Genomic DNA, 72,089 nt, shown 5'->3' with positions numbered 1-72,089 from the left:
GCCACCCTTTTGACTCCCGGCCACCCTATCGGTTTGCTGGCTCCGCTGCTGGCTCATGGGCAAGCTGCCACCCTCTTATCCCGATGATGATGAAGCCCCTTCGTCAACTAGTTCCCAAGTGCGATCAGCTTCATTATCATCGAGTAGTGTCTGCACATCACTGATGTCCTCCTCAACGGTCTCTGGGTCAGGAGGCTGACCAGTCGCAACACCACCCCCACGCCACTCTCCTGATCACGACTTGCCCTCCTAGTGTAGGAAGCGGCGGATGTCTCCTCCAGATCTTGGCTGGCCAGTAGCTGCTGACTGTCCTCCAGTAGCTTGTCCTCGCTGAAAAGTGGATCCGAGCCCACAGCATATAATACTTCTCTGGGTGAGGGAACAGAAAAGGACAGAGGCAGGTTGAGGACAAGTGAGGGCACAGGGCCTGCTCCCAGGCCATGCCAACTAAGGATTGTGTCTGACGAACCCACCGACTGTTGGTTGGGGGTGCCTGATATCACTTGGGATGAAGTGGATGACTGAGTTAACCAATCAAGAACCGCTGGGTTGCTGGTCAACACACGACTGCTAGATAACACCAGGAGCTCAGGCCTCTTTCTGTGACTCCTACTGCAACACCCCCTTCCTCTGCTGCGACCTCTGCCTGCGCCAGAAACATTTATGCCTCTGCCACTCCTCTGTGCATGGCCTGGCACTTTTCTGTCTGAACTAAATAAATTAAAAGCAAATTTAAACACCACTAAAAGCGACAAAAATATTTTTCTTTCTGTACTGAAATAGGCCACTAAACGCTTTTAGCAGAAATAAATGCACCAGTGAAGTGCGTATATTTTTTTCTTTCTGTACTGAAATAGGCCAATAAATGCTTTCAACACATATAATTGCAGAAGTGAACTGAGAATATATTTACATTTTTGTACTGAAATAGGCAATAAATGCTTTTAGCAGAAATAAATGCACCAGTGAGTGCGTATATTTTTTCTTTCTGTACTGAAATAGGCCAATAAATGCTTTCAACACATATAACTGCAGAAGTGAACTGAGAATATATATTTTTTTCTGTACTGAAATAGGCCAGTAAACGCTTTAAGCAGAAATAAATGCACCAGTGAAGTGCGTATATTTTTTACTTTCTGTACTGAAATAGGCCAATAAACGCTTTCAACACATATAACTGCAGAAGTGAACTGAGAATATATTTTTATTTTTGTACTGAAATAGGCCACTAAACACTTTTAGCAGAAATAAATACACCAGTGAAGTGCGTATATATATTTTTCTTTCTGTACTAAAATGGGCCAATTGATGCTTTTAACACAAATAACTGCAGAAGTGAAATGCGTATATATTTTTCTTCTTCCAAAGATATAAGCCACTAAAGGCTTTTCAACATAGCACTTGCACCCCAATAACAAGAACAAATTGCTGGAATGCCACAGCTGTATAATGGCTTTTTGGATCCCCAAATGTTTTCCTGCACTAGTAAATCACTTTTTTTTTCACAATTAGGTTTTTCTAGCACTGTCCCTAGCGACGTCTCTCCTTGTACTAAGATGCTGTGAAATTATTCCTCCCTATCATTTCCCTGCAATTTGAATAATGTTTCCCTGCACTTATAAATCACTTTTTTTTCACAATGAGGTTTTTAGTATAACTCTCCCTAGTGCCTGCAACATCTGTTCCTGCACTCAAAACGCTGGAAAATGTCTGAATCCAAGATGGTTGCAGGTATTTATGGGGCTGTGACATCACAAGGCTGGCTGCTGATTGTCTGCATGCATGGCATTATTTTAGGAAAAATTGCGATTCGCTACCACGAAGCACGAGGAAATTCGCATTAGTTGTGAATCAAATTTTTCATGAAATTTGGATCGAATTCCACTTCGTCTGATTCGATTTGCTCATCTCTAGTGAAGACCAACATCTCTGCCTACAGGCTGGGTCTCACAGACACTGTCACAGTGGGGAGTGGGGGAAACCCCCCACCATGCAATGTTGGGTAAATAAGATAGCGACTAGGCCAGCGACTGGAATAAGGAACAGGTCACCTCCTAAAGCATCCCTAATCCACGCCCTAACTCCTCAACAACGTATGAGCGGATCTGGATGGTAGGAAGGCTCATACCCAGGAAACCTAGTACCCTGAGTCGCCCTAATAATCCCTCACATAGGAGCAGGGGAGAGATGACCTGTTCTTCCACGACACGGAAGCACAGGAGTCTCCACCGACCTAGCAGTAATATAGGAAATAAATAAAAGCCAAGTGGAATGGAAGGTAAGTATCCAGTGGCAGGGATAACCACTGAACCAAGAACCCCGGACTGCATGGTAACTTACCTGCTGCAGCTGCTAGACGGCACAACAGCAGACCACACCAAGGTGAACTGGAACCCATGCAAACGTACTGACATCCGAACACCATACCGGACTCACTACGTACTGACACACATAGGAACCAGCACTCCAGAAACTGCTCACTGACTTGTATTAATTTCCCCCCTCTGGGGAACCTTGAGACCCCCTTCCGGAGGGACAGCACCCAGGGTAACGCCTTGCATGCATGCCGGACATAAAACACCAACTGACCAGACATATAACAACAACAAGACGAAACATCACACCCTCAACATAAACCCAAACAACAACACAGTTAAGGTAGGGGAACATGGAAGATACATAAGGAAGACCGCTGGAGACATCGATGTCCCACTAGGTCTCCCTCAAGGACTGGGCAGATAGTACACCCTGGACTGGAGCAGAGCTCCAGCACCAAAAACAGCTTAAGTACCACTGACTTCTGCCAGGGAGCCACAGGAGATAAAACCCTAGTGGCCACAACCAGCCAGGACGTTAACCCCTCAAGCATCAGACAGGGGAGGAACCAGGAGAAGGGGAGCAAACCACATACAAGCCGACAACAACGCTTTTCCCCTGGCAACTGGCATGCATGGTAAACGTGTCACGCGCACAACACCTAGGCCGTGACGATACACTGTCAGTGTGAAACTGACAGTTTCAATGTAGTACAATACAGCATGTATTGTACTACATTTAATCAGGGATCAGACCCTGAAATGTTGAAGTCCCTACACTGGGACAAAAACAAAAGTGAAAAAAAAAACATTTTATGAAAATGAAATTTTACAGTTAAAAAAGTGCCCCTTTCCCTTCATCAAGCAATTTTTAATAAAAATAAATAAAATAGGCATATTAGATAATGCCGCATCTATAACGAGGGGCTCTATAAAAAATATTACATGACCTACCCCCTCAGGTGAATGCATTAAAAAAAACTGCCATTTATTTGTCACCTTGCTGGGAAAAAGGGTAATATTGAACAATCAAAAAATCTTATGTAACCAAAAATGGTACCAATAAAAATGGCAACTCTTCCTACAAAGAACAAGCCCCTACACAAGACGATTGGCAAAAGAATAAAAAAAATTTGGCTTTCAGAAAATGAGACATAAAAAATAATTTAAAAAAAAAAGCTTTTTATTGTGTAAAACTGAAATAATTAAGATAAAAATAAACATATTAGGTGTCGCTGAATATATAACGACCAGCCGTATAAAAAAAATCACATGATCTACCACCTCAGGTGAACGCCATAAAAAAAAAATATAACAGCCATTTTTTGTCACCTTGCCCTAAAAAAGTGTAATATTGAATGATCAAAAAATCTTCCCGCAAAGAAAATAGAGACCCAAAAACACAATTATTTTCAAAAATGCTTTATTATGTAAAACTGAATATTAAAATAGACATATTTGGTATCGCCATGTCCATAACAACCTGCTCTTTAAAAGTAAGACATGGCTTGTCCTGTCAGGTGAATGCAGTAAAAAAAAAAAGATAAATAAAAAAAAAACCTGTCAGCTTAACCCGTAGTTTCCAAAATGGGGACACTTTTTGGGAGTTACTACTGTAGGGGTGCATCAGGGGGTCTTAAAATGCGATATGGAAACTTAAAATTATCCCAGCAAAATCTTCCCTTCTGCACCCTGCCGTGTTCACATACACTAGTTTATGACCACATATGGGTTGTTTTTGTAAACTGTAGAATCAGGGTAATAAATATTGAGTTTTGTTTTCCTGTTAACCCTTGCTGCCTTTTTGAAATTTCTCCTCTATTTTCCTTTAATTCTTGTAGAACACCTAAAAGGTTAACAAAGTTTGTAAAATCATATTTGAATAACTTAGGTGGTGTCGTTTCTGAAATGGAGTCATTGATGGGTGTTTCCTATTATGTAATCCCTACAAAGTGACTTCATGGCTGAAGTGGGTCTTACACATTTTAAAAATTGCATCTAAAATTGTCCTCTAACAATCCCCCAAAAATAAAAGAAGATTCAGAAAATTATGCAAACATAAAGTAGATCTATGGAAAATGTAAAGTGATAACTATTTTATGAGGTATATGTCTTAAAAACAGAGACATTGAAATTTAGAAAATTTCAAATTTTCCAAATTTTTTGTAAATTTTTGACTTTTTTTTATAAATAAAGGTGAAATATATAGACTCAAATTTACCACTGTCATGAAGTACAAGGTGTCACAAGAAAACAATCTCATAATGGCTTGGATAAGTAAAAGTGTTCCAAAGTTATTACCACATAAAGTGACATATGTCAGATTTTCAAAATTTGGCCTGGTGCTTAAGGTGAAAAAGGTCTGCGTCCTGAAGAGGTTAAAAATTATCTATGGTATTGCTGACCACAATCCATGGTTGCCAGGTTTACAAAAGGGAAGACTTTGGGGAGCAGGAGTAAATGATAGGCCTCTATAGAGGACTTGTCTTTTTTATAGACGAACATCACTGGCATGTTCTCTAATTCTGTTCCCTTGTGGTTTTGCACATGTATTGGATTGGGGTAAATAAGGTGAGTAAATAAATCACCCCTTGGTTACGACCATTGATGAACAATATTATGTGCATCGTCACCCCAGTCGTGGAGCTACTGAATGTAGAGTAAGCCTTAATGTACCTACAGGCCACGCAGGAGCTGCATCTGAATGTACCATTAATTTTCCACAACAGCCAATTATCACAATGTTTCAATGGTAAAAAGTGGCTATGCATGAGTTGATCACCAAGGTTCAGGCCCGCCCCATAAATAATGAAGGAAAGATCCCCACCAGATGACCCACATCAGGGTCTCCTCTGAGAATTTCCTAATAAGCCTCGAGGGTATTGGATACTTCTAGATATGCAGAATTATAGGTCTCCATGATCTGTACTATCTCTTCAGTGGGACTCTTTTGCTTGGGAACAAGTAGCTGTTCTCTTTTTGACTCTGAGTAATGCTTATGTGTCACCTTTAATATTGGATAGGGATAACCTCTGCCATGAAATCTGGCCTGTATGTCCATTGCTACCACCTTGATACTGAAAATAGTGGAGCAGTTTCTACAGAAACTAAGATACTGACCTTTGGTAATGCCTGCATGAAGTACCCTGGGATGCCAGCTATCTTATCTCAGGAGGTTGTTGGTGATAGATGCTAGTTGTCACCTCTCCATTCCAGTCTAATATAATGGTCAGGTCCAGGAATGTAATGCCAGTCTCCTGGATCTCAGATGTAAAGGCTAACCCCAGATCATTACAATTTAGGGCCCCAACAAACTCAATGAACCTTTGCTACCGGATCACAAGATTGACAAATCATCAATGAAACTCGTGATTGAAGAGGTCCAGAATTCCATCAATTCTCCAAAAACTTTTCAATCAGTCCAGGAACATTTTGGCAGAGGTAGGTGCGCAGTGACTAACCACAGTCACTTGCAGTGACCTAGGAGGAGCCGAGGCAGAGGATGGAAGTGGTAGTGTCTCTGGCTGTTACAGTCAATCACGGTGGCTTTCCTTACACTGTTGCTCCCGATTGCCGTGCAGTTAAAGGAGGGCACACCCTGGTTCTGGGGATCCTGTCTGATGGTAGTGCCTGTCCGGCACCCCTGTCTGGGGTGCCCATTATGTTAGTTGTCTGTATGGGTGCAAGGCAGGGCACGTAGAGTGCAATGGCCAGCGTATGGTGTAGGAGTCAGAAAACCAGGCTAAAAGTAGAAGAATAAATGTCTCTCTTTGCTCAAGTGCAAAATGGGAGTTGTAGTACATCCAGTTCCAACTGTACACAGTGCAATTATCTCCCAGCTAACAATGTATGGATTTAGGCAACGATGGAAGTTATAGCCCTCTTCTCGCTATATCTTGCTTAAGTCTCTTTCAGTAGATTCTATGGCTAGTAAGAGTACCTTGGTAATAATAGCTGTAGTGTCCAGGGTCTTGAAGGCATGTCTGACCAGGACATGTCCAAGTGTGAAGGGTGTGTTATTGGTTTCCTGCTTCACAACAGTAAAGTTAGAATGGCTGTAGTAGCAGGTTACCTTGCTAACTCCTTTGCTTGGCCATACAGATTCCAAGTTCTCATATTCTCTTCTCTTTCTCTTAATCTTGCAGTAATTCACACAGAAATCAGCCTCTGGAGCTTTCTATACCTTAGAAAATGGACCATAAGGCACAGCATCCTCTCTCACTGAAGTTTCCCCTAAGACTTAATAACTGAGCTGTGGATGGATCTTGGACCCCCACCCAATTTCCTGCAAAGGGCTGAACCAGGAGTATTAACTCTGGTTGTGCCATCAATACACAGTTATGCTGGGTATAATAGATAACATAACAATACATGATATAACATTACACTATATAACAAACCAGTTGCAGATACCCCTTACTCTAGAGTACTGCACATTCCCTTAAACAGCCCTGACTATGGGGAATAAAACTTTACAAGGCTTCAATGTCCACATTTTAACAACAGGTTGCCAAGTTAAACATGAATGCCCTCCAAGTATTTGAGAATATCCATTTTGTCTCTGAAGACAAGGGGGGGGGGGGGGGGGGGAATGGTCACACTCACAAATATCTTCGCAGAGATGGTTATAATGTCCAAACTCTTGCTTTATTTTAAGACACTTCAGCAAAGCACAGGTTACAAAGTCACAGCTTCAACTTATCATGTCTGACATCCACACAAAATAACAAACCCTTGCCCGGCTAGGCTCTAACTAAACACATATACGTATCCCTGACTCACCTAGAGAGCGCTGTTCACACGTGGAACACAAATGCGTATTTCCTCAGCCATACAGTCCAGCAACCTCCAGGCTGTAACACTTCAATACCTTTAGGGGGATTGTGGTCCAGTAGTCTTCCCGACTCTGGCCTCGTGATCCTTGTTTCACAGGCGTCACCGCGTCACCCAAAGTTCAGGCTATCGTCTAGCCTTGTAGCCTCTACTCCAGGATCACACATACTTCTCCCAGACTGACATACTGGGAGGCACTTTATGCCAGCCTGATTTCAGCAGGCCTCACCTGCGATCACCTCAGGTACAAGGGAATACCAGTGCCGGAAGAGTGTGGATTGGCAGATCTCACTTCCAAGCCTACCCGCCAATCAAATTAAAATCCAGCCCAGAATTAATAAACAAAACTGCAACTACTACTGCAACTATTGCAACTCTCTGGATTTTAGTTGTCTCACCCGTCTGAGGTACCAGAGTGGGACATACACGCCTTCCAGCACTGTTCACATTACCACATATCCCCCCCCCCCCTCTGTTCACACCTATGCACCTGTGGAGGTGAATACTTGTAATACCCGGATGTTTGTGAGAGGGCATCCGCCACACATCTTTCCCTTTTTTTTTTCCACACCCATGTCAGCAGAGCTTGGTTTATCACCAAAACGGACGTTCTGCCTAATGGATATTTTGGAAGAGACTCCAGTCTCTCCATCTAATGTCCAGACACTCTCGCTTTACTCTTCCACGAGCTACGATGATACGCTCTCGCACTCTCTGATCTCGCTCTCTTACTCTCTTTTGCTCTTGAATATGCCCAGGTCCTTTGCTGGACTGCTGCAGCTCTTCCACTAGAGCATGCTTGTCGCCGCTTGCTCCTTTTAAACTCCTCTGGCTCACTTCTTTTTTTCTAGTTTTTCCAGCATTTATGCTTCTCGATTTGCTAGCTCTGGTGCTCTGGAACGACCATAAGTTCTATTTCCACATTCTTCCTTCTCTTCAGCAGTGGTTTTCTCAGGTTTGGCGGCAGTTTCAGAGACCTCTGCCTCTTCAGTGGCTTTTTACACTTCGGCAGACTCTCCTTCAGCCTCTTCTTTGGGCTCTGCAGCAGCTGAGGATTTCTCCCACTCCAACACATCGACCTTAGCTTCTTCAGCCTTTGTCTTCTTGGAGTCTCCATTCTCTTTAATATTTTTCTCACCCCTCTCAGATATGGTATCACATACCGGCAATACCAATTCCTCCTTTTCTTTGTCTTCAAGGTTGGAGGCACTGAGGATACTGGGGTCCTTATCAGACTTCATCTTCTGGCATTCCCTCCAGAGGGTCACCCAGGATATTGTTCCCCATACGTGTAGGCTCTAGGAGTTTGGCGCATGTCCTTCCGCTACCGAGGATTGCAGGACATTTCTCTTTGCCTCCTGTTGCCAACTCCTCCTACTCCGCTTCCTCCTCTACCGCCTCCTCATCTGGTGAGCGTAACACCTTCACCACCAACTTCAGCACAGCCAGGGGAAATGACAGCAGGCTGTTTTGAAACTCATCTGTTTGGGGGGAAAAAAACACACCGCACACGAGCTGTGTACGGGCATGGAACAACAGACCGATGAGTGGTTGGTGCCACTGAGCCTCAAGCCCGGCCTGGTGGTGTGCGAAAATAGACAAAATCTCGTAGCAGCTCTGGGCTTAGCCGGTTTGATGCATATCCCTTACCTGGCGCAAGTGCTGAATTTGGTGGTGCAGAGGTTCCTGAAAAATTACCCCAAATGTCAGAGCTGCTGCAGAAAGTGCGCCTCATATGCAACGTGCCCACAAGGTGGAACTCCACCTTGCACATGCTGGAGAGACTGTGCGAGCAGCAGCAGGCGATAGTGGAGTTTCAGCTGCAGAGTCGATCTGCGGAATAGCACCGCTTCACCACCAACGAGTAGGCCTTCATGCGTGTGTGCCGTGTTGCGCTGTTTCGAGTACTCCACCAACATGGCCAGTGCCGATGACGCAGTCCTCAGCATTACTATCCCACTTCTGTGTCTCCATGAAAAAAAGCCTTAGGCGCTGATGGAAAAGGATGTGGCACAGGATGAAGAGGAGGAGGAAGAGGGATCATTTCCAGTTATCAGGCCAGTCATTCACAAGTGTCTCGGAGTGTGGGTTCCTGCAACAATAGAGGCCAGGTACAAAATTGTCCAGCCACGGCACAGTTCTGGAGGATGAGGTGGAGGAGGATGATAATGAGGAGGAACTGTGTTCACAGCAGGGTGGCACCCAAAGCAGCTCATGGGCATCACTGGAGCTTGGCTGGGGGGATACAGAGGACACAGACGATACACCACCCACAGAGGACAGCTTGTCATTGCCTCTGGGCAGCCTGGCACACATGAGTGGCTACATGCTGCAGTGCCTGCGCAACGACCGCCGAGTTGGCCGCATTCTAACCAGTGATGATTACTGGGTGGCCACTACAAGGACAATGTGCCATCCTTAATTCTGTCACTTGAGCGGAATCGGAAGATGCACGGGTACAAGCGCACGCTGGTAGACACGCTGCTGATGTCATTCCCACCTGACACCGGGGTCTCAGTGGAAGCACAAGGCAAAGGCAGAGGAGGAGGAAGAAGTCACCAACGCAGCTGGGGCACCGCCAGCACCTCAGAAGGCAGGGTTAGCATGGCCGAAATGTGGAAAAGCTTTGTCAGCACGCCACAACAACCAGCACCACCAGCTGATACGGAACGTCTTAGTAGAAGGCAGCATTTCATCAATATGGTGGAACAGTACGTGTGCACACGCCTACACGTACTGACTGATGGGTCTGCCACATTTAACTTCTGGGTCTCCAAATTTGGCACATGGCCTGAGCTTGGCCTTTACGTCTTGGAGGTGCAGGCCTGCCCTGCGGCCAGTGTATTGTCCGAACGTGTGTTCAGCGCGGCAGGGGGGGTGATCACAGACAAGCGCAGCCGCCTGTCCACAGCCAATGTGGACAAGCTCACGTTCATTAAAATGAACCAGGAATGGATCCCACAGGACTTGTCCGTACCTTGTGCAGAATAGACAAGTATACCGGCCGCACCCAGCCATGTTATCCTCCAGTCCACTTTCTCTTTGTCACACACAGGATCACACACACTTCCCCCAGACTGACATACTGGGAGACACTTTTATGCCGGCCTGATCACAGCAGGCCTCACCTGCGATTACCCAATGTAGAAGGGAATACCCGTGCCGGAAGGATGTGGATTGGCAGATCCCATTGCCAAGCCTACCTGCCAGTCCAATTAAAATCCAGCCCAGAATTAATAAACAAAACTGTCTCAGCAAACTACTGCAACTCTCTGGATTTTAGTTGTCTCACCCATCTGAGGTACCTGAGTGGGACATACACGCCTTCCAGCACTGTTCACATTACCACACTAGATAACAACTGGTGTTCTGTGGTAAACTGTTAATGTCAGCGACATTTGGATGTCCTTTTAAGGCCTTGTGAATTTTTGGTAAGTTGTAGAACGTGGCATGTTGTGAACAGCTGGGTAACGAAAAATTTTACTTGTTGACATCAATCAGCCCATCTTTCTTAGACTTACAGAGAATATTACTCAATTTCTTAGTAAATCAGGCTATATATTTCAATAAAGAGCGTTTTAAGTTTTTCCAATCAGGCATAGCTATTCTGATTCCAGATTGGATCCTTTTCTGCCTAGCCTGACATCTTCCTGATGTCTCTACTGACCCAGAGCTGCCTACCTTGATACTCAGACTGGCTATGGATTGCATGAACTCTACCTGCCCTGACCTCAGATCGTCCCTGACTTAGATTTTGCCCGATCCCCAGAGTTCTGCACCAGTGTCTCTTGACCCCCATAGGTGAGCTGTCAACTAGAGTCTACTCCAAGAAGTGGTGCCCCTGCAGTGAAGTCCACATCCTTATATAGAGGTTAAAGGGTAAAGACCAGAGGTGCACTTAAATAACATCCTTAGAAGTAGCCCCAAGTCAAATCTGTTCAGTAGACACCACAAATCCACATCCACATACGTATATTGTATTATGTACATGAACCACATTGATCTATAATATGGTTGTGTGCCTTTTCAAACACTGGAATAAAGCAAGGACAAGTACAGGGGCAGACTGGCCATAGACCATACAGGGAAAGTTCCCGCCCGCCAGCCATGGTAAGTAATGATATGACACTTCCCTCCTAACTGCTGAATTCAAATGTAGCTTCATCCTAAGGTAACAGGAGTAGTAGGACAGAATATGGCAGCTAGTGCTGGCCACAATGGAGGGGTGGTTATTAGGGAGGTATTTTGTGTTGCTAGGCCAGTAATTTGTGATGCACTGTGGTATTTGGATCTGCTGGGGTGATATAATGTGCTGCAATATGATATTGATGGCCCCGCTTACTTGTGTTGACCCTACCTTCTGTCAATTTGGGCCCCACTACAAAATAGGGCCACTTAAAATTTTTTCCTAGGGACAATTTAAGTTCCCAGTCCACTCTTAGACAAGTATATAAGAAATCTTTTGAATCCCAGCTCATTGAATTTAGGTGAATTACTGGTATAATATCACCAATTTGCAAAATAGAAAAAACATCACAAATCAGAAATATATCTCATCATATGATGTCATAAAATATGAAATATTCTACAACATGTGAGAGTACATTACAGTTTTTCTATAGTGGTCTGAATCTAGTTCATGCTTCACAATAGAAAACACCATGCTTTATAAGACATACTGCGTATTTCTTTTTCAAAGACAAAATACAGGGACCCTGGCATTAACTTCTACATCTGACCAGAAAAATACTGAATAGCCAGTTATTCCTAAAACTGCATACAAATTGTAAAAAGTGCTTTAAAAAAAATCAGGGAGATCGAAATCAGTTGATCAGTGTCAATCACAGGAAAATGATACTTCCTATTAAGTCACACTACTAATGCTGTTCTACAGACATGATCACATCCCATATGCTGCACATGAGAGGAGGCTCTTTAATGCTGACGCACCATATGTTGTGATCATATCAAATGATGTACAACACACATTATCACTGTGAATGTACAATAATGTCCAGATGGGACAGCAGGGTTCTAAGTGGGCTTAGGTAACTTCTAACAATGGTCTGAATGTTCCCTTGGAAAGATTTCCATCAAAGACATCAAGATGCACAGGAAGCAACAAACTATCAAGTTCATGCCCTGCAATGTGGTTAATAGACATAGTTTTTTTCTGAAAGTTCTTAAAGACACAAAATTTGCTATACAAAAAAATCCACAATATCGATATATATGCACTGCAGCTTGGTCAGCATGCACATAGTAAATCTCAGGCAAGGGACACCCAGCTCTCTATGCTTGGCATTATTGTTTTGCCAGAAATTATTTAGGACACTATGAAAATAACTAATGTATTCCATGTTTCCAATATTGTCTAAGTTTGTAACAGGTAGCCAGTTAAAGTAATACTACAGCAGTACCAGTAATGATAATTCAAGGTCAGAGGAAAGACAGAAACATTATTTCATTATGTTACAGAAAATATTTGCATGAGGGTAACACAGTGCATCATAAGTCGTTAGAAACAAAATGTATCTACAGCAATATATGTCAAAATGAAGAGTTAGAGCTTTTGCTGCTGCTGAAATATTTTTTCCTGGGTATTCTTTCATTATTCACCACTTGTACTGTTGGATTTAAAGGGCTTGCCTGTTATTATCTCATCAAGGATTTTAATGGCCCAACAGGACAACTTAATTCGGTAGATGGACAAGAATTTGTTTATGTCTGGGTTGAAAAAGCAACCAACCTTCATAAATTGGAAAATGCTGGAAAATGTCCTTGTGGTGTACACAATCGTTCTAGTTTTCATAGAATAAGGACTTAAACAGCTTTGGCTACTAGGATAGAACAGAGCGCACCACAGGGTGAAAACATACGGTACATGTACTGCACGTTTGAGGCTCACCTTGGAGAGAGGTGCAGGTTTAAGTACAACTCTGTTATAAAGTGACAGAAAATCCCCCCCACCCAAATGCTGTCTATGTCCATAAGCCCTCAGTGAATTGTGCACATCTCTTACTTCACAGGATAAATGCACATATATAATGTTTGGACAGTTACCTATCACGGTTGTTGTGCATGCTGTTGCCTGCGGCAACGTGTTGTTGCAGCATGTAGGTGGCTCCTCCTTTCCCCTGGATCCTTCCCTGTCTGGTGCTGTAGGGGTTAATTATCTGGCTGGTGTGGATTTAGGTGTGTCTTGGGTGTGGCCTCTTGGCTCTTTATATCCTGGTGTTGTGAGGTCAGTTGCCCTTCAGCCTTTGTGAAAGCTGGAGTGCTGCTCCTATCCTGGATATACCATCTGTCCAATGCGAGGGCCTCCTAGCTAGAAATCAATGTCACCTTGATGTCTACCTATGTTCCCTATGTCTTTACCTTCCCTTGTATCTATGTTTGGTGTGGGTTATGTGCAGGTATCTGTTGTATGTCAAGTTGTCGTTACAAGTCTAGCATGTGGTGTCTGTCTTCCAGCATGTTTGCTAGACATTTTCCCCTGTGAGTCGCATAACCACCGGAAGGGGGTGTCAGGGTTCCCAGGAGGGGGAATCACAAGTCGGTGAGCAGCTCTGCATGGGGCCGCCATTCTTTCTGTCTGCATGGGGATCCGGTTGTCATTGTGGCCGCGGCAGGTAAGTGCATGTTGTTTCTAGGCTCTTACCTGCCGTTTCAGTGGCAGACCTGCCGCTCCATCACAATGAGTGAAAGGGAACACTGTTCTTGGGATCAATGGGGGTTCCAGCTGTCAGACTCTCACCAAATAGTTAGTTATCCACAGGATAAGGGATCATTTCAAAACTTGGAACAACCATTTTAATCTAATGTGTGTGGCAACCTTTACATAGTAACATAGTATATAAGGCTGAAAAAAGACACTTGTCCATCCAGTTCGGCCTGTTATCCTGCAAGTTGATCCAGAGGAAGGTAAAAAAACACTGAGGTGCAAGCCAATTTTCCCCACTTAAGGGGGAAAAAATTCCTTCCCGACTCCAATAAGGCAATCAGAATAACTCCCTGGATCAACGACCCCTCTCTAGTAGCTATAGCCTGTAATATTATTACACTCCAGAAATACATCCAGGCCCCTCTTGAACTCTTTTAGTGAAATCACCATCACCACCTCCTCAGGCAGAGAGTTCAGGGGGGGCCCGGAGCGCACGGAAGGCCCCGCCCCCTGCAACTGCGCTCACTGCAGGCTCAGTATGGGGCAGAGGCGGTCCGGCTCCTAGCGCCGCCGATAACACCCGGCCCGGCTCCTCCCCTTCCCGAGTTTTCACTGGCTCTGCGCGCTCCCTAGTACCCAGCCTGGCTGCGCGCTCTCTCGGCTTGTGCACCTGCGCAGCTTCACACAATGGGCCAATCAGCATTAGGAGTGTGCAAAGATGCTGCTGCTGATTGGCCCAGTGTTTCGCTGGCAGGCAGCAGGCGCGCACCCAGCGTGGAAGAAGTTGAGAGTGACTTGTGCTGCCCCCCTCGCCAGTGTCGCCAGCCAAACAGTCATCCCACAGCCAGTCCAGACCTGTGCCACTGCCAGGCCGCCCACACATTAAGACTGCCCCAGCCCTCAGTCACTTTTTTTCCAACCCCAACCCAGATCATTAAGCTTCACTGGTGTAATTAGAATTGACTGGGCCCCACAGGAAATTTTTGAACGGGCCCCACAGCAAATTTTTTAATGGGCCCCACCAGTTGTCCGGCACTTCTGACCGGCAAAGACCCTTGACTTCTTCCCCTGTTCTTCCCGACTTCTTCGCTGCTTCCCCTGTCCTCAGGACCACCTCCACCTTACATACTTTTTGTCCCACTGCTGGCTCCTGAAGTAACAAGAGAGCTGTCTTGCCTCTTTCTGTCTACTGGGCGCAGGACTAGCCAATCAGTATTTAGCAGTGCTAATAGCCTACTGCTGATTGGCCTAGCAAAGCAGACAGACACAGATCTGAGTGGGCGGGACTCTGGAGTAAGGGCTTCTGCTGCAGGTAACACACTGGCTTCCTGAAGTATAACAACCCAGACGCACAGCACAGCCACAGAGTAGGTTTTCTGTAACTGTACTCTTACTTAGAAAAGGAAAACTGCTAATTACTTTGGGAGGGGGGGGGGGGGGGTTGGAGATGACTGGGAAATGGAACCAGGCATGAGGGTTGGGGGGTCTGAATATGTGTGCTGCTTGGAATGACTGGCTGGGGCAGGAGCAAGAAGAGTTCTTGTAGGTGACTATGAACTGTGCTTGCTGCTGATGCTTATTATATTTAGGACAGTGTGCCTTAAGCAACCTCCATCCCTGCCTGGGACACACTAAGCATCAGCAGCAAGCAGGTGGGGGCTGCTTGGGGTACACATTGTCCTTTATAAAATCATCAGCAGCATATATCTGTATTATACATGATGCTGCCCCCCTCTGTATTGGTAGTATATACAGTTGCAAGAAAAAGTATGTGAACCCTTTGGAATGATATGGATTTCTGCACAAATTGGTCATAAAATGTGATCTGATCTTCATCTAAGTCACAACAATAGACAATTACAGTCTGCTTAAACTAATAACACACAAAGAATTAAATGTTAACATGTTTTTATTGAACACACCATGTAAACATTAACAGTGCAGGTGGAAAAAGTATGTGAACCCCTAGACTAATGACATCTCCAAGAGCTAATTGGAGTGAGGTGTCAGCCAACTGGAGTCCAATCAATGAGATGAGATTGGAGGTGTTGGTTATAGCTGCCCTGCCCTATAAAAAACGCACACCAGTTCTGGGTTTGCTTTTCACAAGAAGCATTGCCTGATGTGAATGATGCCTCGCACAAAAGAGCTCTCAGAAGACCTACGATTAAGAATTGCTGACCTGCATAAAGCTGGAAAGGGTTATAAAAGTATCTCCAAAAGCCTTGGTGTTCATCAGTCCATGGAAAGACAATTTGTCTATAAATGGAGAAAATTCAGCACTGCTGCTACTCTCCCTAGGAGTGGCCGTCCTGTAAAGATGACTGCAAGAGCACAGCGCAGACTGCTCAATGAGGTGAAGAAGAATCCTAGAGTGTCAGCTAAAGACTTACAAAAGTCTCTGGCATATGCTAAGATCCCTGTTAGCGAATTTACAATACGTAAAACACTAAACAATAATGGATTTTATGGGAGGATACCACAGAGGAAGCCACTGCTGTCCAAAAAAAACATTGCTGCACGTTTACAGTTTGTACAAGAGCACCTGGATGTTCTACAGCAGTACTGGGAAAATATTCTGTGGACAAATGATACCAAAGTTGAGTTGTTTGAAAGAAACACACAACACTATGTGTGGAGAAAAAAAGGCACAGCATACCAACATCAAAACCTCATCCCAACTGTGAAGTATGGTGGTGGGGCATCATGGTTTGGGGCTGCTTTGCTACGTCAGGGCCTGGATGGATTGCTATCATCGAAGGAAAAATGAATTCCCAAGTTTATCAAGACATTTTGCAGGAGAACTTAAGGCCATCTGTCCACCAGTTGAAGCTCAACAGAAGATGGGTGTTGCAACAGGACAATGACCTAAAGCATAGAAGTAAATCAAAAACAGAATGGCTTAAACAGAAGAAAATACGCCTTCTGGAGTGGCCCATTTAGAGTCCTGACCTCAACCCGATTGAGATGCTGTGGCATGACCTGAAGAAAGCGATTCACACCAGACATCCCAAGAATATTGCTGAACTGAAACAGTTCTGTAAAGAGGAATGGTCAAGAATTACTTCTGACCATTGTGCACGTCTGATCTGCAACTACTTTAAACGTTTGGTTGAAGTTATTGCTGCCAAAGAAGGTTCAACCGGTTATTAAATCCAAGGGTTCACACACATTTTCCACCTGCACTGTGAATGTTTACATGGTGTGTTCAATAAAAACATGGTAACATTTAATTCTTTGTGTGTTATTAGTTTAAGCAGACTGTGATTGTCTATTGTTGTGACTTAGATGAAGATCAGATCACATTTTATGACCAATTAGTGCAGAAATCCATATAATTCCAAAGGATTCAGATACTTTTTCTTGCAACTGTAAAAATATATATATAAATTTATATATATATAACAACACAGGAGTGGGGGAAGGGGGGCTAAAAAGACAAACTGTAAACCCCGCCCCTGGCTCTGCTAAGCCACGCCTCAATTTGGTCAGGACACGCCCCCAGGATTTCAAAAATTAAGGTAAAATCAACTTTATGTCAGCTGCAGGGGAGGAACAGTCACTTTCTCCCTGCAGCTCACACTCAGACAGCACAGTGCTTCTGTCTGAGAGTGAACTGGTCAAAAGGGCAACCCTGTGTCCATCCAGACTCTGCACCTCTGGCAACACTAGGGTGGGGGGCAATAATGAGTTTTGCTATGGGGCCCCATGATTTCTATGTACGCCCCTGCTCCCCTCTCCTCATGCAGAACACAAGCACACATGGCTGAACTGAGTACATGTCTATTGTTGGCTCAGATGAAATAGCTATCAGCCAAACGAATGCTCACCCAACAGGTATCTGGCCTTAGTGCACATCACCTCTTTTATATAATTCTTAGTAAAAAGAAACAAATCCAACATAGTGACTAATAACATACAGTCCTGATCAAAAGTTTAAGACCACTTGAAAAATGGCACAAAATCATATTTAGCATGGCTGGATCTTAACAAGGTTCCAAGTAGAGCTTCAACATGCAACAAGAAGAAATGGGAGTGAGACAAAACATTTTTTGACCATTCAATTTAATGAAAACAACAAATAAACTGAAACAGGCTGTTTTTCATCTGATCAAAATTTTAGGACCACATGCATTTAAAAGGCCAAATCTGTGCAAAGATGTGGATTCATTGTCATTTTCTGTCAGGTAGTCACACGTTGTGATGGCAAATAGAGGTGTCGCAAACATAAAATTTTCCTGACGAATGCGAATTTCCGCAAATGTTCGCGAACGGGCGAACCGGGCGAACCGCAATAGACTTCAATAGGGAGGCGAATTTTAAAACCCACAGGGACTCTTTCTGGCCACAATAGATGGAAAAGTTGTTTCAAGGGGACTAACACCTGGACTGTGGCATGCTGGAGGGGGATCCATGGCAAAACTCCTATGGAAAATGAGTCGGGTTTTAATCCATAAAGGGCATAAATCACCTAACATTCCAAAATTGTTTGGAATAACGTGCTTCACATCCAGTGTGTGTATACGATCAGATATGATGTTGTATCGATCAGGTAGTGTAAGGGTTACGCCCGCTTCACAGTGACAGACCAAACTCTGACAGACCAAACTCCCCGTTTAACGCACCGCAAACAACCGCAAACAATCTATTTGCACAACCGCAAACTCCCCATTTGCACAAGGTTGGATACCAAGCTAGCCATGTCCCGTTCCTTGTCCTCACTGACGTCATTGAAGGTCTCTTCCTCCACCCAGCCACGTACAACACCAAGGGTCCCCGAAAAGTGACAACAAGCCCCCTGGGACGCCTGCTGTGGTTGGTCTTCCACCTCCTCAAAGCCACCTTCCTCCTCTGACTCCTCTTCTTCAGACTCCTCTCTCTGCATTGCCGCAGGTACAGCAATCGACGACGACAAGGCTGCTTCTGGTGGTGATGGTGACCACAACTCTTCCTCTTCATGCTCATCTATGGCCTGATCCAGCACTCTTCGCAGGGCACGCTCCAGAAAAAACGCATATGGGATGAGGTCGATGATGTTGCCTTGGGTTTGACTGACCAGGTTTGTCACCTCCGCAAAAGGACGCATGAGCCTACAGCCCTTGTGCATGAGCATTCAGTAACGCGGCCAAAAAATACCCAGCTCCGCAGAGGTTGTCCTCCTTTTTTTTTTTTATTAAAAAAATCTATTCATACCAGTTTCATCTCTGCTTTGTCCACTATCAGGGGCTGGTGTATGGAACAGATTTTAGGAACCGTATATGAGTGGTGTGTTAAGTAGTACTATTCTTATCAGTTTAATCCCTGTATCGAAAAGATTTTAGACAACCACAAAGAGTCGTCAATAGTTGACACACTAATGACATAAATTTTATTCCTCTATGCGTCAATCTTGGTGTAGTGATGACTGTGCTCGTGCACATGTTTGGGAGATTGCGGTTTTTCAAAGCCTATGGTCGTGCTGAGGTAGTTCAGTGACAGTTAAGTGACCCAGAAAACAATGATTCTGCAGTGTGGGCCCATTGTTGGCCTAGTAGGCTTTAATGATCACCTTAGATGATCACAAAGAAAATTAATGTTTTTTCTATGCAAAATTATCCAGCCGATTGCTTTTGGTCTGTTCACAATGAAGCAACGACCTTATCGCCTGGGGTGTGGCAACATTGCCAACAAACTCATAGAGATGATCGCTTCATTGTGATACGCAAGCCCCTTCACCACAACAAGGTAACGATCACGAAGGTGAATTGACACGTGTATGTGCCTTTTTTTATTTATTTTTTTTGCAGCCACAGTGCAGCACCAGAGGCCAGAAAAATTAGGCATGTACACATGGCTGAAAAATTTGGTATTGTTGCAGCCGCTGCTGTAGCAGCGGCCGGAAAAATTTATGTTTTCCAGGCAGAAAGTGCACTAAAACATTGAGGCTTGAACCCTAGTTGGTGGCGAAGAAGTCACGCAAGTCATCCGGCATGCAGAGATTAAATACAGCAGCGTGTGGACCATTTTTAGCCCAAGGCATCTCATCAGGCCTATCTTTGTCAAATGCATCCCCCACTGTCAGTCCCATCTGGATCCATGCCTCATTCATCTTAATAAAGGTGAGGTAATCTAGACTTTTTTGACCTAGGCGACTTCTCTTCTCAGTGACAATACCTCCTGCTGCGCTGAAGGTCCTTTCAGACAGGACACTTGAAGAGGGGCAGGCCAGAGGTTCTATCGCAAATTGGGATAGCTCAGGCCACAGGTCAAGCCTGCACACCCAGTAGTCAAGGGGTTCATCGCTCCTCAGAGTGTCGATATCTGCAGTTAAGGCGAGGTAGTCTGCTACCTGTCGGTCGAGTCGTTCTCTGAGGGTGGACCCCGAAGGGCTGTGGCGATGCGTAGGACTTAAAAAGCTCCGCATGTCCTCCATCAACAACACATCTGTAAAGCCTCCTGTCCTTGCCAGCGTGGTCATGGTAGGAGGAGGATTACTTTCACTTCTTCCCCTGTTAGATTCCCATTGTGCTGTGACATCACCCTTATATGCTGTGTAAAGCATACTTTTTAACTTGTTTTGGAACTGCTGCATCCTTTCCGACTTCCGGTAATTCGGTAACATTTCAGCCACTTTCTGCTTATACCGGGGGTCTAGTAGCGTGGCCACCCAGTACAGGTTGTTCTCCTTCAGCCTTTTTATACGAGGGTCCCTCAACAGGCATGACAGCATGAAAGACCCCATTTGCACAAAGTTGGATGCCGAGCTACTCATGTCCCGTTCCTCATGCTCACTGATCTCATTGAAGGTCTGTTCTTCCCCTCAGGCACATACAACACCACGGGTACCAGATAGGTGACAACGAGCACCCTGGCATGCCTGCTGTGGTTGGTCTTCCTCCTCCTCAAAGCCACATTCCTCCTCTGACTCCTCTTCCTCAGACTCCTCTTCCAGCGTTGCCGCAGGTCCAGCAAGCGATGATGATAAGGCTGTTTCTGGTGGTGATGGTGACCACAACTCTTCCTCTTCACGCTCAACTACGGCCTGATCCAGCACTCTTCGCAGGGCACGCTCCAGGAAGAAAACAAATGGGATGATGTCGCTGATGGTGCCTTCGGTGCGACTGACTAGGTTTGTCACCTCCTCAAAAGGACGCATGAGCCTACAGGCATTGCGCATGAGCGTCCAGTAACGTGGCAAAAAAATACCCAGCTCTGCAGATGCTGTCCTAGCACCCCGGTCATACAAATACTCGTTGACGGCTTTTTCTTGTTGGAGCAGGTGGTCAAACATTAGGAGTGTTGAATTCCAATGTGTCGGGCTGTCGCAAATCAAGCGCCTCACTGGCATGTTGTTTCGCCGCTGAATATCGGAAAAGTGCGCCATGGCCGTGTAGGAACGCCTGAAATGGCCACACATCTTCCTGGCCTGCTTGAGGACGTCCTGTAAGCCTGGGTACTTATGCACAAAGCGTTGTACGATCAGATTCAACACATGTGCCATGCACGGCACATGTGTCAACTTGCCCAAATTCAATGCCGCCAACAAATTGCTTCTGTTGTCACACACCACTTTGCCGATCTCCAGTTGGTGCGGGGTCAGCCACTGATCCACCTGTGCGTTCAGGGCGGACAGGAGTGCTGGTCCGGTGTGACTCTCTGCTTTCAGGCAAGTCAACCCCAAGACGGCGTGACACTGTCCTATCCGCGATGTGGAATAGCCCCTGGGGAGCTGGGGGGGGGGGTGCAGTTGATGTGGAGCAAGACGCAGCAGAAGAAGAGGACTCAGCCGAGGAGGTTAGCGAAGAGGATGGAGTAGGAGGAGTAGAGGAGGTGGCAGCAGGCCTGCCTGCAAGTCGTGGCGGTGTCACCAACTCCTCTGCAGAGCCACGCATTCCATGCTTGGCAGCTGTCAGAAGGTTTACCCAATGCGCAGTGTACGTGATATACCTGCCCTGACCGTGCTTTGCAGACCAGGTATCAGTAGTCAGATGGACCCTTGCCCCAACACTGTGTGCCAGACATGCCATGACTTCCTTTTCCACAATAGAGTACAGGTTGGGGATTGCCTTTTGTGAAAAAAAAATTCGGCCGGGTACCTTCCACTGCGGTGTCCCAATAGCTACAAATTTTTTGAAGGCCTCAGACTCCACCAGCTTGTATGGTAAAAGCTGGCGGGCTAAGAGTTCCGACAAGCTAGCTGTCAGACACCGGGCAAGGGGGTGACTCTGTGACATTGGCTTCTTACGCTCAAACATTTCCTTGACAGACACCTGACTGTGGGCAGATGAGAACTAACAGCTGAAGGTGAGAGGCGGAGTGGTGGGTGGTTGAGAGGGGGCAAGGAGGACAGCAGTGGTTGACGTGGCTGAAGATGCTGGACCAGGAGGAGAATGGTGGCTTTGAGTTTGTGTGCTGCTTGTACTCATCATGTGTTGATCCCATAGGCGTTTGTGATGTGAGATCATGTGCCTTCGCAAAGCAGTTGTACCTAGGTGGGTGTTGGACTTCCCACGACTCAGTTTCTTTTGGCACAGGTTGCAAATGGTGTCGCTGTTATCAGAGGCAGACACTTAAAAAAAATGCCACACTGCTGAGCTTTGCAATGACGGCATTCTGGTGGTGGCAACAGCATGCATTGATTGGCGTGCTGTCTGGCTGACCCCGGGTGCCGATACATGCTGTCTGACTGTGCCACTAGCTCCTCGCGATGACCTCTCCCTGCTTCCAACTCGTCTCCTCCTCCTCTCTGTCTCCCCATCTGAACTTTCCCCCTCTTCTTCTCTTCGAGCGGGCACCCACGTGACATCCTACTGACACATCGTCATCATCAACCGCTTCACTTGTATCTGACAACTCAGCAAAGGAAGCAGCAACGGGTACAACATCATCATCATCATCACACCGTACGTCCATGTGTGTAATGCTGCCTGACTGAGACATATCCCTGTTATCTACATCCTCTGGCAATGTTTGTGCATCAATAATTTCTTCCAACTGATGTGTAAATAACTCCTCTGACAGATCAAGTGAAGCGACTGTGGTGCTAGTGTTGGTGGTGGCGGCGGGTGGGCGAGTGGTAACTTGAGAGGTGCCCGAACCTGAGCTGGAGGAGGATGGTGCGTCAAGGTTCCGAGCGGAAGCTGTAGAAGATTGGGTGTCCTGTGTAAGCCAGTAAACTATGTCCTCAGAACTTTTCGAGTTCAGGGTACGTGGCCTCTGAACACTGGGCATTATTCTAGGGCCAAAGGAAATCACAGCACCACGACCACGACGGCCCCTGCGGGGTGGCCTGCCTCTGCCTGTCATTTTTTTTTAGATTAGTGGTACTATGCGTGCAAGGTACTGTGCCACCCGATATGAGTGGTGGGCAGTGGGCACAGTACAGTCTGTGGGCCTGACACTCACTGGCAGGCAACTGCAATTATATTACAGAGAAAAAAAAATCATGACTTTTTTATCTGCAAGGTACTTTGCCACCCGATATGAGTGGTGGGCACTGGCAGTGGGCACAGTACAGTCAGTGGGCCTGACACACACTGGCAGGCAACTGCAATTATATTACAGAGAAAAAATGTAATTACTTTTTTATCTGCAAGGTACTGTGCCACCCGATATGAGTGGTGGGCACTGGCAGTGGGCACAGTACAGTCAGTGGGCCTGACACACACTGGCAGGCAACTGCAATTATATTACAGAGAAAAAATTAAATGACTTTTTTATCTGCAAGGTACTGTGCCACCCGATATGAGTGGTGGGCAGTGGGCACAGTACAGACTGTGGGCCTTACACTCACTGGCAGGCAACTGCAATTATATTACAAAGAAAAAATTTAATGACTTTTTTATCTGCAAGGAACTGTGCCACCCGATATGAGTGGTGGGCACTGGCAGTGGGCACAGTACAGTCAGTGGGCCTGACACACACTGGCAGGCAACTGCAATTATATTACAGAGAAAAAATTAAGCAACTTTTTTATCTGCAAGGTACTGTGCCACCCGATATGAGTGGTGGACACTGGCAGTGGGCACAGTACAGTCAGTGGGCCTGACACACACTAGCAGGCAACTGCAATTATATTACAGAGAAAAAATTCAATGACTTTTTTATCTGCAAGGTACTGTGCCACCCGATATAAGTGGTGGGCAGTGGGCACAGTACAGTCTGTGGGCCTGACACTCACTGGCAGGCAACTGCAATTATATTACAGAGAAAAAATTCAATGACTTTTTTTATCTGCAAGGTACTGTGCCACCCGATATGAGTGGTAGGCAGTGGGCACAGTACAGTCTGTGGGCCTGACACTCACTGGCAGGCAACTGCAATTATATTACAGAGAAAAAATAAAATTACTTTTTTATCTGCAAGGTACTGTGCCACCCGATATGAGTGGTGGGCACTGGCAGTGGGCACAGTACAGTCAGTGGGCCTGACACACACTGGCAGGCAACTGCAATTATATTACAGAGAAAAAATTAAATGACTTTTGTATCTGCAAGGTACTGTGCCACCCGATATGAGTGGTGGGCACTGGCAGTGGGCACAGTACAGTCAGTGGGCCTGACACACACTGGCAGGCAACTGCAATTATATTACAGAGAAAAAATTAAATGACTTTTTTATCTGCAAGGTACTGTGCCACCCGATATGAGTGGTGTGCACACAGTACAGTCTGTGGGCCTGTGGCCTCTCACACACGGGCAGGCAACTGCAATATATATATATATATATACACTCACCTAAAGAATTATTAGGAACACCATACTAATACGGTGTTAGACCCCCTTTTGCCTTCAGAACTGCCTTAATTCTACGTGGCATTGATTCAACAAGGTGCTGATAGCATTCTTTAGAAATGTTGGCCCATATTGATAGGATAGCATCTTGCAGTTCATAGAGATTTGAGGGATGCACATCCAGGGCACGAAGCTCCCGTTCCACCACATCCCAAAGATGCTCTATTGGGTTGAGATCTGGTGTCTGTGGGGGCCATTTTAGTACAGTGAACTCATTGTCATTTTCAAGAAACCAATTTGAAATGATTCGAGCTTTGTGACATGGTGCATTATCCTGCTGGAAGTAGCCATCAGAGGATAGATACATGTTCTCATTCTGTTTACGCCAAATTCGGACTCTACCATTTGAATGTCTCAACAGAAATCGAGACTCATCAGACCAGGCAACATTTTTCCAGTCTTCAACAGTCCAATTTTGGTGAGCTCGTGCAAATTGTAGCCTCTTTTTCCTATTTGTAGTGGAGATGAGTGGTACCCGGTGGGGTCTTCTGCTGTTGTAGCCCATCGGCCTCAAGGTTGTGAGTGTTGTGGCTTCACAAATGCTTTGCTGCATACCTCGGCATACCTCGGTTATTTCAGTCAACGTTGCTCTTCTATCAGCTTGAATCAGTCGGCCCATTCTCCTCTGACCTCTAGCACCTACAAGGCATTTTTGCCCACAAGACTGCCGCATACTGGATGTTTTTCCCTTTTCACACCATTCTTTGTAAACCCTAGAAATGGTTGTGTGTGAAAATCCCAGTAACTGAGCAGATTGTGAAATACTCAGACCGGCTCGTCTGGCACCAACAACCATGCCACGCTCAAAATTACTTAAATCACCTTTCTTTCCCATTCTGACATTCAGTTTGGAGTTCAGGAGATTGTCTTGACCAGGACCACTCCCCTAAATGCATTGAAGCAACTGCCATGTGATTGGTTGACTAGATAATTGCATTAATGAGAAATAGAACAGGTGTTCCTAATAATTCTTTAGGTGAGTGTATATATATAAAAAAAATTAAAAAAGCAGACTGATGTACCAGCCCTAAAAAGGGCTTTTTGGGGTGCTGTCAGGACGCTGTCCTTACAGCAGATGAGTATTTGAGGACTGGAGTGGACACAGAACACTGGCCTAGCTAACGATTTCCCTATTAATTCAGCAGCAGCAGCACTCTCCCTGCTCTAACTAACACTGCAGCTTCAGAATGAATCTAAGATGGATGCTGTCCTTTCTGTTTGATAGGAGGTGGGAGGGTCTGGGAGGGAGGGTATGCTGATTGGCTGGAATGTGTCTGCTGACTGTGAGGTACAGGGTCAAAAATTTTTCAATGATGACGTATAGGGGGTGGACCAAACATCGCATATGTTCACCTGCCGCGGCGAACGCGAACAAGCGATGTTCGCCGGGAACTGTTTGCCACCGAAAAGTTTGGGACATCTCTAATAGCAAAGGCAAAAAAACTCTCCCTTTTTGAACGTGGTCGGGTTGTTGAACTGCATAAGCAGGGTCTCTCACATTGCGTCATCGCTGCTGAGGTGGGACGCAGTAAGACAGTCATTGGAAATTTCTTAAATGATCCTGAGGGTTATGGAACAAAAAAGTCAAGTGGAAGACCCAAAAAAATTTCATCAGCAGTGAGCCGGAGGATCCAATTGGCTGTCCGTCAAGACACTGGACGATCCTCAACCCAAATTAAGGCCCTTACTGGTGCAGACTGCAGCCCCATAACCATCAGACGGCATCTGAGACTGAAGAGCTTCAAAAACAAAAAATGTCTTTAAAGACCTCGTCTCCTTGAACGCCACAGAACTGCTCGTTTGGACTTTGCAAGAGAGCACCAAACATGGGACATTCAAAGGTGGAAGAAAGTTTTATTCTCTGATGAGAAAAAATGTAACCTTGATGGTCCTGATGGTTTCCAACGTTACTGGCATGGCAAGCAGATCCCACCTGAGATGTTTTCTACGCGCCACAGTGGAGGGGTCACCATAATGGTCTGGGGTGCTTTTTCCTTCAGTGGAACAATGGAGCTTCAGGAAGTGCAGGGGCGTCAAACGGCCGCTGGCTATGTCCAGATGTTGCAGAGAGCTTTCCTCATGACTGAGGGCCCTCGTCTGTGTGGTAACGACTGGGTTTTTCAACAGGACAACTCTACAGTACACAATGCCCGCAGGACAAAGGACTTCTTCCAGGAGAATAACATCACTCTTTTGGCCCATCCTGCGTGTTCCCCTGATGTAAATCCAATTGAGAACCTTTGGGGATGGATGGCAAGGGAAGTTTACAAAAATGGACAACAGTTCCAGACAGTAGATGGCCTTCGTGCGGCCGTCTTCACCAATTGGAGAAATGTTCCCAGTCACCTCATGGAAACACTTGCATCAAGCCTGCCGAAACTAATTTTGGAAGTGATAAACAATAACGGCGGAGCTACTTATTACTGAGTTCATGTTTGGAAGTTGGATTTCTGTTTTGGGGGAGTTTCGTTTTTTTTTGGAGGTGTGGTTCTAAACTTTTGATCAGCTGAAAAACAGCCTGTTTTCAGTTTATTCGTTGTTTTAATTAAATTAAATGCTCAAAAAATGTTTTGTCTCACTCCCATTTCTTCTTGTTGCAAGTTGAAGCTCTACTTGGAACCTTGTTAAGATCCAGCGTTGCTAAATATGATTTTTTGCCATTTTTCAAGTGGTCTTAAACTTTTGATCAGGACTGTATAAATCTGTTGAAAATGTGATCTATTGTGTTGGGTTGGTATATTTAATTCTACTCCGATTACTTAGCTGATGGGTGTGTCAAACCAGTTTCTGCTATCCTCTTGTTCATTATAACTAGAGTAGTGCACACTAAGCTATTTTTCTAAATTACACTCTATCTTCCCTCTTATTCTTATTTTTATTCTAAACAAGTGTATTATTAAGATGATCTTATCTTTTAAATTATTCTTTAACATGCTTTAGCCATGAACTCCTTTTTACAGGGGAAGGCTTCAAGGGTTTTGCATTTTAACAGTTGTCCGTCCAACCACTTTATTTGTGAATTGGATTGTCAACTCATCTCCTATTTTGGCAAATAATCATCTTTGATGTCACGGCCAGGAAATTGCCATTGATATAAGTACTGTATCTTAAGATACAACACAATCACTGTTGCTTTACTAACATGCTCTACAGTTTCATCTATAATATCTTATTGTCAATAGGTACCAGATTCAACAGTATTATTTTTCCAAACTTGTATGGAGCATCCACCCCACTGAATGTTTCCAATAGGTTGTATTCAGTTTAACATATACAGTCTTGGTGAATGAAGATAATAGCAGTCTACTTGTGTACTCTAGAGCTACTTTGCAGGAATCTTCATTTCATAAGGGGCTTTGGAACCCGCCAAGGGACCCTCTGTCATAAACAGGTTAATCTAAGAGCTACACAGTGTCCTTTGATCTTTGTGAGTCACTAGTCTGTGTCCATGCTGCTTTGGCCACAAGAAGCTATCTCTGGAAGCTGTTTGCTTAGCAGGAGACTTAAATTGAAACTCGTTGACAGAAAGATTTTTTTCTGCTTATTTATAACTTAAATATACTTCTGGTTGGTTAACCTGTTCACTGCCGTGGAGAGAGACAAATATGTTGCTCAGCGATGCCCAATGTTATTTTATCTTACCATGGGCTTGTCCAGTAACAGTGAGGTTAAACAAATGGCTGGTGATTCCACATTCCCCCTGCCCCACTTCTTGGTAAAGAATGAACATTATAAGCTAGAATTAACTGGATGGTGAACTTTAGTCACTGTTATTCTTCCTTTAGTCAAAGCTGATCTTCTCATCATCTTATGTAGACCACGGTAGAACAAAAACAAAATAGAAGAAAGCATAGTTTGCATGTTTCTTCTCCAGATAAAACACTGCAGGATTTATTTGAGTAGTCTACCCTGATGCACATAATATCATAAAATGCATGAGTTGCTTTCTGCATGGACGGATCTTACCTTGATTACATTCATTATTCCATATTGTACCATTGTCAGTACAGTAATTATGGACCTACCTTAACTGGCCAGTCTTGCTTTATATCATGTAAATCCTAATAAGAAAATATTTCTAAACGTCAAGCAGAGCACCCTAGTGTTGTAACACATTCAGTGAAGAGTTAGTAGATATACTCAAAGGTTTTTTTTTATTTAAAAAAAAAAAAAGAAAAAAGAAAATTGGGGTGTAGAATGCAGAGCTTTTGTAAATACAAAATTATAATTATTGTCTTTGATGAACAAAATGCAAGATATCAAGCTAAAACTGTGACTACCCTCCCATAACCATGTCAGGCATAGAACCAAGCAGAAGAAGCTTTCTAGTTTGAAGACCTCACAAAAAAACTCAGCAATTCCTCAGCATTCTTTACTCCTAAAATGGTATGTATACATATTTACAGCTTTCAGTCCTTTTTATTCCCTGAAAACATTTCTGATGGGTCACCTTTGTGTTCAGTGGTCAGTTGTGATGCTTGGACGCATCTCTGAGCTGGATAGAGAAGTCATCCATAGCCAGATAGGTTCATAAAGTCCACATTTTTGTCATCAGTTGTGTTCAGCTCTGGAAAATTAAGTGCTGGACAAATGATGTATGTAAACGTTCCCTAAGTGTGACATGGGGAAAAAGTAACTTTAATACCGGTGTTAATTGCCAGCAGTTAAGCCAGAATTGAATTCATGCCCAGAGATTTGCTTTAATATATTTATTAAATTACTACTAAACTGAAATCTCACTTCAGCTTAATTACTTTTTCCTTCAAACAGTTTACTTCAGCTTATGTAATTACAATTTACAATCTCACAATGTATCGTTCAATGGTTTGTCTAACTATACTAGAAAAATGAACGTTTCCAAGCTTATTGCTACTATGATAACATTCTTTGGAGGTCACACAATCGGTGCTATTGGTCTATATTTCTTGCAAACTGGTTTGCTGTGTCAACAAACTTTCTCACAAGAAAGATTATTATTTTAAAACTGAACAACATAGAAATACTGCAAGTAATACTCTAAGAAAATGTTGCATCCATTTCACTGCTGTTTTTACTTTTTTCTTCCTTTTTAAAAAAAAAATCTTCAATGACTTTTAAGAAGTTAACAAATTTTAATGATCCACTTGCCTACATGTACAGAAGAGATACTTTCATGAGATTGGGCTAATTTTTTAAACTCAATATTCATAGAAAACTATTTATTTTTAAAACATTTTGGCTGCTTTTCTTTTTCATTTCAGGACTGATATACTACTGAAAATGAAATATTTTTTTTTGTCTTTCTGCAGTAGGCAATACTGAGAGACAAAACTCCTATATTGATAGGTAATACAGTGTCAGTTTACTACTGCTGTTATGGGAAGATTTTATCTGAAGGGTAATCACTAGGGATGAGCGAATCAACTTCGGATGAAACATCCAAAGTCGATTTGCATAAAACTTAGTTCTAATGCTGTACGGAGCAGGAGCTCCGTACAGTATTAGAATGTATTGACGCCGATGAGCTGAAGTTATTGCTTGGAACTGAACCCGTTGCTTGGAACTGAACTGTTTTTTTACAGTACAAATTAATTAATGAAGTTATTGCGTGAAGTCTCGCGAGACTTTGCGAAGCAATAACTTTGACTCATCGAAGCCAATACATTCTAATACTGTACGGAGCTCCTGCTCCGTACAGTATTAAGCTACTTTCACACTAGCGTTCAGAACGGATCCGTCTGCATTATAGTTTGAAAAAAATTCTAAGTCTGAAAGTAGCCTGAACGGATCCGTCCAGACTTTACATTGAAAGTCAATGGGGGACGGATCCGTTTGAAGATTGAGCCATATGGTGTCATCTTCAAACGGATCCGTCCCCATTGACTTACATTGTAAGTCTGGACGGATCCGCTTGCCTCCGCACGGCCAGACTGAGCGGAGCGGAGGCTGAACGCCGCCAGACTGATGCATTCTGAGCGGATCCGCGTCCACTCAGAATGCATTAGGGCTGGACAGATGCGTTCGGGGACGCTTGTGAGTCCCTTCAAACGGAGCTCACGAGCGGACACCCGAACGCAGGTGTGAAAGTAGCCTTAGAATGAGGTTTTATGCGAATTGACTTCCGATGTTTCATTCAAAGTCGATTCACTCATCCCTAGTAATCATCATAGGAGTAGGTGTAGAATTAAGATAACAGTATATGCCAGTTTTCTTGCAGTCTTTATATACTTGGATAAAGATGTTCATAGAAGGGCCTTGCATTAATTAATATAAAGTGTGATGCTGTAATTAAGTCACTACATGGGAGACTTTCTCTGGTTACAGCGATGGTCTGAGAGAGTTAAACAAGACTATCTGCTGTGCTAAATGTCCAAACAAAGAGGAAGTTAAAGAGCCAGCAAAGTAAATAGAATACAAGGGTGACCTAAAAAAATGCATCCAGAAAACCTTCAACCTGTTTTTTAAATAAAAAAAACATTCGTACATATAATATTCACATAGGTTGTTAATATGTGATTAAAAAATTGGAAATGTTCTATTCATTCTTATTTGACCTATGGAAGAAAGGAACATGCATGGATATGAGTGATCACAATGGTAAGACTCAAAATATTAACTCTTCATTTGTATGCTTGCCTCAACATCCAGAGAAAATGCATATTTATCCCTCTTATAATAAAGGGTACATTCAGTACACAATCACAATTTTGCATGTGTTTCTTCATTGATGGTCTCCATAACCACTATTTTTGCTAAAATAAAAGGGTCTTTGGAGAGTGTTAGACTACTTGTTGCGACCTGAATTGACTCTTCACCTTTCTCTAGACCCCACAGCAGCAGCTTACTTGCTGTCTATCTGGTATGTGTGACTAAGGTATTAAACCTTAAAGGGTCATTGGAGTAATATCAAGTTATCCCTTACACGTTCATTATCTATGGAACTGGCAGAGCTCAGCTCTATATAAAGTGGATGACGTGGTAATGCTACACCACCTTTGAATTCTAATGGGAGACTTGGGACCCCCGTTCTTATATTGCAGTGGGTGGATAGGGGATAACGTATAATAACCAGAATACCCCTTTATAACCAGAATAATTCTTTAAGTCAATTGAAAAGAAAAGAGAATAATATATGAACAATGCAGCTGATGCTGAGCTCAGGTCAGTAATTTTATCTCTATACTCACCCTCATTCTCCTAACTGTGCATCCGCATAGCAGCCATATGGCAGGTTTGCAGGTGCACAGTGAAACAGGGGTGAGTATAAAGATAAAAATGACTCACCTGAGCTAAGCATCAGCAGTACTATTCATGTACTAGTAGTTAAAGGGTTTCTGTCACCCCATTAAACCGTTTTTTTTTTTTCTTTACTAATAATCCCTATAGTGGGATCTCATGATACATAAGCAAATTAATCATTTTGGTTCAGTAGAATTTGCTAAAAATCGATTTTTAAAATATGCTAATTACCTTGCTACCAGCAAGTAGGGCGGCTACTTGCTGGTAGCAGCCGCATCCTCCGATGGTAATGACGCCCCCTCGGCATGCTGATTGACAGGGCCAGGGAAGGGAATCGTTCTCTGCTGGCGCTGTTAGAATTTGAAATCTCGCGCCTGCGCCGTACCTGTCTTCAATCGGCGCAGGCGCACTGAGAGGCGGCCGCTCTCTCGACCGCTCCATCCTCAATGCGCCTGCGTCGATGACGTCATCAAGTACACCCGGAAGAGATTTATTATTAATAATCGTTGGTGGTATAGTGTTAATAACTGTCATTTTTATAAAATTATTTATTCCCATTTCGTTGGTGGTTTTTGTGGCAGCATGCTTATTATGTACATACTTACCTGATTCGAGCATCCAGCGACGTCACCAGACTCTCCGCCTCCTTCCAGCGATGCCGGCGTCTTCTCTTCCGGGTGTACTTGATGACGTCATCGACGCAGGCGCATTGAGGATGGAGCGGTCGAGCGAGCGGCCGCCTCTCAGTGCGCCTGCGCCGATTGAAGACAGGTACGGCGCAGGCGCGAGATTTCAAATTCTAACAGCGCCAGCAGAGAACGATTCCCTTCCCTGGCGCTGTCAATCAGCATGCCGAGGGGGCGTCATTACCATCGGAGGATGCGGCTGCTACCAGCAAGTAGCCGCCCTACTTGCTGGTAGCAAGGTAATTAGCATATTTTAAAAATCGATTTTTAGCAAATTCTACTAAACCAAAATGATTAATTTGCTTATGTATCATGAGATCGCACTATAGGGATTATTAGTAAAGAAAAAAAAAAAAAAACGGTTTAATGGGGTGACAGAAACCCTTTAATAGAGCTTGTCTGAGATGAAAGAGTCCATTTAGCAGAGAGCTCCAGAAATAAGGGCTAGATTCGGTACAAAATCACAATGCTGCATGTGTTTTACACATTTTGATTGATTGTATCCAAAGAGGTGGACACGTATGCTTTTCTAAATGATATGCATACATGATTTTTTAGAATTGAGAACTAAATAATGCATGTATAACCTTTAAATATTCAACTTTTCAGATTACCATTTATTTCAGAACAGAAATTGACACGTTTGGAACACAGTTGTTACTTTGAAGACACAGGAAGTGGCTCTTCAGATTTCTAAGAACAACACACAACAAAAGGAGAACTAGTATTGAATTTGATAAAGTGAGAATGGGCCTTATGTATAACAAGTGTAGGCATACATGTCTTAATTTTTTTAAATTCATAACACAATATACATTAAGGGGGTTTCCCCAGGATTACTATAGTTTTAGATACACTCAAGTACTTGCTTGCACATCTTTTTCATGCTTTTTTTTCTCAATGTGAACTCTCCTGACCTGTTTTTATCATGTAAACCAATCACTCAGGTTTGTTTCCATCCTGTAGTTACCATTTCCTGTTGATGTATCCCACCAAACCCATGATGCACTTCTCCTTTCTCTGCCACAACTTTAGCACCGCCCCTAACAACATCCAGCTAGTTTATAGCTCCTCCCACCCAGCTAGTTACATAGACACTCCTCTATCACTGCTCCTAACAACATCCAGCTAGTTTATAGCTCCTCCCACCCAGCTAGTTACATAAACACTCCTCTATCACTGCTCCTAACAACATCCAGCTAGTTTATAGCTCCTCTCACCAGCTAGTTATATAGACACTCCCCTATCACTGCTCCTAACAACATCCAGCTAGTTTATAGCTCCTCCCACCCAGCTAGTTACATAAACACTCCCCTATAACTGCCGCTAACACCCTAATAGTTTATAGCTCCTCCCACCCAGCTAGTTACATAGACACTCCTCTATCACTGCTGCTAACAACATCCAGCTAGTTTATAGCTCCTCCCACCCAGCTAGTTACTCAGACACTCCCCTATCTGCACCTGTTGCTACTTTGACAAGCCAATGGACACCTCATGGTCAAAGGAAATGATCATGTGACCACAACCCAGAACAGTTGATGGTAACAATAAAGGTAAATACATACATTGCAAAGCTATAACCTTCATAAATGATTATTTTAATAAGTCCTCTCCATTATGTTAGAACAGCACAGCAGTCTGGACTGTGTATTTCAATGCAGCTTTGAGAGCTGACAGTGTGGGAACTGAGGGTAATAGGAAAATAAAAAATTGTGATCTGGACTCTATCTGCAGTACTACTCATGTATTGCTGTAGATAATAGTCCAAAATTGCGGTGACAGATTCCCTTTAAGATAGCACTCCTTACCAACCTTTCAGAATCAGTTGACAGCTGGGTTGTGCAAAACTGTTGCCGAGTATGTACCTGGTGAGAAAACATATAAATCTGCACACAATAATATACATTAACATATATATATCATATAGACCCCCCCTCTTATAGACCCAATCATTAGACAGAAAGAGACTATAAGTGTGTCTATTAGTCTTCCGTCTCGCCATTGTACATTAGTATGCCACATAAAATAGACCATATTATTCCATTCCTCAAAGTCCAATTAAAACATAGCCTATGGGTAACTGATGCTACGTGATGGCATCCTTCTCTGGCATCCATTAAATATATTCATTGTGTAGGGGCAATGTGACAGTCCCTTTGGGTGATAAGTCACAGTAGTGTTTAGCAGTGGTGCACCCCCGTCTGCCCTCCGAAACAAACAAAGGAGAGCGGACCAGGAATAATCATTTAAAATTACAATTACGCTTTGGATCTCTCAAGCTGTCACACATTTGGGGAAAATTAGATCACATCCATTGGGTTATTAAAGTGAATGTAGGTTACTGGAAAAAGTATTGAAAAGTCTTCCTTTCTGTGTATTTTGAGAATTTACACTTCAATTCCCAATTAAAAGCTCTATTTTAACTAATTACTGGAAGCATTGTTTTTTAGAAGAGGTGTAGGCTTAGTGCTCTCATTGCATTAAACAAAGCCAGAGACATTAAAGGATTAGCAATGGTTTAAGGAAGAGTATATAAATAACTAGTTTAGTAATGTCATGTGGAAATGCCCATGTTGTTATTAGTTTAAGCATGGCTTAGTCTAGATTTCTTAACTTGCATTAATCTGTTCGGAACTTCATTCAAATTTTTCTTTTACCAAAATCTTGATAAATGTATATAAGAGGACTGATGGGGTTGATCAATGCTACCTCTCCTCAAAGGCTGAATAATGCATAGAACAACACCAACTCAATGATTGCTTCCACTTGTCTGAGGAAGTAGGTGCCCTTTAGCCAATGTTCCTCTCTTCCTATATGGCACCAGCATGCCCGTTATCTACACCCCAGCAAATGCACATATTGCAGTACAGCGCAGGCAGAGAAGACTATCCTCTAACCAGAGTGCTGTGGCCCATCAACCACAACAAGTGGGAGTGAGACGGACACCTGTGCACACCATCTACTCACACTGTGATGCTGCCTGCCCTCCGCGCTTCTGTGCAGAGCAGTGCACTGCCTCTCTGGTACCACTCCCTGCAGCCCACTGGCACAGCCTCCCCACTACTCAACTTCTCAGTCTGCCACAAATGGAAGGGAAAGGAGACTCAAAAAAGCAGCACACCATGAGCGTGCTCTGTACAGTAGTTGCACCCCTTACAGTGGTGGACATATGTTTGGTACCACTGTTAACAAAAGTGCCGTCAAACATAAACCCTGAATACAGTATAATTTTTGTAATTACTTTTAGTAAAGAATTCCAAGAAATATCCATTTTTAAGTTTTCTGATCCTGGTAACTGGTACTGGGACCAAATTCAATGTAGGGTGATGTCCTGTCAGTAGTTAGGTGCTCCCAGCTGATTCATGTGACTGGATGACGATTTGATTCTGCTAGCTAGTCTGATCATCTGAATGGCCACTGCAGCCTATGCAATTGTATTGCTGAATTGCCAGGTACATTAAGGGCTTTTTTTAAACTCAGGAATGAAAGTGTAAAAGTGGATAAGGCAGACAAGTGGCAGTGTCTGTGACTGGAGAGATTTGGATGCATGATGGGTAGGGTTGAGCAAACACCTGGAAGTTTGGGATCGCCGGGTTCGGCTGACCTTTGATGCAAAGATCGGGACCCGAACCTGACCCCGAACCCCATTGAAGTCAATGGGGACCCGAACTTTGGGGCACTAAAATGGCTCTAAAAAAGTCATAGAAAGGGCTAGAGGGCTGCAAAAGGAAGCAAAATAGGGGTAAGAGCAGGACAATTGTCCTGCAAACAAATGTGGATAGGAAAATTAATTAAAATAACATAGAATTTAAAAAAAAGTTAAAAATAAGGATCTTGAACTAGGAGGCGGAAGTCAAAGTGGAGTAGGAGGTTGAGGAGACGGTGGACGTGGCGGTGTAGGTTGAAGCGGGGGTGGAGGAGGAGGAGGTAGCCAACACTTTTTATGTAGTTTTTTTATTTTTTATTTATTTATTTATTTATAAATTTGGGAAGACCCCAAAACATTGGGAAATATAAAAAAGTGCGCTGGAGTCTAACAATGGCTGGGTGCGGCCGGTATACTTGTCTATTCTGCACAAGGTACGGACAAGTCCAGTGGGATCCATGCCTGGTTCATTTTAATGAACGTGAGCTTGTCCACATTGGCTGTGGACAGGCGGCTGCGCTTGTCTGTGATGACATAGACTGGCCGCAGGGCAGGCAAGCACCTCCAAGGCGTAATGGGCATGCTCAGGTCATGTGCCCAATTTGGAGACCCAAAAGTTGAATGGGGCAGACCCATCAGTCAGTACCTGTAGGCGTGTGCACACGTACTGTTCCACCTTGTTGCTGAAATGCTGCCTCCTGCTAAGACGTTCCATATCAGCTGGTGGTGCTGGTTGTTGTGACGTGCTGACAAAGCTTTTCCACATTTCGGCCATGCTAACCCTCCCTTCTTAGGTGCTGACGGTGCCCCAGCTGCGTTGGTGACTTCTTTCTCCTCCTCTGCCTTCGCCTTGTGCTTCCACTGAGACCCCGGTGTCAGGAGGGAATGCCACCAGCAGCGTGTCTACCAGCATGCGCTTGTACTCGCGCATCTTCCAATCACGCTCCAGTGACGCAATTAAGGACGGCACATTGTCCTTATAGCGGGGATCCAGTAGGGTGGCCACCCAGTAATCAGCACTGGTTAGAATGCGGGCAACTCGGTGGTTGTTGCGCAGGCACTACAGCATGTAGTCCCTCATGTGTGCCAGACTGCCCAGAGGCAACGACAAGCTGTCCTCTGTGGAAGGTGTATCATCTCTGTCCTCTGTATTCCCACAGCCACACTCCAGTAATGGCCATGAGCTGCTTTGGGTGCCACCCTGCTGTGAACACGGTTCCTCATCGTCCTCCTCCTCCTTATCCTCCAGAACTGTGCCGTGGCTGGACAATTTTGTACCTGGCCTCTGTTGGTGCAGGAACCCACCCTCCAAGCCACTTGTGAATGACTGGCCTGATAATTGTGGAAATGATCCCTCTTCCTCCTCCTCTTCCTCCTGTGCCACATCCTCTTCCATCATCGCCCGAAGCGTTTTTTTATAGAGACATAGAAGTGGGATAGTAACGCTGAGGACTGCATCATCGGCACTGGCCATGTTGTTGGAGTATTTGAAACAGCGCAACGTGGCACACACGTCCCGCATGGAGGCCCACTCGTTGGTGGTGAAGTGGTTCTGTTCCACAGAGCGACTCACTCGTGCATGCTGCAGCTGAAACTCCACTATCGCCTGCTGCTGCTCGCACAGTCTCTCCAGCATGTGCAAGGTGGAGTTCCACCTTGTGGGCACGTTGCATATAAGGCGGTGAGCGGGAAGGCCAAAGTTACGCTGCAGCACAGACAGGCGAGCAGCAGCAGGATGAGAATGCCGAAAGTGCGCACAGACGGCCCGCACTTTGTGCAGCAGTTCTGACACATCGGGGTAATTTTTCAGGAACCTCTGCACCACCAAATTCAGCACATGCGCCAGGCAAGGGATGTGCGTCAAACCGGCTAGGCCCTAAGCTGCTACGAGATTTGCCCATTATCGCACACCACCAGGCCGGGCTTGAGACTAAGTGGCACCAACCACTCATAGGTCTGTTGTTCCATGCCTGTCCACAGCTCCTGTTCAAAAACAGCCTGCTGTCATTTCCCCTGGCTGTGCTGAAGTTGGTGGTGAAGGTGTTAGGCAGACCAGATGAGGAGGCGGTAGAGTAGGAATCGGAGTAGGAGGAGGAGGCCACAGGAGGCAAAGAGAAACGCTCTGCAATCATCGGTGGTGGAAGGACATGCGCCAAACTGCTATCCGCCTCAGGCCCAGCCGCCACTGCATTTACCCAGTGTGCAGTTAGGGAGACATAATGTCCCTGCCTGTGCTTACTGGTCCACGTATCGGTGGTTATATGGAACCTTGCCACAGATGGCCTTGCGCAGTGCATACCTAATTTTGCCCACCACTTGGTTGTGCAGGGCAGGGATGACTCGCCTGGAAAAGTAGTGGCGTCTGGGAACCACATACTGTGGGACAGCCACCGCCATAAGTTTTTTAAAAGTCTCCGTCTCCACCAGACGGAATGACAGCATTTCAAAGGCCAGGAATTTTAAAATGCTGGCATTCAGGGCCAGGGATCGTGGTGGGTAAGGGGTACTTTCTCTCCAGTGTTTGGGAGGTGGACAGCTGAACGCTTCCATGGGACTCCAATCAGGCAATCAGAAAAACTCCCTGGATCAACGACCCCTCTCTAGTAGTTATAGCCTGTAATATTATTACGCTCCAGAAATACATCCAGACCCCTCTTGAATTCCTTTATTGTACTCACCATCACCACCTCCTCAGGTAGAGAGTTCCATAGTCTCACTGCTCTTACCGTAAAGAATCCTCTTCTATGTTTGTGTACAAACCTTCTTTCAGTCCTGGGGATAAATAGCTGATGGGATAGATCTCTGTACTGACCCCTGATATATTTATACATAGTAATTAGATCTCCCCTGGAGAGGGTCTGATAATCTTTCGGGGTACTGTAGTTGCCCCATTGCAGTTATTACTTTAGTTGCCCTCCTCTGGACCCTCTCCAGCTCTGCTATGTCTGCCTGGTTTACAGGAGCCCAGAACTGTACACAGTACTCCATGTGTGGTCTGACTAGCGATTTGTAAAGTAGTAGGAATATGTTCTCATCACGGGCATCTATGCCCCTTTTGATGCAACCCATTATCTCATTGGCCTTGGCAGCAGCCGCCTGACACAGTTTTTGCAGCTTAGTTTGCTGTTTATTAAAATTCCTAGATCCTTTTCCATGTCAGTGTTACCGAGTGTTTTACCATTTTAGTATGTACGGGTGACTTGCATTATTCCTTCCCATGTGCATAACTTTACATTTGTCAGTGTTAAACCTCATCTGCCACTTATCTGCCCAAGCCTCCAATCTATCCAGATCCCTCTGTAGTAGTATACTGTCCTCTTCAGTGTTAATTACTTTACACAGTTTAGTGTCATCTGCGAAAATTAATACTTTACTATGCAAGCCTTCTACAAGATCATTAATAAATATATTGAGGAGAATAGGGCCCAATACTTACCCCTGAGGTACCCCACTAGTGACAGTGACCCAATCTGAGTGTGTACCGTTAATAACCACCCTCTGTTTTCTATCACTCAGCCAGTTACCCACATACAGACGTTTTCTCCCAGTCTGAGCATTCTCATTTTATATACTAACCTATTATGTGGTACAGTGTCAAATGCTTTGGAGAAGTCCAGATATATGACATCCATTGATTCGCCGCTGTCAAGTCTAGAACTTGCCTCCTCATTGAAACTGATTAAATTAGTTTGGCATGACCGATCCCTCACGAAGCCATGCTGATATGGCGTTATTTGCTTATTTCCGTTGAGATGCTCTAAGATAGCATCTCTCAGAAAACCTTCAAACAGTTTACCCACAACAGATGTTAAACTTACCGGCCTATAGTTTCCAGGCTCTGTTTTTGGACCCTTTTTGAATATTGGCACTATATTTGCCATGCGCCAATCCTGTGGGACATTCCCTGTCAGTATAGAGTCCGCAAATATCAGAAATTAGAGTCTGGCTATGACATTACTTAATTCCCTTAGGATATGGGGGTGTATGCCATCCGATCCTGGCGATTTGTCTATTTTAATCTTTTTAAGTATCTGATGTACTTCTTCCTGGGTCAAACAGTACACTTTTAATGGGGAATTTATTTTTACATTATGCATGTCATCTGACAGTTTATTTTCCTCAGTGAATATATTGGAGAAAAAAATATTTAACAGCTTTGCTTTCTCCTCGTCGCTCTCTGCGACTCCCCCCTCATTACTCTTTAAAGGGCCGACACCTTCAGATTTATACTTTTTAGCATTTATATAATTGAAGAACATTTTAGGGTTAGTTTTACTCTCTTGGGCAAATAATCTCTCGGTCTCTAGTTTGGCTGCTTTTATTTGTTTTTTACATGTTCTATTTTTTTCCTTATAGTTTTTCAGTGCTCCCGTGCTACCCTCCTGTTTTAGTGATTTATATGCTTTCTTTTTGTCATTTATTGCTTTCTTTACAGTTCTATTTATCCACATTGGTTTCTTTTTGTTCCTTAACCTTTTATTCCCATACGGTATGTACCTCTCACAATGAGATTTTAGGATGCTTTTAAAGATATCCCATTTAGTGGCTGTATTTTTATTTTTTAGGACTTGGTCCCAGTTAGTTAGGCCTATGGCCTCTCTTAATTGGCTAAATTTGGTATTTTTGTTCCTTCCTGTAGAAACGCTGTTTTGAATGATAAATGGAAGGTTATTACTTTATGGTCACTATTTCCCAGGTGTCCCCCAACCTGCACGTCTTTTGTTCTGTCAGGCCTATTGGTTAATACTAAGTCCAGTATGGCCGTCCCTCTAGTCGGGTCCTTAACCAGTTGGGAGAGGTAATTGTCTTTGGTTATTGCCAAGAACCTGTTTCCTTTATGAGATATACAAGTTTCAGTTTCCCAGTCTATATCTGGGTAGTTAAAGTCCCCCTTAATAACCACTTTTAATAATTAGCTCCATGTATCTCTACCCACAGTGACTCCACCTAACTAACAGACAGATTAACTATTATATTTGTGTGTCAGGGGTACAAAGTACAATGTTGCATTGCACCCACAAAAAAATCACTGTAGTCTCGCGCATGCGCTGATGTTTCTCACGTCCGGGCCCAACCGGTGTCCTGGCAGCAGCCTTAAGTAGTGTAATCACATATGCGCCAGCTTTCTCCGCTTTCTGGTGCATGCGCAATTACATTACTTGAGGCTGCTGCCAGGACACCGCGCGGGCCTGGACGCAAGTAACATCGGCGTATGCGCGAGACTTTTAGAAAAAAAAAAAGACGAGGACATCAGTGAATAATTAACAGCGGGGCAGCGCTGGGCTTGGGCACGTTAGGAAGGTGTAAATAAAAACGATTTTTATAAAAAAATGAAAGGACAGGTGGTGGTAAAAATAGTATATTTTTAATTAGATCATGGAGACTAATGATGATATCAACAGCTCAATATCGAAAATTTGGCTGGGGGCGGGGGGGCCCATACAAAAATTTGCTGTGGGGCCCAGTCACTTCTAGCTACACCCCTGAATGAGTATATGAAGTGCACCTAACTAACAGACGGATTAACTATATCAATGTCCCTGTCACGTATGCAGTGCAGGTGTACTTCACGCAATAAATGGGTATATGACGTGCACCTAACTAACAGACAGATTAACTATTATATTTGTGTGTCAGGGGTACAAAGTACAATGCTGCATTGCACCCACAAAAAAATCACTGTAAGTCACCCACAGAATTAACAGCTAGATTTATGATTTAATTAGCTTTCTGTGTCAGGGGTGCAAAGATGGTGTATTGCACTCACAAAGAAAATCGCTGTAGGTCACCCACAGAATTAACAGCCAGATTTATGATTATGTTTCTGTGTCAGGGGTGCAAAGATGGTGTATTGCATCCATAAACAAATTGCTGTAGGTCACCCACAGAATTAACAGCCAGATTTATGTTTATCTTTCTGTGTCAGGGGAGTAAAGATGGTGTATTGCACCCACAAAAATAATCGCACTAACACTGTCCCTAACTTCATCTGCCTACTTTCTGTCTCTTCACTACTGAGAGCTGATGGGCGGTGCTACAAGTGATCCAGGTTATGTAGAGGCCGGGTCACATGATGCACCGACCAATCACAGCCATGCCATTAGTAGGCATAGCTGTGATGGCTTCTAAGGGCACATAGCTTAAAAGCTTGTTGATTGGCTGCCCTGCAGCCTTTCAACAAGTTTTATTAAATATACTAGTATTCAGCGGCTCACCCACCTTTTCCCCAAAGACCCGGTGCTCACTCCACAGATTCACCCATATCCGATTGAGAAAATGCAAGGTAAATAAATTGTTGGAGGGCACTCAATTACCTGAAAACATCCGGCAGGGTATCAATAAACCTATTTATTACACATAAAATATTCGCAGCAATATTTGCATAAAATATTTACATAAAAACACACATTCGACAGCCTAGGTCACGTGGGACACCGTGTTCGAGACCTTCAGACCACACGGGACGCCGATGTGAGTCGAATTGGCTGAATAAGGACTTGCCTACGGTAGCACAAGAGTACTTTGCCCCATGGGGCTATATTGAGGCAATTACTTATGCGATTTCCATCATATATATATGCCACACTTGGCGATTGAATACGCTATATATACGCCACACATGGCAATGCGGTCATTGTATCTGCTAAATAAGATTGCGCATTAATACTGCAGCCAAATTCGGACTACCTATATCAGGATCGAGTCCACCATTTGGATTAACGGACATTTGCGCATCGACATTCCTATGTGATATTGTAGTAGGGTTCAATAGGTGCACCTTTTTTATGTGTGTATGGTTTTACATATTGTGTGTTTTTATGTGAATATTTTATGCGAATATTGCTGTGAATATTTTATGTGTAATAAATAGGTTTATTGATACCCTGCCGGATGTTTTCAAGTTTTATTAAATGCCCAAACACCGAACTCGAACCCAAACTTTTCCGGCAAAGTTCGGGTCCGGGTACCAAAAATCGTTAATTTTGGTATGGACCCAAACTTTACAGTTCGGGTTTGCTCAACACTAATGGTGGGTAATACCTTGGGTGGGGGGGAGTTTTGTAGGGTAACAAAATAATATTTTATTATTATTATTAGCCAGGCTCTTACCACAAGTGGTGGAAATCGGTTTAAACCCCTAGGGACAAACAATAGTGACCATGGCATCTAAGCAATTAGGGTGCTCCTTCTGTCAGCCTGTTGATACCCCATTTCCTTCAATGTGTACACACATTGCCTATGTGTTGATATGACAGCTAATGGCTTAACAGTTGCTTCCAAGTCTACCATTGTAGTACATCTATTAGGCCATAAAAAAAAGAAAATAACTCACAAAAAATCTTCCCTAACTGTTTTACTTTTTTACTGTTGTAATCCCCATTTAGTATGTGTTGCACAATTTACAACGCAGTCCAGTGCACATCTTGCATGATGTATGCAGTCCTGGAACAGGAGTTCAAGGGTGTATATCTTTGTTCTAGATGTGAGCAAATTACCCGTTTGGAATCGCAGATCGAGTCTCTAAATGGGCAAGTTGCAACACTGAGAGGCATTGATAATTTGCAAAAGAGTTTGCTTCTCACCGAGCAAGCACTCTTTGGGGTAGATGAGGGGGAGGGTGACAGAGAGGAGGCTGAGGAAAGTGAGGTAGCTAGCTGGGTAACAGTTAGAAAGCGGGGTAGAGGGAAGAGTTCCAGGGAGGCTAGCCCTGATCTGACACACCCCAACAAGTTTGCACGTTTGGCAGATGAGGGGGATGTCAGTCCGGGGACGGCACTGCTGCAGCCAGACACTTCCTCTGCCAGTCAGGGGAATGTCAGCTCCAGTAAGCAGGGAACCAGGAGAGCAGGGCAGGCCAGACAGGTGCTGGTAGTGGGAGACTCCATTATTAGGGGAACAGATAGGGAAATCTGTCACAAAGACCGTGATCGCCGAACAGTGTGCTGTCTTCCTGGCGCTAGAGTTCGACACATCGCGGATCGGGTTGACAGATTACTGGGAGGGGCTGGAGATGATCCAGCGGTCATGGTCCATATCGGAACCAATGACAAAGTTAGAGGTAGGTGGAGAGTCCTTAAAAATGATTTCAGGGATTTAGGTCAAAAGCTGAGGGCAAGGACCTCAAAGGTAGTATTTTCCGAAATACTGCCTGTACCACGAGCCACACAAGAAAGGCAATGGGAGATTAGGGAGATTGACAAGTGGCTCAAGAACTGGTGTAGGAAGGAGGGGTTTGGGTTCCTGGAGAACTGGGCCGATTTTTCTATCGGCTACAGGCTCTATCGTAGGGACGGGCTGCACCTCAATGGGGAAGGGGCAGCTGTGCTGGGGAGAAAGATGGCTAGAAGGTTGGAGGAGTGTTTAAACTAGGGACTGGGGGGGAGGGTAATTACATTATAGGAGGGGAAGATAGTGCAGATAGAGACCGGGGGCAAGGTATTAAGAATGGGGGAGGAATGGAAGGAGGGACTAGAACAATTCAGAAGGAAAGGTGTAGGGTAAAAAATTAGTGATGTGTGAGGAGGACTATGACATAGTGGGAATAACTGAGACATGGCTGGATGATAGCTATGACTGGGCAGTTAATGTACAAGGTTACAGTCTGTTTAGAAAGGATCGTCAAAACCGGAGAGGGGGAGGGGTCTGCCTTTATATAAAGTCCTGTCTAAAGCCCACAGTCCGAGAAGATATAAGTGAGGGACATGAACATGTGGAGTCACTGTGGGTAGAGATACATGGAGCTAAAAACAACAATAAATTACTAATAGGAGTTTACTATAAACCACCAAATATACCAGAGTCCACAGAAAATCTACTACTAAACGAGATAGACGAGGCGGCAAATCATAATGAGGTGGTTATTATGGGGGACTTCAACTACCCAGATATAGACTGGGTATCACGGTCGGCGTGGCTATCACATACATGACACAGAGGGAGGGAACGAGGAAGGCCCTGCCCAAGTGAGAGGGAAGATGGTGACCCCTGACTCACCTGGCGGCTGGCACCTGGCTGCCCTGACGTCCCTAGACGGGTTCCTCACCCGTACGCCGATCACGTGCCTAAAGCCCTGGCTTTCCCTGAGCTGAGCCCTAGGTAGTGAACAGGGCGATGCGAACACTAGTCCGCACCACTAACTCTAAGGGAAAACACCAAGGGGAGGACAGACAACACGGACTCAACATATATTCCCAGGTGGGTGACAACAGGAGACAGCAATTAGCCCAACAGGGATCCGGAGGGTAGCTCTCAGGAACGACAACCAGGATAACCACTCCAGTGGGTCAGTATAGATGTCCAGGCAGGAAGCTCTATAACTGGCAACTAGAGAAGTGTGAGGGGAGAATATAAGGAGGTAGGGAGTGGCAGACAAGAAACAGCTGAGGAGGAGACGCTACGGATCCCTGAGAGAGACAAAAAGGATAGCAAGGCAAACACAGAAAACAATCACAAAGAAACAACGTGATCTTTCGATATAGAGCGTGCAGCCACCCGCTGCGACTTCCTGACCCCGGGTATAACGGAGTCAGACGTGGCTCTTGATACCCTCGTGACACTGGGAAACTGAAACTTGTATATCTCATAAGGGAAACAGGTTCGTGGCAATAACCAAAGACAATTACCTCTCCCAACTGGTTCAGGACCCGACTAGAGGGACGGCCATACTGGACTTAGTATTAACCAATAGACCTGACAGAACAACAGACGTGCAGGTTGGGGGACACCTGGGAAATAGTGACCATAAAGTAATAACCTTCCAATTATCATTCAAAAGAGCGTTTCTACAGGGAGGAACAAAAATACCAAACTTCAAAAAAGCTAAATTTAGCCAACTAAGAGAGGCCATAGGCCAAACTAACTGGGACAAAGTCCTCACAAATACAGACACAAAATGGGATATCTTTAAAAACATCCTAAAAACTCATTGTGAGAGGTACATACCGTATGGTAATAAAAGGTTAAGGAACAAAAAGAAACCAATGTGGATAAATAGAACTGTAAAGAAAGCAATAAATGACAAAAAGAAAGCATATAAAACACTAAAACAGGAGGGTAGCACGGAAGCACTGAAAAACTATAAGGAAAAAAATAGAACATGTAAAAAACAAATAAAAGCGGCCAAACTAGAGACCGAGAGATTAATTGCCAAAGAGAGTAAAACTAACCCAAAAATGTTCTTCAATTATATAAATGTTAAAAAGTATAAATCTGAAGGTGTTGGCCCTTTAAAGAGTAATGAGGGGGGAGTCGCAGAGAGCGACGAGGAGAAAGCAAAGCTGTTAAATATTTTTTTCTCCAATGTATTCACTGAGGAAAATAAATTGTCAGATGACATGCAGAATGTAAAAATAAATTCCCCATTAAAAGTGTCCTGTCTGACCCAGGAAGAAGTACATCAGCGACTTAAAAAGATTAAAATAGACAAATCGCCAGGACCGGATGACATACACCCCCGTATCCTAAAGGAATTAAGTAATGTCATAGCCAGACCCTTATTTCTGATATTTGCAGACTCTATACTGACAGGGAATGTCCCACAGGATTGGCGCGTGGCATATGTGGTGCCAATATTCAAAAAGGGGCCAAAAACAGAGCCTGGAAACTATAGGCCGGTAAGTTTAACATCTGTTGTGGGTAAACTGTTTGAAGGTTTTCTGAGAGATGCTATATTAGAGCATCTCAACGGAAATAAGCAAATAACGCCATATCAGCATGGCTTCGTGAGGGATCGGTCATGTCAGACTAATTTAATCAGTTTCTATGAGGAGGTAAGTTCTAGACTTGACAGCGGCGAATCAATGGATGTCGTATATCTGGACTTCTCCAAAGCATTTGACACTGTACCACATAAAAGGTTAGTATATAAAATGAGAATGCTCGGACTGGGAGAAAACATCTGTATGTGGGTAAGTAACTGGCTGAGTGATAGAAAACAGAGGGTGGTTATTAACGGTACACACTCAGATTGGGTCACTGTCACTAGTGGAGTACCTCAGGGGTCAGTATTGGGCCCTATTCTCTTCAATATATTTATTAATGATCTTGTAGAAGGCTTGCATAGTAAAGTATCAATTTTCGCAGATGACACTAAACTGTGTAAAGTAATTTACACTGATGAGGACAGTATACTACTACAGAGGGATCTGGATAGATTGGAGGCTTGGGCAGATAAGTGGCAGATGAGGTTTAACACTGATAAATGTAAAGTTATGCACATGTGAAGGAAAAATGCAAGTCACCCGTACATACTAAATGGTAAAACACTCGGTAACACTGACATGGAAAAGGATCTAGGAATTTTAATAAACAGCAAACTAAGCAGCAAAAACCAGTGTCAGGCAGCTGCTGCCAAGGCCAACAAGATAATAGGTTGCATCAGAAGGGGCATAGATTCCCGTGATATGAACATAGTCCTACCACTTTACAAATCGCTAGTCAGACCACACATGGAGTACTGTGTACAGTTCTGGGCTCCTGTAAACAAGGCAGACATAGCAGAGCTGGAGAGGGTTCAGAGGAGGGCAACTAAAGTAATAACTGGAATGGGGCAACTACAGTACCCTGAAAGATTATCAAAATTAGGGTTATTAACTTTAGAAAAAAGACGACTGAGGGGAGATCTAATTAATATGTATAAATATATCAGGGGTCAGTACAGAGATCTATCCCATCAGCTATTTATCCCCAGGACTGTGACTGTGACGAGGGGACATCCTCTGCGTCTGGAGGAAAGAAGGTTTGCACACAAACATAGAAGAGGATTCTTTACGGTAAGAGCAGTGAAACTATGGAACTCTCTGCCTGAGGAGGTGGTGATGGTGAGTACAATAAAGGAATTCAAGAGGGGCCTGGACGTATTTCTGGAGCTTAATAATATTACAGGCTATAGCTACTAGAGAGGGGTCGTTGATCCAGGGAGTTATTCTGATTGCATGGAGTCGGGAAGGAATTTTTTATTCCCCTAAAGTGGAGAAAATTGGCTTCTACCTCACAGGGTTTTTTGCCTTCCTCTGGATCAACTTGCAGGATAACAGGCCGAACTGGATGGACAAATGTCTTTTTTCGGCCTTATGTACTATGTTACTATGTTACTTTTGTAACAAAATTAAACAATACTATAAAATAACTATAAAATGAACAGGAACCGTAACCTGTGTGGTGAACAGTGTGAAAAAAATTATAAAATAAGTACTGTAAATGAAAACAATACCAGAATGGCTGTATTATTGTTCATCCCACCTCTTAAAATATAGAATACAAAGTGGTCAAAAATTCATACCACAAAATTATAACAATGAAAACATCAACTCATCTAAAAAAACAAAACAACAGTCAAATGGAAGACTATGATCTTCACTACTCACTCACTCCTGCAAACCGGTAATCTTATGCCACCAATGTTCCGTGGTGTCCTGTGTACTCAAAACTGTTCCATCAGATATCCAAAACTGAGAAACCAATCCACACACAGACCAAGGCCTTGAGAAAGCATCATGGGTGTGAAATAGCCTCAAGATTTGTGTCTGTATACCTATCAATCAACATATAAGTACTTTATAGTAAATACTGCCATGAACAGAGGTGGACTGGGAAATTTAAAGTGGCCCTGGCAAAAAATAGTGGGCCCATGTTTTAGGTGGGTCCAAATTGACAGAAGGCATAGAAACACAAGGAGGCAGGGCCAACATAAGAACTCAGGGTCACACAAGTAAGTGTGACCAGCTATTCTGTAGTGCAGCACAAAATACTGTCCCAGCAGAACCAAACACCACAGTGCAGCATAAAATACTGCCTCAACAGAACCAGATACCACAGTGCAGGACAAAATACTGTGCCCCCGCTACAGTATTCAACTGTATCACAGTTCTGAGGATGGGGATACAGTTGAATTCAGCAGGGCTCCTGTGGCTGTAAGTCAGGTGCATAAGTATCGGATGCTCTTATCGTTAATTAATAATGAGAGTGTCAGGTCTCTATGTACCCCACTAAGAGCCATGAAGAGGGCTCGGGCAGCCTCCATGTAATTTTATTTCTACAAAAACTTCTGGATATATTTTTTTGAAGTTACTCCATGTATTCTACTTCCTGTACTCACTCTTCCTCCTTTGTTTGGACTTATAGCATGGCAAAGAACCAGCCTCTCTAGACTTTCTTAGTCAGACTATTGACTCCAACCAGAGAAGGAAAGGGATGAGTAACTCAACTAGAGCATTATCCATTACTCTGATAAATACAATTCTCCTCTGTGGGCATCTAGACTTATCTAGGCCTATCAAGAAAACAATAGAGTTGTCACAATGTTATCCAAATTCTATAATCTACTATTATACTAGCAGATAGCATGTTTTTCCCACAGCAACAGTAAACTGACAGTGGGATCCCTATCTATATAGAAGTTTCTCTATGTGTGGATTGCTACAGAAGCACATTATTTTTGTGGTTAACATTCAACAGTATAGTATTGCCGAAATAATAAAAACAGACAAAAATTCAAAAAAATGCTTTCTGTGAATACTGAGTTTAAATAAATATCCCTTTCTGATGGAAGTTTCCCTTTAACGACTTTTTCTGTCACAATAGCTGTATCAGTAGCTTCAATTAAATAACTACAATACCTTGAGAGACAAATGCTGGCAGCAAGGCATTTTACAGAGGCAGGAGCGTTGCTAGGGTCTCAAAAGATCCGGGGCCCAAGCCCCAATACATATGTGCCATATTCTCAAAGTATCTGCCCTAAACACACACACACACAGACACACAAACTCGCCCTAAGGCTAAAGACATATTTTACTTGCTGCATAGACACTAACAAACATACAGCGCTATATACCTCTCACATCCAGGGCATTCCAGGTGACGTCTCCTCTGATGTAGACGTTTTCTTTCCCAATATTCTCCATTCGGGCCAGACAACTTCTTTCAACCGTGTCTAGTCTCTGCAGAGTTTACCAAACATTTGCAACACGCCAGACCTGCAGGGTTTAGCGACAGTGAGGTCACGGTATGGGCAATCGAGGGTTACTCACTTTTCTGAGGAGAACCATGGGCAGGCATGCAGCAGTGAAGGAGAGGTAGACACTAGTTCCTCTGGGTCACACTCTGTAGTTAGGGACCAGGCCTGATGTTGTGTGAGGTGCCCTGGGTGTTGGAGGTGTTTTGAGTGCCTTAGGTAAGGTCCCTTTAAGATTCGTGACGCCAGTGCCTGTAACGGTGGCACATCGATTGGTAGGATGAATAATAGAGTATGCAGCTGGTAAACCAAACGTTGCTTTACTTGGTGGAAACAGTCCAACTTTTTACATGCAGTTGCAGTGGTATATAATGCAGTCCTTTATCGTACAAATGCACAGCAGGTTTAATTAGCAGCAGGTTTCAATCTTGCAAGATACTTGGAGGGCAGACAATTAATACTTTGCAGTGCAATGCTGCTCTATCCCCTTCAGCTATTCTAGCTGGCTGGATCCCAAGGCCCGGATGCCTAATTGCTGGCTTAAATCCTTGGTATAAAATCCTTCCTCCAGTATTGGCACTTGCTCAAGGTTACAATACCTTCTTTTCCTAGCTGTACTCGGTGCTGGTTTTAAAGGTGGCTGCAGGTTTCTCCCAGGAGGTTCTGTCCTACTACTGGGGTATCTCAACTGTGTTGGCTGAATAACTGGTCTCCAGGCAGGCTGTACTCTTCTTAGCCTCCTAGGGCAACTAGAAACCAGGACTGTCTAGCTACATGTCAGGAAGAGGCCCTCAGCATATCTCGGGCTGGTGCCTTCTCACTTCTGTCTCCACAGACTTCTGACTATGAACTAACTCCTCCCTGTCTGGGCCTGAACATTTATACTAGGGGCTTCCTATCTCCCTCTAGTGTCTAGGATGTCTAATTACACCCAACTAGGCCTGCTAAGGATTAACACAGGGGAAACATTACATGTAAAAACACATAGAAAAATACATTAAATGCATAGACAAATATAATATTACTGTCCCTGGTGAGTAGGAGTAACATGTCACCCAATTGACCCTTGTGTAGTGCCCACGCCTTCCTAGTGGGACACTACACATTCATCTTAGGTTCCTCATTTTTCTAATATCATCATTCTCCCCACCATGCTACCCCAACAGTATTATCCTGGTGTTGCCCAGAATACTGTGCTTACTGTGCTCCCCAATGCCCCTAAATACTATACCACAGAAATTATACTGCCATACAGATTAGTCCACCTATAGTCATATAAAAGTCCTACTTATAGCAATAATTCCCTCCCAGAGTACCCTTCTTAGTAATATTGACCCCTACAATGCCCCAAATAATGATACTACTCCCCAAGAGTGCCTCTGTTAGTGATAGTTCCCTCCATATTGTGCCCAATAATAATGGCCACCATAGTGCAGCCAGCAGTAATAAGGCTCTCTATAATATTAATAAGGACCCCCTGTAGTACTTATCCACCATTATAATGTCCCCAGTAGTTATAATGTCCCCTATAAGACCCCCAGTGGTTACTGTCTAATGCCCCTATAGTGCCCCAGTAGTTTAATGCCCTCATGTGGCCAGCCAATAGGTATAATACCCTCCTGTAGTGCTCTAGCAGTAAGAAGGCCCTCCTGGTGCTTCTATCGGAATAATGCCCTCCTGCAGTGCCCCAGTACTAATAATGCCCTCCTGTGGTGGCCGCAATAGGTATAATATTCTTCTGTAGTGCCACAGTAGTAATAAGGCTTTTCTGTGGTGCCCCGTATAGGTATATTGCCCTCCTGCAGTGCACCAGAAGGTATAATGCCCTCCTGTAGCGCCCTAGTAGTAATAAGTCCCTCCTGTGGTGCCCCCAATAGGTATAATATCCTCATGTAGTGCCCCAGCAGTAATAAGGCTTTTCTGTGGTGCCCCGTATAGGTATAATGCCCTCCTGTAGTGCCCCAGAAGTAATAATGCCCTCCTGTAGTGCCCTAGTAGTAATAAGTCCCTCCTGTGGTGCCCCGGTAGGTATAATATCCTCCTATAGTGCCCAAGTAGTTATAAGGCCCTCCTGTAGTTCAACCTATAGTTATAATACCCTCCTGTAGTGCCCCGGAAGGTATAATGCCCCCTGTAGTTCCAGCAATACTTTTAGTGCCCCCCAACAGTTATAATGGCCCCCACATAGTGCATCCATGTAAAATGACCTCTTCATTGTCCCCAGTACTTGCAAAGGCCCCTTGTAGTTATAACCAATCTCCCAGTGGCTCCAGCAGGTATAATGCCAACATTTAGTGCCCTTAGCATTCACAAAGTCCCCACTGTGGACAAGATATAAAAAAATACTAACCTGACTTCCCACGCCGGAGGCATGTTGAAGTCACAGCGCTGTCTGTGTCTCGGCTCAGGCGTGGGCGATTACATCATCACGCCGCCTGAGACTCGGCACAGGCAGTTGCTTGGCGACCGCCCGCGCCGTTTTACAAGCAAGTGGCCACAGTAATTCAATTGTATCGCTATCCTTAGGTCGGCAAGGCAGTTGTATAGCTACCAGCTTTATTATTTGGGGCCCTGGACAAAACATCAGGGGCTCAAGCCCCGAATGTTTTGACTTGGCGACGCCCCTGTACAGAGGAATGTTCCAGGGAAGCTTTGAATGAGGACATATCAAGAGCTCAATTTGAAGGCCACAAGTAGAAAAACAAATGAGAAAATACCACAGAGATGATACACAAATATGATATTTCCTCCACACCACACAGGTATACTTAAGAATTTAGGTTAACGTTTTTTTCATATTACACTTTGAATGTATGTTTATCAAATTTACGTCATCTTCTATATTCTTTATTTGTCTATGTACTGTATATTATTATCAAGTTTTGAAGTTTTCTAATATACTTTGACTTTCAGTTTTTAACAATTAGCGACAAACTGTATTCAGTATTACCCTCTGTGGGCTAGCCTCTCTTCTGTCCTGATAGTTTGCTACAATGTCTATGAGGATAGGTAAAAGGTATCAACACAGAGTCAAAGCAGACTTGTAACTTGAAGCACCTGGGATTCAATTTGTAACTTCAAACAGGCCTTCCATCTATGTGTCCTCTTATGTCTCAAAGAGGTCTTTGTATCCCATCTTAATACAGAGCCCATGTTAAACTGTAAATTATAGCTTCTCCCTGATGTATTTTATACTGTAGTATTGGTGAACTCTTTTGTGATAGGAGCATTGGCCCTCTTAAGCACCAGGAACTGCAAAAAATACCCTCTACATCACATACCATTGCATAATATTAGCACTGGTTGACTATATTTGTTTTGTGTGTTGCTATGAATGTATTTTACAATTTGTAATAAAGGAACTTTTTATACACCACTAGATAGTTACATTTCCTCACAAAGCATGACATTGTAATGATCTGGGTTTACATGCACCATTGAGTTAGAGGACTTATCCAGGAATGGATAATGATGATCTATTCACAGAATAGATCATCATTATCAGATCGGAGGAGATCCTAGTGCCGACACCCCCGTTGATTATCTGTTACAGGGAGCCACTGTACTCACCGGAGCTCTAGTGAGCTCAGCGGGCTCCCATACATAGTACAGAGGCTGTGCTTAGTATTGCAGCTCATTCCCTTTCACTTCTCTGGGTTGCAACTAGGCCATGTGACCAATGTACAGTGATGTCACATCGCCTAGACAGAGGCCGCGGCACACATGAAGCACCGGCCTCTTCTAACAGCTGATTGGAGAAGGTCCTGGGTGTCGGACCCCCGCTGATCTGATAGTGATGCCCTATCGTGAGGATAGATAATCAATATTAATAAACGGATGTTTGCAATGACCAATGGTCGACTCTTATTTGCTGAAAATATGATCTGTTATGTTCGAGGTTTAGTCTGTTGGCAGCTGAAAGTAAAAGTGTATGGCATGATTGGTTACATTTGGCTGATCACTTGCCACTTTGTTACATTTTTTTTTAAGGACTCCTATGGGTTTGCACAAATTGGCAAATGGTCAGCCAATTAGGTTTCTTATGTTTTTGCATGACTGATTCCAATGAAAGTGATTGGCTACATTATACTAGTGTCCTCCAAATAGTAGCTCTTGGGCCTCCAATATCTGGGGTCCACAAAATCCAATATATATAGATCACTTTCTTATACTGAATACCATATCTGGTCCTTTCATTTTGCACTCATGAGTATTTGTTAGTAAAATATTAAAGATGTTTTCTGGTTTTCATCCACACCCTTCAAAATAATCATTTATGAAGGTAGCTGTAATTTTGCAATGCATTTCTTTTACCTTTTTTTGCTTCTATTTTCTGTTCTAGGCTGTGGTCACATGACTATGTCCACATGATGTTATGCCCATGGGCATGTCAAGGCAACAACAGGGGAAGTGATAAAATTTGCATTTGGGCCAGAAAACAAAGGTAATTACTGGAAAGTGATATCTATTTAATGTGCAACCATGTTGTCATGGCTTGTGGTGCTAAGGACCTATGGTGAACAGACCACATTGGAAATAACCATTTGAGGGACCAGAGAGAGAAAATGAATGCTCCCAAAATATTAAATGACAAAGTAGCTCCAATTTACTGATTATGAAAATTTGCTTGGAGATTAATTTTAATAAATACATGAAAATATATAGAGTCATTTAGGACAGTTGCATTAACAATATTCATGGAAAAAAGATGCCATCTAAAACATTATTTTTAATAGAACTATTAAAACTTTGCACAAGCATTCAAGAATCGCAACAACTGTACACCAAAAATTCTAATCTAGGTTGCAATGCAGAGTAACCTAATAGGCTATACAACATGTATACATATGGTATCCTTGTGGTAAGTGACACTGTCATGTCAGATCGTTACTCACCACTAGATCCAAGTCTGTTCATACAACCAATCCATTAATGGACTATGCAATCAATTCATTAATCATATGGTCTGGGCCATGGTGCCTAGAATAAGTAGATAACATGGGAACTATATGTAAACTGTCCCTGTTTAAAACCTATAGTAGCCTTTAGGGTTAAAGCCCTGAAAAGGATGGCCCACCAGTGCTGGCCCTATAGAACCCTTGTGTTACCCTATCCAGAATGTATTACTCTCTGTACTCCAGAATAGAGAATCACAACTTTTTGGGCTTGCTTGTTGAATTTTTTTGTAACTTTTTGTATTTTTATACCACTTACTCCATGCCCAAGTGGGCATGATTAGCTATGTTAATGTGTTTCACTCCATATTTATCAATGGGACTTGATGCACGATATTTAAAAAACAATGTAAGCCATTCGATAAATTTAGCACTGAGTACACCAACGCACACTCAAGTGAAACTGGGGGTCATTTATCAAAGACGTGTTTGATATCCTATTTGCCACTGAAGGAAGCATCTAACCCCTTCCCGACCTTTGATGTACTGTTACATCATGGGAACCACTGAGTTCCCGCAATATGACGTAATAATACGTCATAGTGATCGCGCGGGCACCGGAGCGGTGCGCACGCGATCACTGTAGGGGCCCGGCAGTCCGTGGTAGCCAGGCCCCTGCTGTATCCGCCGGCATCGCTGTAAAAGCTGATGCCGGTGCATTAACCCCTTCTATGCCGTGGTCCGCGCTGACCGCGACATAGAAGAGGTTTGTGTCGGGTTAGGGAGAACATCGAGTCCCCGCGCTGCTGTGGCGGGGACCCGATGCGACACAAGGCAGCCCGATGCCGTGCAGAGGCTGCCCAATGCCTTGCACGGCATCGGGAACTGCATTCTACGGAAGCCGAGGAGATCCAGCCTCAGGCTGGGTCTCCAAGGCAACCTGTTAGTGTATGACTAAGTGTCATGCACTAACAGGCAATGCATTACAATATAGATGTATTGTAATGCATTGCAGAGGGGTTCAGACCCCCCAAAAGTGAATGTCATAAATAAAGTAAAGTAAAAAAAAGTTTAAAAAAAAGTGTTTTTAATAAAATTAATAAAGTAATAAAATTAATAAAGTAAAAAAGGAAAAAAACGCCCCTTTCCCCTTATTTTATAATAAAAAACAGAAAAAAAAAACAACCCACACATATTAGGTATCACCGCGTCTGTAATGACTGGCTTTATAAATATATCACATGATCCACCCTGTCCGATAAACACCATAAAAATAAAAACAGTGCAAAAAAAATGCCATTTTTGTCACCTTACATCACAAAAAGTGCAACACCGAGCGATCAAAAAGGCGTATGCCCCCCAAAATGGTATCAATAAAACCGTAACCTCATCCTGCAGAACATGAGCCCGTACCTAAGACAATCGCCCAAAAAATTAAACATGGAGACACTAAAACATCATTTTTTTTGTGTCAAAACTGCTATTATTGTGCTAAAGTGAAATACATTAAAAAAATATACATATTAGGTATCGCCACGTCCGTAACAAACAGCTCTATAAAAATTTCACATGACCTAACCACTCAGATGAATACCGTGGAAAAAATAAATAAAAAAAACTGTGTAAAAAAAGCAATTTTTGTCACATTGCATCACAAAAATTGCAACTGCAAGTGATCAAAAAGGCATATGCGCCCCAAAATAGTGCCAATCAGGCCGTCACCTCATCCCACAAAAAATGAGACCCTACCTGAGAGAATCGGTCAAAAATTAAAAAAGCTATGGCTCTCAGACTATGAGACACTAAAATATGATTCTTTTTTGCTTCAAAACTGCTATTATTGTGCTAATGTGAAAAAAATAAAAAAGTATACATATGAGGTATCGCCACGTCTGCAACAAACAGCTCTATAAAAATATCACATGACCTAACCACTCAGATGAACACCATAAAAAAATATATATAAACTGTGTAAAAAAAAGCAGTTTTTGTCACATTACATCACAAAAATTACAACAGCAAGTGATCAAAAAAGCGTATGCCCCCCAAAATAGTACCAATCAGACCGTCACCTCATCCTGCAAAAAATCAGATCCTAACTGAGAGAATCAGTCAAAAAATAAAAAAGCTATGGCTCTCAGACTGAGACACTAAAATATGATTATTTTTTGCTTCCAAACTGCTATTATTGTGCTAATGTGAAAAAAAATAAAAAATACATATTAGGTATCACCACGTCCGTAACAAACAGCTCTATAAAAATATCACATGACCTAACCACTCAGATAAATACCGTAAAAAAAAAAAAAAAAAGTGTAAAAAAAGCAATTTTTGTTACATTACATCACAAAAATTCCAACAGCAAGTGATCAAAAAGGCGTATGCCCCCCAAAATAGTACCAATCAGACCGTTACCTCATCCTGCAAAAAATGAGACTCTACCTGAGAGAATCGGTCAAAAAATAAAAAAGCTATGGCTTTCAGACTATGAGACACTAAAATATCATTATTTCGGTTTCAAAAATGCTATTATTGCGTAAAACTTAAATAAATAAGAAAAAGTAGACATATTAGGTATTGCCACGTGCGTAACGATCTGCTCTATAAAAAAGTCACATGACCTAATCCCTCGGTTAAACGCTGTAAAAATAGAAAATAAAAACGGTGCCAAGACATCCATTTTTTTCTTACCTTGCATCACAAAAAACGTAATATACAGTCGTGGCCAAAAGTTTTGAGAATGAAACAAATATTAGTTTTCACAAAGTTTGCTGCTAAATTGCTTTTAGATCTTTGTTTCAGTTGTTTCTGTGATGTAGTGAAATATAATTACACGCACTTCATACGTTTCAAAGGCTTTTATCGACAATTACATGACATTTAGGCCTCATGCACACGACCGTTGTGTGCACCCGTGGCCGTTGTGCCGTTTTCCGTTTTTTTTTTCGCGGACCCATTGACTTTCAATGGGTCCGTGGAAAAATCGGAAAATGCACCGTTTTGCAGCCGCATCCGTGATCCGTGTTTCCTGGCCGTGAAAAAAATAGGACAGGTCATATTTTTTTCACGGCCAACGGTTCACGGACCCATTCAAGTCAATGGGTCCGTGAAAGAACACGGATGCACACAAGATTGGCATCCGTGTCCGTGATCCGTGGCCGTAGGTTAGTTTTTATACAGACGGATCCGAAGATCCGTCTGCATAAAAGCTTTTTCAAAGCTGAGTTTTCACTTCGTGAAAACTCAGAACCGACAGTATATTCTAACACAGAAGCGTTCCCATGGTGATGGGGACGCTTCTAGTTAGAATACACTACAAACTGTGTACAAGACTGCCCCTGCTGCCTGGCAGCACCCGATCTCTTACAGGGGGCCGTGATCAGCACAATTTACCCCTTCAGGTGCGGCACCTGAAGGGGTTAATTGTGCTGATCACGGCCCCCTGTAAGAGATCAGGGCTGCCAGGCAGCAGGGGGCAGACCCTCCCCCCCCTCCCCAGTTTGAATATCATTGGTGGCCACTATTGTAATAATAGGTTGGTGGCCAGTGCGGCCCCCCCCTCCCTCTATTGTAATAATTCGTTGGTGGCACAGTGTGCGCCCCCCCCTCCCTCTATTGTAATAATTTGTTGGTGGCACAGTGTGCACCCCCCCCCTCCCTCCCTCTATTGTAATAATTCGTTGGTGGCACAGTGTGCGCCCCCCATCGGCCCCCCTCCCTCTATAGCAGTAACAACATTGGTGGCCAGTGTGCGGCCTCCCATCTCCCCCCCCATCATTGGTGGCAGCGGAGTTCCGATCGGAGTCCCAGTTTAATCGCTGGGGCTCCGATTGGTAACCATGGCAACCAGGACGCTACTACAGTCCTGGTTGCCATGGTTACTTAGCAATAGTACAATAGTAGAAGATTCATACTTACCGGCTGCTGCAATGTTCGTGTCCGGCCGGGAGCTCCACCTACTGGTAAGTGACAGGTCTGTGCGGCGCATTGCTAAATGAACTGTCACTTACCAGTAGGAGGAGCTCCTGGCCGGACACAGACATCGCAGCTCCCAGGTAAGTATGAATCTTTTACTATTGTACTATTGCTAGTAATGATCGGGGGGGGGGGGGGGGGTAGATGGGAGGCCGCACACTGGCCACCAATGTTGTTAATGCTATAGAGGGAGGGGGGGCCAATGGGGGGCGCACACTGTGCCACCAACGAATTATTACAATAGAGGGAGGAAGGGGGGGGGGCGGGGGGGGGGCACACTGTGCCACCAACGAATTATTACAATAGAGGGAGGAAGGGGGGGGGCCGCACTGGCCACCAATGATATTCAAACTGGGGAGGGGGGGGGTCTGCCGCCTGCTGCCTGGCAGCCCTGATCTCTTACAGGGGGATAGGGGGATATGATAGTACAATTAACCCCTTCAGGTGCGGCACCTGAGGGGTTAATTGTGCTGATCACGGCCCCCTGTAAGAGATCAGATGCTGCTAGGCAGCAGGGGGCAGTCATGTACACAGTTTGTAGTATATTCTAACTTGAAGCGTCCCCATCACCATGGGAATGCCTCTGTGTTAGAATATACTGTCGGAAATGAGGTTCACGATCTAACTCATATCCGACAGTATATTCTAACATAGAGGCGTTCCCATGGTGATGGGGACGCTTCAAGTTAAAATATACCATCGGATTGGAGAAAACTCCGATCCGATGGTATAAAAGGGACTCCAGACTTTACATTGAAAGTCAATGGGGACGGATCCGTTTGAAATGGCACCATATTGTGTCAACGTCAAACGGATCCGTCCCCATTGACTTGCATTGTAATTCAGGACGGATCCGTTTGGCTCCGCACGGCCAGGCGGACACCAAAACGACATTTTTTTCATGTCCGTGGATACTCCAAAAATCAAGGAAGACCCACGGACGAAAAAACGGTCACGGATCACGGGAAAACGGAACCCCGTTTTGCGGACCGCAAAAAAATACGGTCGTGTGCATGAGGCCTTATGCAAAGAGTCAGTATTTGCAGTGTTGGCCCTTCTTTTTCAGGACCTCTGCAATTCGACTGGGCATGCTCTCAATCAACTTCTGGGCCAATTCCTGACTGATAGCAACCCATTCTTTCATAATCACTTCTTGGAGTTTGTCAGAATTAGTGGGTTTTTGTTTGTCCACCCGCCTCTTGAGGATTGACCACAAGTTCTCAATGGGATTAAGATCTGGGGAGTTTCCAGGCCATGGACCCAAAATGTCAACGTTTTGGTCCCAAGCAACTTAGTTATCACTTTTGCCTTATGGCACTGTGCTCCATCGTGCTGGAAAATGCATTGTTGGATTGTTGGAAGAAGTTGCTGTTGGAGGGTGTTTTGGTACCATTCTTTATTCATGGCTGTGTTTTTGGGCAAAATTGTGAGTGAGCCCACTCCCTTGGATGAGAAGCAACCCCACACATGAATGGTCTCAGGATGCTTTACTGTTGGCATGACACAGGACTGATGGTAGCGCTCACGTTTTCTTCTCCAGACAAGCCTTTTTCCAGATGCCCCAAACAATCGGAAAAAGGCTTCATCGGAGAATATGACTTTGCCCCAGTCCTCAGCAGTCCATTCACCATACTTTCTGCAGAAGATCAATCTGTCCCTGATGTTTTTTTTGGAGAGAAGTGGCTTCTTTGCTGCCCTTCTTGACACCAGGCCATCCTCCAAAAGTCTTCACCTCACTGTGCGTGCAGATGCGCTTACACCTGCCTGCTGCCATTCCTGAGCAAGCTCTGCACTGGTGGCACTCCGATCCCGCAGCTGAATCCTCTTTAGGAGACGATCCTGGCGCTTGCTGGACTTTCTTGGACGCCCTGAAGCCTTCTTAACAAGAATTGAACCTCATTCCTTGAAGTTCTTGATGATCCTATAAATTGTTGATTGAGGTGCAATCTTAGTAGCCACAATATCCTTGCCTGTGAAGCCATTTTTATGCAACGCAATGATGGCTGCACGAGTTTCTTTGCAGGTCACCATGGTTAACAATGGAAGAACAATGATTTCAAGCATCACCCTCCTTTTAACATGTCAAGTCTGCCATTTTAACCCAATCAGCCTGACATAATGATCTCCAGCCTTGTGCTCGTCAACATTCTCACCTGAGTTAACAAGACGATTACTGAAATGATCTCAGCAGGTCCTTTAATGACAGCAATGAAATGCAGTGGAAAGGTTTTTTTGGGATTAAGTTAATTTTCATGGCAAAGAAGGACTATGCAATTTATCTGATCACTCTTCATAACATTCTGGAGTATATGCAAATTGCTATTATAAAAACTTAAGCAGCAACTTTTCCAATTTCCAATACTTATGTAATTCTCAAAACTTTTGGCCACGACTGTAGAGCAATAAAAAATCATATGTACCCCAAAAATAGTACCAATAAAACTGGCACCTTATCCCGTAGTTTCCAAAATGTGGTCACTTTTTTGAGTTTCTACTCTAGGGGTGCATTAGGGGGGCTTCAAATGGGACATGGCATCTAAAAACCAGTTCAGCTAAATTTGCCTTCCAAAAACCATATGGCATAGATGACTGGCAGAAAGTAAAAGTACCATTCACACAGTTAGAAAAATAGTTAACTCCTTGTGACAGAACAGCTCAATATTTTTAATAAAGACCAACTGAAAAAATTATTTTAGCCCAAAATGAGTAAAATGCAATCATAAAAAAAAATTGTCCCTGAAGGTGTACATGGTCTTTAACCCCTTAAGGACTCGGCCCTATTTCACCTTCTGGACTTGGCCATTTTTTGCAAATCTGACCAGTGTCACTTTAAGTGCTGATAACTTTAAAACGCTTTGACTTATCCAGGCCATTCTGAGATTGTTTTTTTTATCACATACACTGGTAAAATGAAGTAAAAAAAAATCATTTTTATTTATAAAAAAATACCAAATTTACTAAAAAATAAAAAAAAATTGCAAATTTCCAAATTTCAATTTCTCTACTTCTATAATACATAGTAATACCTCCAAAAATAGTTATTACTTTACATTTCCCATATGTCTACTTCATGTTTGGATCATTTTGGGAATGACATTTTATTTTTTGGGGATGTTACAAGGCTTAGAAGTTTCAAAAACCCAATTTTTAGGGACCAGTTCAGGTCTGAAGTCACTTTGTGAGGCTTACATAATAGAAACCACCCAAAAATTACCCCATTCTATAAACTACACCCCTCAAGGTATTCAAAACTGATTTTTACAAACTTTGTTAACCCTTTAGGTATTTCACAAAAATTTATGGAAAATAGAGATTCAATTTAAAAATTTCCTTTTTTGCAGATTTTCCATTTTAATATTTTTTTTCCAGTTACAAAGCAAGGGTTAACAGCCAAACCAAACTCAATATTTATTGCCCTGATTCTGTAGTTTACAGAAACACCCCATATTTGGTCGTAAACTACTGTACGGGCACACGGCAGGGCACAGAAGGAAAGGAATGCCATATGGTTTTTGGAAGGCAGATTTTGCTGGACTGTTTTTTTTGACCACATGTCCCATTTGAAGCCCCCCTGATGCACCCCTAGAGTCGAAACTTCATAAAAGTGACCCCATCTAAGATACTACACCCCTCAAGGTATTCAAAACTGATTTTACAAACGTCGTTAACCCTTTAGGTGATCCACAAGAATTAGTGGAAATCAGAGATACAATTTCAAAATTTCACTTTTTTGGCAGATTTTCCATTTCAATATTTTTTTTACTTTTACAAAGCAAGGGTTAACAGCCAAACAAAACTCAATATTTATGGCCCTGATTCTGTAGTTTACAGAAACACCCCATATGTGGTCGTAAACTGCTGTACGTGCACACGGAAGGGCGCAGAAGGAAAGGAATGCCATACGGTTTTTGGAAGGCAGATTTTGCTGGACTGTTTTTTTGGACACCATGTCCCATTTGAAGCCCCCCTGATGCAACCCTAGAGTAGAAACTCCATAAAAGTGACCCCATCTAAGAAACTACACCTCTCAAGGTATTCAAAATAGATTTTACAAACGTCGTTAACCCTTTAGGTGTTCCACAAGAGTTATTGGCAAATGGAGATGAAATTTGAGAATTTCAATTTTTTGTCAAATATTCAATTTTAATCCATTTTTTCCAGTAACAAAGCAAGGGTTAACAGCCAAACAAAATGCTATATTTATGGCCCTGATTCTGTAGTTTACAGAAACACCCCATATGTGGTCGTAAACTACTGTACGGGCACACAGTAGGGCGTAGAGGGAAAGGTGCGCCGTATGGTTTTTGGAAGGCAGATTTTGCTGGACTGCTTTTTTTTGACACCATGTCCCATTTGAAGCCCCCCTGGTGCACCCCTAGAGTAGAAACTCACAAAAAGTGGCCCCATTTTAGAAACTACGGGATAGGGTGGAAGTATTGTTGGTACTAGTTTAGGGTACATATGATTTTTGATTGCTCTATATTACACTTTTTGTGAGGCAAGATAACAGGAAATAGCTGTTTTGGCACCTTTTTTATTTTTTGTTATTTACAACATTCATCTGACATGTTAGATCATGCGATATTTTTATAGACCAGGTTGTCACAGATGCGGCGATACCTAATATGTATACTTTTTTTTTATTTATGTAAGTTTTACACAATGATTTCTTTTTTGAAGCAAAAAAGATCATGTTTTACTGTTTCCATAGTCTGAGAGCCATAATTTTTTCAGTTTTTGGGCGATTACCTTGGGTAGGGTATGATTTTTGTGGGATGAGATGACGGTTTTAATGGCACTATTTTGGGGTGCGTGTGACTTTTTGATCGCTTGCTATTACACTTTTTGTGATGTAAGGTGACAAAAAATGGTTTATTTAGCACAGTTTTTATTTTAAATTTTTTACGGTGTTCATCTGAGGGGTTAGGTCATGTGATATTTTTATAGAGCCGGTCGATACGGACGCGGAGATACCTTATATGTATACTTTTTTTTTATTTATGTAAGTTTTACACAATGATTTCATTTTTGAAGCAAAAAAAAAATCATGTTTTAGTGTTTCCATAGACTGAAAGCCATAATTTTCTCAGTTTTTGAGCGATTACCTTGGGTAGGGTATTTTTTTTGCGGGATGAGATGACAGTTTTATTGTCACTATTTTGGGGTGCGTGTGACTTTTTGATCGCTTGCTATTACACTTTTTGTGATGTAAGGTGACAAAAAATTGTTTATTTAGCACAGTTTTTATTTTACATTTTTTACGGTGTTCATCTGAGGGGTTAGGTCATGTGATATTTTCATAGAGCCGGTCAATACGGATGCGGAGATACCTAATATGTATATATTTTTTTATTTATGTAAGTTTTACACAATGATTTCATTTTTGACGCAAAAAAAATCATGTTTTAGTGTTTCCATAGTCTGAGAGCCAGAATTTTTTCAGTTTTTGAGCGATTACCTTGGGTAGGGTATAATTTTTGCGGGATGAGATGACAATTTTATTAGCACTATTTTGGGGTGCGTGTGACTTTTTGATCGCTTGCTATTACACTTTTTGTGATGTAAGGTGACAAAAAAATGGTTTATTTAGCACAGTTTTTATTTTTTATTTTTTACGGTGTTCATCTGAGGGGTTAGGTCATGTGATATTTTTATAGAGCTGGTCGATATGAACGCGGCGATACCAAATATGTATACTTTTTTTTATTTATGTAAGTTTTACACAATAACAGCTTTTTTAAAACAAAAAAAAATGATGTTTTAGTGTCTCCATATTCTGAGCCATAGTTTTTTTATTTTTTGGGCGATTGTCTCAGGTAGGGGCTCATTTTTTGCGGGATGAGGTGATGGTTAGATTGGTACTATTTTGGCGGGCAAACGCCTTTTTGATCGCTTGCTGTTGTACTTTTTGTGATGTAAGGTGAAAAAAAAATGGTTTATATAGCACAGTTTTTATTTTTTACGGTGTTCATCTGAGGGGTTAGGTCATGTGATATGTTTATAGAGTCGGTCGATACGGACGCGGCGATACCTAATATGTATACTTTTTTCCCCCCCTATTTTTCACCATTTTTTTAAACTTTATTTGGGGAAAATGACGTTTTTGTTTATTTTTACTTGAAACTTTAAATTTTTTGGGGGGAAAACTTTATTTTGTAAACTTTTTTTTTCACTTTATTTTTGTCCCACTTTGGGACTTGAACTTTTGGGGATCTAATCCTTTACAATGCATTCCAATACTTCTGTATTGGAATGCATTGGCTGTATGAGTAAGGCCTCCTGCACACGACCGTTGTGTGCACCCGTGGCCGTTGTGCCGTTTTCCGTTTTTTTCGCGGACCCATTGACTTTCAATGGGTCCGTGGAAAAATCGGAAAATGCACCGTTTTGCAGCCGCATCCGTGATCCGTGTTTCCTGGGCGTGAAAAAAATATGACCTGTCCTATTTTTTTCACAGCCAACGGTTCACGGACCCATTCAAGTCAATAGTCCGTGAAAAATCACGGATGCACACAAGATTGTCATCCGCGTCCGTGATCCGTGTCCGTGATCCGTGTCCGTTTTTTCCTATCATTTCAATGGCAAACTTGACTTAGATTTTTTTTTTCATTTTTCATGTCCGTGGATCCTCCAAAAATCACGGAAGACCCACGGAATAAAAAACGGGCACGGATCACGGTACAACGGAACCACGTTTTGCGGGACGTTAAAAAATACTGTCGTGTGCAGGAGGCCTAATACAGTGTGTATTACTCATACAGGTTCCGGCCTGTGAGTTCCAGGGGGCTGCCACCGGAAGGCAGCGCAGATGCCTAAGGAAGGCATCGCGCTGCCTTCCATGCCATCGGGTCCCCCCTACAGCCCCATGGGGACCCGATGGCACCACCGCCGCTGCCGCCGCACCAGGTAAGAGCCGCAAACCGCAGGTCTGAATTGATTTATCTTGAGCGTAATCGTCAAAGTCAGTCATTTGAACGCCATTCCACCTAAATTTAGACGCCCTCACGGGGGGGTCACGGGACCCCCCGCGCATTTAGCCGAGGTGCCTGCTCAATGATTTGAGCAGGCACCGGGTCCCGATCACCGTCCGCCGGGCGGCGGTGATCGGAACTATACATGATGTACCAGTAGGGTCATGGGTCCTTAAGGACTCGGGAACCATGCCGTACCGGTACGTCATGGGGTCCCTAAGGGGTTAAATTATGACGAGGTGACTTGTCATAATTAGGCGCATCTCACGATAGTCCATGCTCCTAGACTGAAATCTACTCCAGCTATTAGATGGAGTCAATAAACTGGTGTAAATGATAGTAAATGTGCTGACCTACCTACATCATTCCCCTGTCATTCCCCTGTCATTCCCCTTTTTAGAAACTGGCGAGGGTGAGGGCGTCTAATTTAGGTGGAATGGCGTTCAAATGACTGACTTAGACGATTACGCTCAAGATAAATTTCCCCCATGTGTTGTTCCAAATGTGATTCTGCTGACACCATTGGCGTATCAAGGGGGGGGGGGGGGCAATGGAGCAATTGCCCCCCCCCCCCGTGAATGTAGTGAAACATTCCGGGCCCGGCGGCGGTGGCAGCGGCAGGGAGAGATGAGCGCTTCCATTGTGGAAGCGCTCATCTCCATATTTATCTGTATCGCCGTCCTCAGGACAGCGATACAGATGAATGGTGCGGAGGAGCAGGGGAGAGGCGTTTCCCTTGCCCGTTCCTCTGATAGGCTACAGGCACTAGGCCTGCAGCCTATCAAAGGCCTGTGCGTGCAGGCGGCGCGATGACGTCATCGCGCCGCCTGAGCCGTACAGAGCGGGACACAGGCCGGAAGTGGCCTGCATCGCATCGCAGTGTCATGAAGGTAAGTATAACTGTTTATTGTTTTAATTATTTTTAGTACAGTATGGCAAGAGGGGAGGAGGGGCACTATGGAGGAGGGGGGGGGGGGGAAGAAGCACTATGGGGGCATCTAATGGGGGCCCTATATAATGGCCAGAGGAGGCTCTAGACTTTGTGAGGCCTTAGGCGAAACTCGAACATGAGGCCCCCACAAAGATCGTTGGGATGCTCGTGATCTCCTGTACGGCGCCCCGGCTCAGTCCTCAATAAATAAGATGTGTCAACCACCGCACGGAGCGGTGGTGTGGTCAACACTCCCCCTTCATGTATCTCTATGGAAGATTTGGAGATACACAAGTGCTGTATCTGCGGCTCTCCCATAGATACATGGAGGGGGAGTGTTGACCACCGCTCCGGGCACAAGGAGATCCGGAGTACCATACAGGAGATCGTGGGGGATCCCATCGAGCGGACCCCCCTTGCCCCCCCGATCACACACTTATCTCCTTTCCTTTGGATAGGGGATTTATTTTCCTATATCAGAGTACCCCTTTAATATGCAGTGACATCACAGTAAAGGGTTAATATGCACAGTCACAACACAGTACAGGGCTTATATTTGCAGTGCATATTAACACTTAGCATTAGCCCTGGCTATACTGAGATGTCACAGTGCATATTAACCCTGTACTGTGATGTCACATTGCATATTAACCCTGGCTGTACTGTATGTGACATTACTGTGCATATTAATCCTATACTGTGACTAACAGTACAGGGTTAACATGCACAGTGGGTGACATCACAGTACAGGGTATACACAGTGATGTCACAGTCAGGGTTAAGCAGCTGCATGCTTGCAGCACATAGTACAGTGCAGGGGCTTAAGTAAAAAAAAAAAAAGCAGCACATCTTACCCCCCCCTCCAATGGCATATTTCTCCCCTGGCAGTGCAGCAGCACATCTTACCCCCCCCCGCCCCCATGGCACATTACTGGCACCAGTAACACCAGTTAGTTATTATCATCAGGCCCTAAGGTAAGAGGTTCCCAGTATAGCTAGCCAGGGAAGGGGGGGGGGGGGATTGGGCACAGCAGCAAGCAGGACACACACCTGACCTTGGCCTTCTTCGGGCACCACGCACTGTCTGTCTTCGGGCGCCGGTGGCAGCCAGACAGGGACACTGAGGTGAGGCAGGGGCCCTGGCTCCTTCTCCCCTGTGGCTGCGCAGCGCTCTGAGGGCGGGGCTGGCATTGCGTTCAGTCAGAAGACGGGCCTGTGCGGCAGCACGCTCCGAGCCCTCATCCCCAGCAGCCACTGCTCTCTTAAAGAGGCAGAGTGCAGAGGGGCTCAGAGCGGCTGGGCCGCGGCGGTTCAGTCTTATTTAGTCCGCTTAGCACTGCGCAGGGCCCAGGCCACCCGGAAGCCAATAAAATTGTGGTTGCAATTGTGTAACAGCGGCTGCTGTACATCGCTGTTCCCGTGCTTATTGCCGCAGTTCTGGGTGCCGCGCTCAGCGGTGACCTGACGTCGGTGCTTCCCATTTCACTGCTGCGGTCCTGGGCTCAGTTTCTGTAGGTGGTATTGCTTTTGAGGATTCCACTCCACAGCTTCAGCTCAGCCCTGGACACAGGATGATGTCGGCTGGTTTTGTGTTACACTACCCTAATGGCAGAGTGCATTACTCTCTGGGCTGTGTGGGTTAGGTCAGGTGATCTCGCTGACCAACCCTGGCTCTCCTGCAGGTATTTAAGTGGCTCAGCCCTCTTCCCAGATGCCTCAGTGTCAAGGTCCTTGAGTTTGTTGGTTCCTGATACTCTCGTGTGGGATAGATTTATACTTCGTTCCTGCACTCTGTTTATCATCTGATTCCTGCCTGCTTACCTTGTCTCTCCTGTTGCCGACTCGGATTGCCTGACCTGTACCTGTGCGGCCTGCCCTGACCTTTTGCCTGTTTGACTACGCCTCTGCCTCATCCTTCGGTACTGCACTGTTGCTCCTGGTAACGACCCCGCCTGCCTGACTATGTATGTACTTCTAGTACCTACCCAGGTATCTCCTGGTCCGCCTGGACCAGCTGCCACTGACTCGGGGAATGCTCTGGAGTAGCCCCTGGCAACTACCCTAACGGCTCAAGTCTATCCTCACCATCTGAGGCTCTAGTGAAAACCGGGTAGTTGCTTAGACATGCCCCTCCAGAGTATAGCCAGTCAGTGGCACAGTGGGTTCACACCCGCTGATCCGTTACATAAAGAATCTGTGTCAGGTTTCCCCAGGCTACTTATTAGAAGCTGTTAACTATGTCTTATGTTTTGATAATTCAAATATTCAGATAGGGGGTAAAAGTAGGAGAAGCAGGCAGAACTCGCAGTGCACAGGAGACAAAAAGCAGACTGCAAATGTATCTGGAGCAAGCCATCCACTATGCACAGTCACATCTGGTGCTCCCAGGATGCCGGGACATGGCTCCACAGCGTGGGCTTTTTTTAACGTGTCCGCTGCTGACAATAGTGTTGCCATCTGCAGCCCGTGCTGTCAACGCATAAGTCGCGGTAAGCCCAACACTCACCTAGGGACGACCGCTTTAAGAAGGCACTTGGCCTCCTATCACCGAGCCCAATGGGAGCATCACTGTCAGAACTCACAAAACCACACTCGCGGCGCTCCACGTCCTGCATCTTCTCCTTCTCCAATCATTTGTCCTCCATTCCACCTTCCACCGTGCCATCGTCACGTTCATCTGACAAAAGGCAGGCTTCCGTGGCCCAAATGTCGAAATGTAAAAAGTTCATGACACCGGATAACCCTCTTGCCCGAAGGGGGACCGCCGGCTTGTCGGAACTGCTAGCCCACCAATTACTGCCATATAAACTGGTGGACTTGGAGGCCTTTAGAAAATTTGTGGCCATTGGCACACCGCAATGGAAGGTCCCCGGAAGGAAATATTTCTCCCAGAAGGGCATCCCAGAGCTATATGGCCATGTTCAGCGGCAAGTGAATGTATCTCTGGCACACAGTGTCGGTGCCAGGATACATCTGACCACAGACACGTGGTCTAGCAAACACATGCAGGGAAGGTACATAACTTTTACTGCCCACTGGGTGAACCTTCTGACGGCTGTCAAGCATGCACCCATGGGGATTTGGTGTTACTGCCACGGACTGCATGCAGGCCTGCTTCTTCTTTTCCTCCTCCTCCTACTCCATCCTCTGTCTCCTCCTCGGTTGACTCCACCTTTTCCACTGCTACCGCCTCTTCCACTGCACCCCCCGAGCTCCCCAGAACCTATTCAACGTGCCAGGTGAGACGTTGCCATTCTGTGCTGCGGCTGTTGTGCCTGGAAGCCAAGAGCCACAACCCCGCTCAATTTGAACTTAGTCGTGCAGCGATTCGTTGCCAAATACCCCGGGTCCAGGTGTCACGGCTGAGGATGGGGAAAACCCTCAGTGGTGCGATGCCAGAAGATGGATGGTCGATGCAAGGCCAGGACAGGAATCAGGGAGCAGGTCACCTCCTATCAATCCCTAATTCTGACCCTGTCTCCTAGCCGTATGAGCCGACCCTGATGGTGGGAGGGCTCATACTCCGTAACCTAATATTCCTACTCGCCCTCAGGGTGGCCCTGGACTAGGAGAAGGGTAAGACTACCTGTTCCTCCAGGATACGGACGAACAGGAGTCTCACTGGCCAAGCTATAAAGAAAGGGGAAACATAAACAGACATATGGCAATGGCAGGTAAGTGAAACAAGAACCACACCTACCTGCCACATTCACACAGCCTGGAACCCATGTGCAAGTGCTGCTGTCCACAACAACACAAGGGGACACAGCACACACCACACATCACACGGGAACCCAGGAAACCATAAGCTGCAATAAATAAAGAGACCAAACACACACCTTCATAACACCATGTAACATAGGCTTATGACCACAAGAGTGGCCCTCACTGGCAGATGGAATATAAACCAGGAGGAAGACTCCAGCTAGCCATGGCTGAAGTATTCCTCAGACATCGGCTCACAACTGAGGCTAAATAGCCCATGTAGCCACACCCACACAGATACACCCAGTGCACACACACTAGGAAGGGAATTAACCCTTCCCACACCAGGGAAGGGAAAACAGACACTTAAAGGGGACGTGCACCCATACAAAAACCTTGTGCACAACAAACAAACACAAGGCACACCTAATAGACAGGTTGCAAGGTGCAACCGCATGCAATGACAGTGAGCAGCCTAGCAACCAGCTCCAACTGCTCTACTGCCATATACCTAATGTTGCCAGTGGCAACCACAGGTGAGGCAACATACTTCAGCCCTCACCTGTGATTGACAACAACCCCAGACCACAGGCAACTGCATGCGGTTCAGGAGTCACGGCCATTACCATGGTCGTGACACCAGGACATCTTTCGGCAGGCCAGGAAAATCTCTGGCCATTTTAGAAGATCTTACACGGCCATGTCTCACCTCACTGATGTTTAGCAGCGACACCACTTGCCCGTCAGACATCTGATTTGTGACTGCTTGACGCGCTGGAACTCCACCTTGTATATGATTGATACGCTGCTCCAACATAAACGTGCCGTTAACCACTAGCTGCATGAACTCTGTGGCAGGACAGGTTCTGGGGAGCTTGGTTTTTTTTCACCACGCCATTCCATGCAGACTTCTGCAGCCATTTGATGAGATCACTAAAATGGTGAGTCGCAGCCAGGGCGCCATTAGTGACATCAAAACTTACGCCTTCTTTCTGGAGCGTGCATTGCGTCGTGTCATTGATCAAGCCATCGAGGAGCAGTAAGATGAGGAAGTCGCAATGCTGAATGAATTCCCATCTGAGACAAGTCAGCAGGAGTCTGAAGAGGAGTCAGAGGAGGATGGTGCCTGGGGGGGGGGGGAGGAGGAGCAAGAAGAGCAGGCTTTAAACTTTTCTGGGATCCCTGGTGTTGTCCGTGGATGGGGGAGGAAACCGAGGACGACATTCTCCTGGGCGATGAGCAGGAGCCAGGCCGCTCCACCGCTTCCAATTTAGTGAAAATGGGGGCCTTTATGCTCCAGTGTTTGAAGAGGGACCCCCGTATAAAAAGCATAAAGGGCAAGGACCAGTATTGGGTGGCAACATACTTAGACCCCCGGTACAAACACAAAATGGCGGACATGTTACCAGCATCACAGAGGGCTGTCAGAATGCAGCATTTCCAGGCCTTGCTTTGAGAGATTCTGCATTCTGCTGTTGTGGGCACTGGCAGAGGAATTTCCACCCACAGAGAAACAGTTGCGGGT

This window comes from Bufo bufo, chromosome 1 (assembly GCF_905171765.1).
Source record: "Bufo bufo chromosome 1, aBufBuf1.1, whole genome shotgun sequence".
Lineage (NCBI taxonomy): Eukaryota > Metazoa > Chordata > Amphibia > Anura > Bufonidae > Bufo > Bufo bufo.
Note: the sequence above shows the minus strand (reverse complement) of the source record.